The 69412-nt window shown below is 46.7% G+C and overlaps 5 protein-coding genes and 1 non-coding gene across 8 annotated transcripts in view; 3 read left to right on the top strand and 3 right to left on the bottom strand.

Moving 5' to 3' along the window:
• Positions 1-681: 681 nt before the first annotated feature.
• Positions 682-815, bottom strand: LOC128115115 (small nucleolar RNA SNORA51). The gene has a single exon (XR_008220008.1). It is a non-coding gene; the product is annotated as a small nucleolar RNA SNORA51 (small nucleolar RNA).
• Positions 816-9337: 8522 nt separating this feature from the next.
• Positions 9338-18192, top strand: LOC128114238 (tripartite motif-containing protein 26). Of its 2 annotated transcripts, XM_052744074.1 has the most exons (8): positions 9338-9857; positions 9957-10052; positions 11136-11366; positions 13042-13059; positions 14709-14731; positions 15151-15266; positions 15686-15718; positions 16044-18192. In XM_052744074.1, the coding sequence occupies exons 1-8, from the start codon at positions 9420-9422 to the stop codon at positions 16724-16726; spliced, it is 1638 nt and encodes a 545-aa protein (XP_052600034.1). In that variant the 5' UTR covers positions 9338-9419; the 3' UTR covers positions 16727-18192. The 2 variants fall into 2 exon arrangements, with proteins under 2 accessions (XP_052600034.1, XP_052600035.1); XM_052744075.1 differs by lacking the exon at positions 13042-13059.
• A 114-nt stretch (positions 18193-18306) lies between these two features.
• Trim15 (tripartite motif containing 15) lies at positions 18307-26969 on the bottom strand. Its single transcript, XM_052744085.1, has 5 exons — positions 25958-26969; positions 25545-25640; positions 23581-23811; positions 22831-22853; positions 18307-22015 (listed from the first exon to the last, which is right to left on the bottom strand). The coding sequence occupies exons 1-5, from the start codon at positions 26321-26323 to the stop codon at positions 21823-21825; spliced, it is 909 nt and encodes a 302-aa protein (XP_052600045.1). The 5' UTR covers positions 26324-26969; the 3' UTR covers positions 18307-21822.
• A 1040-nt stretch (positions 26970-28009) lies between these two features.
• On the top strand, positions 28010-40707 carry Trim10 (tripartite motif containing 10). Its single transcript, XM_052744076.1, is given in 9 exon segments — positions 28010-29670; positions 31455-31550; positions 32156-32170; positions 32172-32264; positions 32266-32388; positions 33079-33101; positions 33614-33729; positions 35130-35162; positions 38075-40707. Coding segments are annotated over 9 exon segments (1470 nt in total). The 5' UTR covers positions 28010-29241; the 3' UTR covers positions 38617-40707.
• A 5162-nt stretch (positions 40708-45869) lies between these two features.
• Trim40 (tripartite motif containing 40) lies at positions 45870-52934 on the bottom strand. Of its 2 annotated transcripts, none has more exons than XM_052743823.1 (5): positions 52593-52934; positions 47333-47428; positions 46492-46680; positions 46114-46136; positions 45870-45936 (listed from the first exon to the last, which is right to left on the bottom strand). In XM_052743823.1, exons 1-5 carry the CDS (start codon positions 52932-52934, stop codon positions 45870-45872), a joined length of 717 nt encoding a protein of 238 aa, XP_052599783.1. The 2 variants fall into 2 exon arrangements, with proteins under 2 accessions (XP_052599783.1, XP_052599784.1); XM_052743824.1 differs by having other exon boundaries at positions 46594-46680.
• Positions 52935-61907: 8973 nt separating this feature from the next.
• Positions 61908-69412, top strand: part of LOC128113983 (E3 ubiquitin-protein ligase TRIM31-like) — a 14050-nt gene continuing 6545 nt past the window's right edge. Inside the window, exons 1-5 of the mRNA XM_052743822.1 lie at positions 61908-62367; positions 62749-62844; positions 65014-65244; positions 67885-67907; positions 68379-68494. Coding sequence (XP_052599782.1) covers positions 61954-62367; positions 62749-62844; positions 65014-65244; positions 67885-67907; positions 68379-68494 — 880 coding nt within the window. The 5' untranslated portion in view covers positions 61908-61953. The remainder of the gene's footprint in view (positions 62368-62748; positions 62845-65013; positions 65245-67884; positions 67908-68378; positions 68495-69412) is intronic.

Below are 69412 nucleotides of genomic sequence, written 5' to 3'. Positions count from 1 at the left end.
CTTGTCCTGCTAGCACATCCATTCCTTCACTGTCATTGGAGCCTTCTTCAGGATTCCAGCATATACAGAAGACCAGCTCAAACATCCAGCCTTGTGGGATTTAGCAACTACTAGATTCTTGGACTTTCAATTCACAGCTAGCCATTGTTGGATTAGCTGGACTGAACCTGGATTCCAATAAATCCCTTTTTAGATATAGTTCTGTGACTCTAGAGAACCCTAATACATCACCCCTCATAAAATATGTTGCTTCAGTTACTTTACATATCCTTAGTTTATGTTCCACATGGAAGAATATTTTGCCAGTTAATTGATATGTGACATTGATCATATATCAGTGATGCCAAGATATAATATTATAGGTCTCTCAACTTTGAAAAATAGTAACTCCCTATTAGCTTGCTTAGATGCTCTCCCCCCTACCCACCCATACACTATATAAATAGTCAGAACTTCCTCATCATACTTACCTATGGGTGGACTCTGAGTTCACTGGCTCCATTTGTGTTTATTTATTTTTGAGACAGGGTCTCACTAGATCCCTGGCTAGCCTAGAACACTTACATAGACCAAGCTGGCTTGGAACTCAGAGCTGCACCTGCCTTTACCCCCTAACACCACCTCGCTGGGATTAAAGTTGTGTGCCACTGTGCCATACCTTCTGTTGTGATCCCTACACTCCAAGGTCTCCCCATTCACAATACAGACTAGGCACAGTAGCCTGGACTGAGGTGTACATGGGATAGATTTACTCTGCCTTCTCTTTCTATACAGACAGAATAGGAAAGCAACCTGTCGTTAACTATGAGGAAGCCATCATGTGTAATTTCAGAAACACTGGTTTAGCTGGGTATGGTGGCACCCATTTGGAATCCCCTCACTTGAGAGTTAGAGAAAGAAGAATCAGGAGTGTAATATTAGCCTTGACTACATAGCAAGTTTGAGGCTACAATGGAACAGACAAAACCTTGTTCTACAACAACAAACTCCCACTACAAAGCTGGCTCTTTCCTGCCTGATAACCAATTTGTGAAAAGTAAACACACCTCTCCTCCCCAAATTTCTGCTCCAATGATTTCAGCCATCTTTATTCTGCTTTGGTTGCTGCTAATAATAACAATGACTTTATACATTAAATATGCTGGTATACCTGCTGAACCTTACTTTCAGTTTGTTTTGTGAATGGCTCCATAATCCACACCTTGTTTCTTCATGACAGTATGGAAGTCCAGGAAAGTCAAAACTCTAGCTTTGTACTTCACAACAGTGTAGCTGAGGCTGGGTGAAAATCCAAGTGGCTAACTAGGACTCTTTGGTACAGGCTTTGATTGAAAACTGCAGAGGATGATAGAAGATGAAGCTTGGGTTCCCTACTCAGAATTCTAGGAGCCACAGGAAGAGCTGTGATGTCCCAGAGCAGGCTGGAGGCCTGCTGTGTTCTAGAGGTTGTGCTCACCTGTCTCAGTCAATTGACTGGTGCTTTTTTTAATAAATTGTTTGTGTATTTCAGCCCAGCAACTTCCTCTTGGTATCAGTTAGGTCCTCCACCCCTTAAAAACAAAACAAAGCAGATGACGGACAAGTCCAAGCTGGTAGAGCAGAAATAGGATATATTGGCTCATGGGACTAACAGGTTTAAGGGTAGGGCTAGCTTTGGGCACAGGATTTACATAGTGCTGTCAAGATAATGCTTTTTCCCCTTCATTTCCCTGGATTGACTTACTTATCGAGAGATTAGTGGTCTGCACAGCAGGATGATTGCTGTAGGAGCTGAAAGCCAAATGACTTTACGTCTTGCAAGTTCCTGAGAAACAAGAATTTTTCCCCTCTCCCAGCTAGGTCTCCTTGTGACTTGCAATGGACTTGTGTTTTTCCCCTGAACCAAAGGGTGTGGGCTATTAATATACCTAAGACTGATATTTTTGCTTCACCCTGGAACTGAGGGAGAGCTCCACCCTAAGCACGGACTCCCCAGAAATGAACTGGGGAGAAAGTTACTACAGGAAAAAAAGAATGGAAGGTCGTAGGCCCCTCCGATCACCAGAGGGTAAACTTTAAACCACGTTTGCTAGTAGATCAAAGGGCACAATATCTTTCCCCGCTTTCAATTCCTTGCTCTGTAACTATTTCTCTCTTGCTGTTTGTTTTCATGTTGTGTCTCTTTTCATGTATGCACACACGATGAGATTCTGTTTCCTATCCACCAACTCAGCTAAATCTGTAAAGGTATCGGTACCAGGTGTTGGTGTGTCTTGGACCTTTCTAGTAAAATCGAGAGTATGGCCATGTGCCTGTGTGTACATGTAGGGTTATAGGGGTGGTGTTCGTAATGGTCCAAACTGTAAATAACCCAGATGGCCATCAGAAGTAGAAACAGTAAAAAATTATAGTCACAGAACAGCAGTGAAAATGAGCAAAATCAGCACAGTCCCAAGAGTGAACCTCACTGCCATGTTAGTGTAAACAGAATGGACTGTCTCCAATTGTGATTCCATTCTTTGAAATGGAAAACCAGGGCGTATGTGGGAGGGGGACACACATTGCTTATGGATGCGTAGTCCAAAGTGAAAGAAAAGGAGAGAGCAGTTATCACCATTATTTTCTCACCTAGTTCCTGAACCCTCCTAGAATGAACCTCGTATACCTGAACTGATGATAGAGACCTAGAGCTGTTCTGGTGTGGTCAGGAGTTGCCAGAGGGGATGGTGTTCGCTGAGAACTCCAGCAGGGAAAGGAGTCAAAGTGGAAAGGAAAGTGGTGAGACAGGGAAGAGGTCAGGACCCCAGGGCCTGAGGGGCTCAGTTTCACTTCCGATTGAGATGGCGTTGAAGGCGGGAGTAGCAGGAAGTGAGCTGGAGACACTAGGCCTGGGTTAACTGCAGGCTCTCAGAGAAAAGGAGGGGAAAGAGCTTGACTTTATCTCTGGGGTGCCAGAAAGCCATTTTGGGGGCTTTAACCATGAGCACACTGGCACTTATACTAAGCTGGGTATGTTTGAGGGGCAAAAAGGAAGACGGCCATCGTAACTAGAGCAGTGCCAGCAGAGGAGAGAGGTTTAAGAGAAGCCCTTCTAGGTTTAGAGTCCCTGATGTTGAGTCTTACTGCTGCAGTCACTGGAGAGATGGCAGTTCTAGATGGCAGTTCAGAACAAGATGCCTCTTGTTCCCCAGGTTACCTCAGTTCCTGAAACAGTGAGCACTCGATAAATCATGCTTAAACCCTCCGTGGTTTCCCACGAGTGCTCGGATGAAATTCAGAATTCTTTATGTGGCTGAGCTGGGCCTGAGGGAACAGTGAGTACAAGGCCAGGGGAGGAGAGTGGGAGTGCAGGGAGTCGTTTTTGTTACTGTTTGGAGATAGGGTCCTGCTGTGTAACCCAGGGTAACCTTGAATATGTGCCAGTCCTCCCGCTTAAGCCTCCCGAGTGCTGGGGTGACAGGTGTATGCTACCACACTCCGGTAGATTCCAGAATTCTTAGTGTGGCCAGCTCTTTTAATCTGTTTCTACTTCTCTGTCCTCTGATCAGCCCCTGTGTCCCATCCTATCCACACTTGTGTTTATAATGCCCAGCTCACCACCCCCACCACCCTTTCCCTCTGGGCTGTCTGATTCTTCAGTCTTCCAGCCTCTTCCTCCACATGACTCCCTGGGATGTCCACTTTCCAGGCCATAAAGAGCAGCAGTGGAAGGTGGAAGGACCTCCAGACTGAGAAGTGTCTCTCATCATCTCTGCCATCTGGTAGACCAAGCCAAGGCTCTAACTTCACTTTTCCACTTGTAATTAATGATTAGGCAAGAGTTCCCATCACTGACACACATTCGAATCACCTTGGGAGTTTTTTGGGGTTTTTTGTTTTTTTGTCAGTTTTTTGTTTTTTTAACCAAAACCTGGCTGATCTCCAGAGATCCAGTTGATGGGGTATGTATTGACACTCCTCGATGATAAAGGGTTCCTTTTATAAGTATTGGTACAGAGCACAGACGGCTTTGGGGAATGTCATAGGCAAGAGATGGGAGACAAATTTCCAATCACAAACACAAAATACTTGCAGCTTTCTCCTAAGTCAGGGCACACAAGAGGTCAGTTGTAGAACTGGGTATTTTAAAGCTTGTCTCGTTGACCTCTCAGCTGGCAGCTGCGTCTGAGCCCTGTGGGAGTTTCCACTGTAGTGAACCTGGTCAAAGCCTTGCCCTGGTGTTATGAGTGCCTTACACTGTTCTCAAAACACCATTGTTTGGGCTGTGGGACCATGGTCACCAGGATTCCCAGTTCAGCCTGGCACCCAGCCCATAGCCATAAGTAGGGCTGTAATATTGGAGTACATCACATTCGGTAGCCAGCAGGGGTGTGGCCATTGCTCAAGTTCACATAGCCAGATCACTTGCTTTTTGCCCTGAAGTCTAGCCTCTCCAGGTTTGTTAGAGATAGCTAGCTGAAGTTTACTTCTGGAAGAATTTACTTAATTTAGATTGAGAAATGGGTCTTAACCTGCACCCTGTTAAGTGGGGAGTCTCACAGGACATGGAGCCTTAGGCTAAGTGTTCTGGGATGACAGGAAGAAGGGGCTCCTGCTGGGAGGCCCAGGAACCTGTTTGAGGAGATGCAAGGGCAACTGAAAGAACCCTCAGGGTCAGACTGCAAACTAGGCCCCTCTACTTGCCTCGCTGGGCACTAGAGTCCACACCCTGGGGATTCATTGTCTTCTAGGATCTCTCTCTGGCTTGTAAGAGTTTGAGGAGGCAGGAAGTAAGGTGGTAGATGTGGGGCAGAAGAAATCACAGGTGTAGGAGGAGGATTTAACACCTAGAGCAGAGTGGCTGTGAAAAAGTATGGGGCCAGAGCTTGGATGCATCCCTCTTGACCTGGGCTGGTGGTAGCACAAGTGTCTGCCTCAGAGGTGCGAACCTTCACAGTGACACTTCTTCAGAGTGTTTGCAGCTCACAGTGATTCTCACAGCCAAGAATCATGCCCAGGATCCACTGTGTTTCCAGAAGTCACAGTGTCACCCTCCCCACCCGCCAGTGTGTTGCAGCTTAGGTATTTATGAGAGCCTCAACTTCGTAAGGGACAGAGCGGGACTCAGCAATGCATAGAGAGCATCCCCAGCTCTCTCTCAGTGTCAGGATACTGCAGGCCTTGTTCATAGCATCTCCCTGCTTCTGTGGAATTGTAGCTGGTTTCTGGCTTACTGGAGGGGCTAGAGATCTGCTGCTCCAGGAGCAGGGGTGTATGACCAGGTACAAGGTAATATGCAATAGCCCTCCGTGGGTTCAGAACACTCATTTCAGTAAAGGGAGTGGTGGTGAACTATTCTAATTTGCTTTTCTGCTGCTATGATAAAACATTCTGACCACATCAACTTGAGGAAAGAATCTATTTCAGCTTACATTTCCAGGTCACAGTCCATCACAGAAGGAAGTCAGTACATCCGTACAAGAAAGTAAGAATTTAAAGGAACACTACTTACTAGCTCACTTAATTATGCTCAGCTGTACAGCCCAAGACTCCCTGCCTAGGGATAGGATTGCCCACAGTGGCAGTAAACAGTAAGATAGTTCCTCACAGACATGCCCACATGTCTTATTTAGGCGATTCTCCAATTGAGGTTCCATCTTCCAGGTGACTATAGGTTGTGTCAGATTGCCAATAAAAAACAAGACGTGGACTGCTCACTTAGGATTTTTGTGGCTCTGTCTTTCTATGGTTTCTGTCTACCTGCAGCCAGGAATGGAGGGGAGCATAATGTTTGTATCTTATTGTAGAAACCTGTGGAGATGATCAGAGAGAACAAGGTCAAGTATATATGATAAAATGGGGGATTGTGGTACCTGGGAAAGTTTTTTTAGAATCCCAGCAGAGGCACACACCTGTAGTCCCAATACTCAGGAGGCGAAAGCAGGAGGATAGAGCATTCAAGGCCAGCCTGAGCTACTTACTACCGAGAGTCCGCCTCATCAAACAAAACACGAGATTTTGTGGAGGGCAGTTTGCGTTTGGCCTGACAGAATAGGTATGGGAACGGGTGTTGTCTGCTTTCCGCCCCCACCCCAGCATTTTTCTCTTAATTCTGCAAGCTTGAGCTCCTTCTACCACCGAAAAGCAAGAAGTGCTGTCTAACAGGAATGCTGGAGCCAGCTTGTAGTGAAGGCTAGGGTGCTTTCAGCCACATCCGAAGAACACACGCCCCTTTCCTGAGCTGCTCTCGGGCCCTTTCCACAGTGTGCTGGGGTCAGGAAGTGGAGTGGATCAGACCAAAGTTTTGGCACTGGGGCTGCTTCCCAGCCCTATGCCCTTTGGCATTGTGGTTAACAGGGCCAAGCCTCAGTTTCCTCAGAAGAGTATCCTGAGTGTGAAATAGCACATATAAATGGCAGATTCCATTGCCCTGAAATTATCGGTCACCTGGTTATTGGATTCTAGAACCTGAACTTTGAGCCTGGATTATTCAAGGTTTGAGTTTGTACCTCTGGTCTTACATATAGCATGAAGAGGAGTCTTTGTAGCCAGTCAGTGGGTTGGACTGTCAGGTTATGGTGACCTAGAAACAAAAGACCCTGAACAGTCAGCATGGGCTTTGGTTGTTCTGACCCCACATTAGTTCAGCAGAGCATTAGGTTTTCGGTAATCTGGTTTCAACAATTCTAATGGTTACAGAGCTTTTTAATGCAACAGAAAACCATAACCTTTGTTTCCTCCAATTTTTTTTTGTATAGTTTTGTGAAACCATTTTGATGTAAATTGTAGTTATGAAGCTCTAAATATTGTAACATCCATTGCTAAAAAGCAGAGGTTTTCATATAGTTTCAGTAAATGCCACTAAGATTATTTCCATTTATTTTTCTTGATAGTCCCTGAAGGATTGTTATAACTACCTTTTGAAGCCATAATCCAAGCTGGATTTATCTTTTGTGCTTGCTTGTTATTATTGTGATCTTTTTTAGTTTTATTGCTCTGTGTGTGCGTGTGTGTGTGTGTGTGTGTGTGTGTCGTGTGTGTGTGTGTGTGTACGTACAACTTGCAGGAATTGGTTCTTTCCTTCTACCATGTAGATCCTAGGGATCAAACTCAAGTTAACTTTTCAGTCTTGGCCGCGGTTGCCTTTACCTCCAAGCCGTCTCAATGTTAAAAAGACGGGCTGTTCTGCAGGGGCCCCAGTTCTGGGTTGTCTCTCTGTTCCCCACGGTGTGGTTTAACTTGGTGCCATTGGCACCTTCTCTGGGATAACTTAGCACAGTGTTTTTAAAAATTGCATATGTTTTCCATAAACTGGAAGTTAAATCTAAAGGCTTGATTAAGGTCAGTCAAGTCAAATATTTTTGGCAAGAAAACATCATAGATGATAGTGTTTGTTTTTGTTTAACTTTATTTCTTTTTATGTGTGTGGTATTTTGCCTGCATTTTGTTGGTGTACCATATGTCTGGAGAGGCAAGTTGTCACATTCCCTGGAGCTGGAGCTATAGACAGCTGTGAGCTGCCATATGGGTGCTAGGAATATCGAACCTGGGACCTCTGGAAGAGCAGTAAGTGCTCTTAACTGCTGAGGCATCTCTCCAGCCCCAGGTGATGCTGCTTAACTTATCAGGAAACCAGTGCCGGATTGTTTCTGTTTAGTGATGGCTCGTTTTGGTTGCTTGGTTAAGGTGACCGCTGGATCGCTCCCAGATCGAGGCATCAGGAAATAATTCACTGTGGCATTGTGGGGACTGCCCCAAACCTTTCACCTAATGGCCTTGACATTTGTTGGTGACATTTGTGTTGTTACAGTGGCAGTTGCAGAATGCTTATATTTTCTCCCCCTTCCTTGAGCCCCAAGGGGGGCCTTACTAATTCTAAACAGAATACTAATCAGGTGCTGTCTTGCTATGCCTCAGTATCTAGTTCTGTTAACCCTTCTCCAGCGATTACCCAGTAATCTTCTGTAAGCCCTGCAGTGTTAACTCTAATGTACATAGTAGTTTTTATTCAGCTTGAAGAGATCTAAAGACCCATTGGACCCAGCATGATCTGGTTTAATGTGCGTTTCTAGTGGTGAAGGCGTCATAGTTTATGTGAAAAAGGACTTGTAGCTGAGCTCTTCATAAGAAATTGTAAATTCTGTCCTTAGAGCTACCCTCTTCTCTCTAGCAAACGAACGAAAACAACGCAGAACTGGCCTGGCCTTTAAACTTCCAGGGCATCCCACAGGTGGCCAGAAAGGGCTTCTGTCCACAGGAGCCCCACAGCTCCACCTCCTCCCCATTGTCAGGCCTCTGCAGTGTGTTAAACTGAGAACACTGCATCAACCCTTTTCCTCAGGAGCAAACCAAGGGATTAGATCAGACACCCTGAACATTTCTGCTAACATTCTGGGGACTTGATACATCTTCATTTGCCATTTGCCAGTTGAATTTCATTTCAAGTTGGCATATACACATTTTTTATTCATTACATTTTTTTCAAAGTCACACAGGTCTAAACCCAAGGGTGTTTTGGTTCATATGCTCAGCAGTATAATTCCTCATGTTTGTATAGTGCTGTCCCCTGCAGAGCACTTCTATAGATGTCACCACACCAGATCCTTAGGGAATCAATATTGTATTCTCCTTGGGCCATATGGGCTGCATTTTATGTCTGTGTATTTACCCTCTCTGTTAGCAGAGTCTACCGAGCTCTCCCATTGTACCTGTCAGTGATAGTGCTGCTGTCCTGGCATTGCAAAACCTGCATGGTCACCTCCGTGCATCCATAGCAGAGCCACCTTCCCTGCCCAGCAGGGTGGCCAGGACCCTGCACTCTCGGTGCCACTTTTAGTTTCAGTTCTTAGATCCAGGGGACTGAGGAGCCAGGAGTCTGGGTTCTCTCCCCAACTTCCTCCTATGAACCAGGCCTATGCTCAGTGTTTCCAACAGAATTCTTTTTTTTTTTTTTAAGATTTATTTATTTATTATGTACACAGAAGAGGGTGCCATTACAGATGGTTGTGAGCCACCATGTGGGTGCTGGGAATTGAACTCAGGACCTCTGGAAGAGCAGTCGGTGCTCTTAACCTCTAGCCATCTCTCCAGCCCCAACAGAATTCTTTTAAATCACTTGATTTGAATCCCCTGTAGGCCTCTCTCTCTCTCTTTCCATTTTATGGATGGATAAATTGAGGCTGAAAATACTCCAATGACTTTTCTGTTGTCACGGACAGAGGCAGGAAGAGGGTCAAAGCTGTGAAGGGTGAGTTTCTGTGTCCCCAGAAGGACCATGCCTGCACAGCCCAGAACAGCCACAGAAGATTCCTCCCTTCCTGGCTCCTCTGTGATCTCAGCTTGAACAGTCTTGGGCAGGGTGCCGCTCTTCTCCTTTTACTGAGCCTGCTCTTGATTCCAGGTCTGATCTCTGAGGAAGAAAAACCCTGCCAGGGAACAGAGACCCCCAAGCTAAGGGTGCAATGGCAGCATCAGCCCCCTTGAGGAGCCTGGAGGAGGAGGTGACCTGCTCCATCTGCCTGGATTATCTGCGGGACCCAGTGACCATCGACTGTGGCCACGTCTTCTGCCGCAGCTGCACAGGTGATATCCGCCCCATATCTGGGAACCGACCAGTCTGTCCGCTCTGCAAGAAGCCCTTTAAGAAGGAGAACATCCGGCCCGTGTGGCAGCTAGCCAGTCTGGTAGAGAACATCGAGCGGATGAAGGTGGACAGTGGCAGGCAGCCGGGAGAGCTGGCCCGAGAGCCCCAGGACGTGAAGTTGTGTGAGCGGCACCAGGAGAAGCTGCACTACTACTGCGAGGATGACGGCAAGCTTCTGTGTGTGATGTGCCGGGAGTCCCGGGAGCACAGGCCCCACACTGCGGTCCTGGTGGAGAAGGCCGCCCTGCCTCACAGGGTGAGTCCCCCCTCAGGCCTGAGAGGGAAGGTTCTGTCTCGTGTTCCTCCTGCCACAGCTCAGGACACTCATGTCTCTCCACTGCTTGTCTTTCCCCAGGAAAAAATCCTGAACCACCTGAACACCCTAAGGAGGGACAAAGAAAAAATTCAGGGCTTTCAGGCCAAGGGAGAGGCTGATATTCTGGCTGCGCTGGTACGTGGAAGTCGTGGTTGAGAGGTGATGTGTGCTCCAGGGGGGGACCAGGCAGGTGGAAGTGTTTCTTGGAGGTATGAAGTGCCAGCCTGGCTTCAGGCCACCTGGGGCTTACCCAAAGATAGGGCAGTTTGGCCTGCCCTGTCCCTACAGGAATTGAGGAACCTGGCTTTGTCTTCTCTTTCTAAGAGTGAGAGAATATGTGATTTCCTGAGGAGAGGGCAGATGGGGGTGCTTGGGAGGGTGTCGCTAACTTCAGGGTAGAGACCAAGAGGAAGGGGATAAGGAAGGCCCGAGCAGCTCTGATTGAGGCTGTCTAGTGAGACTCAGGCCTACTATGGGCAGTACAGAAGACTGGTAGCACGTTGTGTGCTCTTGATTAGACAGGGACAGCTGATAGGTGGGTACAGTTCTTGGGGAGTATGTGTGTTGGGAAAATGGGCAGAGGAGGGATTCTGGGGTCAGGCCTAGCAGTGTGTAGTCAGGCTTTGAAAGAGACAGAGTAAAGCTAGAGAGAGCTCAAGATCCCAAAGTACCTCTAGGTCCTGGTGTGCTTGAATGCCCTCACTTCCAGGAGGGACTGAGGACTCAGGCAGACTCCAGCCTACAAGAGAGGACTTGGTCCCTGAGTACTCACATTCCAGCCTTACCGTGGAGAGAGGGCACAGGCCCACATGGAAGGGATAGGGTGCACTTACTGTGTACAGAGTAGTCGGGGTGCTGGAACGGGGAGTGGTCAAGCTTGGACTTTATCCCTCGAGCAGAGCTTCCTGAAAGAGGCAATACATGGATAATATCTAGAAGGGTGAAGCGCCCTTAATGGGACACATCGGGTACCTTTTGCTCCAAGACATACTGGTCACCTAGAACAGATGGTGACAGAGCAGCCCAGCAGGGTGGCTTTGAGAGCAGTGAAGGGAATAGACTGATTGACAGGTCTCAAGGAGAAGAGGGTGGAGCAGGAGCACCCCAGTGACTTCCTACCTCAAGGACTAGGATTCACAAGCAAGAGTCACCAGAGTATTGAGTGGGCCCCAGATCCTAGAGGTGTCTCTCTCACACGCACACCCTCTGCCCTTACAGACGAAGCTGCAGGAGCAGAGACAGTACATTGTGGCGGAATTTAAGCAGGGACACCAGTTTCTGAAGAAGCGGGAACAGCACCTGCTAGACCAGCTGTCCACCCTGGAGCAGCTCCTCACTGAGGGCAGGGAGAAGTTCAAGACCCGGGGCGTCAGTGAGCTTGGCCGGTTGACTCTGGTCATCTCCGAGCTGGAAGGCAAGGCACGGCAGCCCGCCGCAGAGCTGATGCAGGTGAGAGGCCGGGCCAGTGAGGGACAGTGTAGTGCCCACTCTGCCACTCAGGCTTTTGAAGAAATTCCTCCTCCTGGGTCCTCGGTTTTACTGTCTAAAATAAATAAATGGGCATGGCAGTTTTATCTCCCTTGTCTGTTCCACATAAGCTTAAACACTGACATGAAATCACTTTAGAAAAATAATCATCATCTACAAAAGTGTCTGAAAATGTTTAAAGTGCCATAGAGCTGAAGGTGTTTGTTACCATCCTCCTTCCACACCACGAGACCTCCATCAAGCCCTCCCTGTTACAAAGCAGGTGTTTGTTGTTTTTGAGAGAGCCTGACTGTGCCATACTACCTGTCCTCAAATTAAAGGCAGTCCTCCTGTCTCTGCCTTCCGAGTGCTGGGATTACAGATGTGGCTAAGGCAGGTACTGACTTGGCAGGTGCCTTACATGGTTCTGGAGGTGAAGAAGGTGACTGAGGAAAGGCTGCACTGTGGCTGTCAGGATCCCAAGTGTGTGGAAGGGGAGGGCAGGAGGAGAAGGAAGGTAGCTGGGAGGTTCCTTCTGGACATCGGAGCATCATCCTAGAAAACAGATTGACAGGTATGAGCGGTGCCTCCGGACACGAAGGGAGGGCAGACTGTCAGGTTCCACTGATACACCTCTTCCTCTTAGGACTTTCCAGGGGAATCACCACCCTGAAAGGGCTTAAGGGTGAGGGCTGGACTTCTTTCCATCCTTCCCTGATAAGCTGGGAAGAGGGCTGTACTAATTTCCTCTGACTCTGCGGTTTGAGGTAATGCATGTTTCTGCCAGCAGAGGACACACAAAGGTCTCTAGGAAATGGGGTTCCAGGCCAGTGGCAGGGCACATGAGTAGCCGTGGGGGGCGGGGATGGTGATGCCAGTCCCTAGCACAGCCTGCATAAACAGGAGGCCTCTCTTTGTAGCAGGCTGGTCCACATGTAAGAGGACTGGCTGGTCCAGGCCATGGGGCAGGTGAGGAATGAGGTCCAGCTCAAGCCTGGTATCCTGCTCCCAGGCTTTGTACTCTTCTCTTTTGTCCCCTGCCCTCCTGTCTCCTTGCGCTGCTCTGGGCATCGCCTCTTCTCTAGATTTCTTTATCAGACTCTAGGTCACTTGTCTCCTTTCCCTTTCCCACTCTTTCTTAGCCTTCAAGGAGCACATCAGACTCCCAGCAGCCCTTCCGTGTGTAGATGTGTAGATAGGAGTTGGGAGTGGTGTAGCTGAGAGTACTGGGGTTTGTCATTAATGTGTCTGTCTAGAGAGCATTTTCCCCTGATCCACCCTGGGAGGAGCTACAATGCAGAAGCCCCAGTCTGAACATCAGGACTCTGCCCCTGAAGCTCCCATGGTGGGGTGTGCTGATGAGAGAAAATAGGGGTATCTGTTTAAAGCCACGGCACAAAATGCTGGTGTTAGCAGACTTTGTCTGTATTTGGGTTTCCTGGAGCAAAGCTCCTGAACCTTCTGGAACAGTCCTTAACAGCCACTATTTGAGGATTGCCTTTGTTTTCCATATTGTACCTCTCTCAGAAGCCAGCCTGCCCCTCTGCCCATCCCCCTTCACCCTCTGACTCCCGTAGCACCTGTCACTAACAGGGTATGATGTTATATATTTTTATGTTGATTTTTTCCCCCTCTCTTGTCTGCTTCCCTCTGCTAGGATGCCTGCTCTACACAGGTAGGGATTTGTCTTCTTTATTGCTACTTCAAACCTCTAGATCAGTGCTTGCCTGGCACAAGGAATCACTTAGCAAAGGTTTGTGGAATAAGTGAAAGGAAGATGAAAATCAGTCAACACGAGAACTCTCGGGGGCTCTCAGACTCACCAGAGCATCATCTCACAAGATGTTCCAAGCCTCTCTGTCCTTCCGCTGCCTTCCTCCTGCACAAGGTGCCAATCTGTAGTGACCCTTGGCCAGCACATCCACTTGAGTCGCTCTAAAACAGTCATGGGATGCTCAGCTTCTCTCTTGTGCCCCTGCTGCCATCTCCAGCTCCCTGTTCCACAGCAGCCACCAGGGTGACCTCCCCTGTTCCCATTGCCTCCTACAACCGTTTGCCAGGGAGCAGCCAAGTGACTAGTCACCTAGGGTTTCTGCTAGTTTCTGCTCAATACTCATTTAGAGAAGAAATTCCTTTTCTGTCTTTGCAGCAGTTCAAAGGTGTGGGTCTAGAGATATCCATAAAGTCATCCAAGAGCTGGTTTATTTCTAGCTGACCATCTAGTCTTGGGGATATTGTTCTCAGCCCTGCAATTTGAGCTGGATTCATCACTGTGTTCAGAATTCAGCCAACGAAAAGAAAGGAACTAGAAAGCAATTTTATTTTTTAAAGGACAAAGAGTGAGAAGTCTTGGTCTTTTCACCCCTGCATCCCATTGGAACTCAGTCACATGACCAGACTTGATTGTAGGGAATATGGGAAATGTAGTTTCTTGACTGGACACTTATCAGGCCAGAACTTAAGGAGTTTAGCATTATAAAGAAGGGGAAGGCAGGTAACATGACTTAGCAGGGAAAGACACCTGCTACCAAGCCTGGTCACCTGAGTTTAATCCACAGAACCCACATGGTGGAAGGAGAGAACCAACTCCCACAGTTGTCCTTTGACCTCCACATACATTGTGATATAGTGCGCGCGCACACACACACACACACACACACACACACACACACACACACATTTAAAAGTGGAGAGGAGGGAAAATGGGTGCTGAGAGATAGTTGCCTTTTATCCCACTGTGCATAGAATAAAATTCACCACCATCACCCCATCCTGCCTGGTGTGCTCTGGCCCTGCCTCCTCTCTAAGGCCTTTCCCATTTCTTACCAGTCTGCACTCAGCTAGAACTTTATCGTTCTTCAAACCTTAGCTAAGTGTCTCCTTGGAGAGGCCAGGTCACTTGCCACTGCTGCTTACTTCTGCCCTTACATTACGTTGTTTGTCCATTTTATCTTATTTATTTTATATTATGTTGTTTGTACATGGATGTGTGTTTGTTCACCACTTGTATGCTTGGTGCCTATGGAAGCCAAAAGAAGGCATGAGGTTCTCTGGAATTGGAGTTACTGCTGGTAGTGACCTGCCATGTGAGTGCTGGGACTTGAACCTGGGTCCTCTGGAAGAGCATCCAGTGAGATGGCTTAGCCACTGAGCCGTCGCTCCAGCCCATTGCTTGTTTTCGAGCCCCACCAGACTGTCAGTTCCCTGGGGAGGAAGCCATGTGTGTTGTGTTTGCTGTTGTGTGCCTGTCTGTTCTGTGGTACTGACTTACGGATGCAGTTTTACTTAATTCACTTTGGTGCCTGTGTTTTCTTCCTTTGCCAGGATACCAAGGACTTTGCCAACAGGTAAGAGTTTCATTTGCTTGTTGTTCCTCTCCCCACTTATGTGGCCATGGTCTGTGTAAATGATGGGGAGTGATAGGAAGCCAAAGGCAAGGTGGCCCGTGTCTCATCCCATGGCTTTTAAGAAAGAGCAATCTTTGGGGATTAGAGGCTGTTCTCTCCCAGCATGATCTCTGAAGTCCAACTGGCCTCACTGTCTTCACCTGAAGCACAGTGGGGGAGTCAGAGCCTGGCTTGGTAGACAGAATGCTCACTTGTGGGATCTGCTGGTGGTCTTATGTCCTCATTTTGTCTTTGGCCAGTTTTTCTGTCTCTTGATTAAGGATAATCAAACCTTTCCTGCTCACTTTATAGTTGTCATGAACACTGGCAGAAAAGCACAAGAGCCAAATGACAGGCTGTTGTGTCCATCATGTTTTCAGGTACCCACGGAAGAAGTTCTGGATTGGGAAAGCCATCCCTCACATGGTTAAAAGAAAGGCAGGAGAATTCTCAGATAAACTTCTCTCTCTGCAGCGAGGCCTGAGGCAGTTCCAGGGTAAGCACTGGGGACAGCACCAGGCTGGAGGTCAGGCTGGACCACATGTGAAGGTTTCCTGGCTTCTCATCTTCTCCCATCTCATCCTTCCAAGGAGCTGTAGCTTCTGTATCTTTTCTCCTTGGGATCTCCAGTAGAGCCTTGTCTCATAATTAATGCCAAGTAAGAAATGGGTTCATGCCGGGCGGTGGTGGCGCACGCCTTTAATCCCAGCACTCGGGAGGCAGAGCCAGGCGGATCTCTGTGAGTTCGAGGCCAGCCTGGGCTACCAAATGAGTTCCAGGAAAAAGGCGCAAAGCTACACAGAGAAACCCTGTCTCGAAAAACAAAACAAAACAAAAAAAAAAAAAAAAAAAAAAGAAATGGGTTCATGAGTTTGCTGGTCTGAAGCTCAGTTCTGTCTTCTTTTTCATCCTTAGGCAAGCTGCTTAGAGACTTGGAGTATAAGACAGGTGAGTAAACAAAACAACCCCCGTGGAATCCTCACTGGTATTGCCCAAAGGTGGCCCCACCCCTTACATTTCTGACTACACTTCTAGTCCTCATCTACCTGACCACATGGTCCTTTCAAGCAAACAGCAGTGGTAGCCCAAGGCCAGAGATCATCTTGCCCAGACCTGTGCTGTGTGTGCTGAGTACCCCCAGAGGACACAGTTCACAGAGACTGTGATGTAGATAGCACTCTGGACTGTGCAGTGAGACAGCCCTGCACAGTAGAGACTGGCTGCCTCTTCCCAGCCTGCCATTGACACTGTTACTTCCTCCCTTGTCCCACAGTCAGTGTCACCCTGGACCCACAGTCGGCCAGCGGGTACCTGCAGCTTTCAGAGGACTGGAAGTGTGTGACCTATACCAGCCAGTACCAGAGTGACTGCCTGCACCCCCAGCAGTTTGACTGTGAGCCGGGGGTGTTGGGCAGCAAGGGCTTCACCTGGGGCAAGGTATACTGGGAAGTGGAGTTGGAACGAGAAGGCTGGTCAGAGGATGAGGAAGAGGGGGAGGAGGAAGAAGAAGGGGAAGAGGAGGAAGAAGATGAGGAGGCTGGCTATGGGGATGGATATGAAGACTGGGAAACGGATGAGGATGAGGAATCACTAGGGGAGGAAGAGGAGGAAGAAGAGGAAGAGGAGGAGGAAGTTCTGGAAAGCTGCATGGTGGGAGTGGCCAAAGACTCTGTGAAGAGGAAAGGGGACCTCTCCCTGCGACCAGAGGATGGTGTGTGGGCCCTTCGGCTCTCCTCCTCAGGCATCTGGGCCAACACGAGCCCCGAGGCCCAGCTCTTCCCAGTGCTGCGGCCCCGGAGAGTGGGCATTGCCCTGGATTATGAAGGGGGCACTGTGACATTCACCAATGCAGAGTCACAGGAACTCATCTATACCTTCACGACCACCTTCAGCCGGCGCCTGGTTCCCTTCCTGTGGCTCAAGTGGCCAGGAACACGCCTCCTGTTGAGACCCTGAATTCCAGAAACTGCCTGGGCCACACTACAGAATCTTCAGTTCTCTGAGATTCGAGGACTCTGAGATGAAGAAGGGTTGCCTGGACCGTACCCATGGAAACTTCCTTTCTCTGGGATCCCAAGACTGTGTGATGGATGAACATTCTTGGTCAGAGCACCAGGAGGAGGAGAGAGGAGGGACATTCACATCCATATGGCACCCATCTCCTCACAGTCATGGCCAGGATCTCTCTCAGTGTGTCACTTCATCTGTTTTTCTTGTTTGAACTTCTCACTCTCCTGCCCATTTCCTCTGGGATGACTCCCTCCTTCCTGAGAACCCGTTTGTCTTGGCTCTGTGTTCTCTGTTGAGTAGGGGCAGCAGCAGCAGCAGCAGCAGCAGCAGCAGCAGCAGCAGCAGCAGCATCATTTTCTCGTTCAGTTGTTGTTCAGTGCTCACAGGTATTGAAAGAGACCATCAGTGATATTTGAAGCCATTTGGCTGTCCTCAAATTTGAGGTTCCTCTTGCCCAAAAACCACTCTGTTGCCTACCTTCCCTGGCTTCTTAAACTCACTTTTCCTACCCCACCAGAGTTAAATATCTGAAGAAGCAGGATTGAACATAGTCAACATCCAAGGCTGTGTAAGTTTGTGTCCTGAAGTGTTGGTGAAATCATCTCCTGGTGCCATTAGCAAAGCTCATGGCCTCCAAACCCAGAGCTGAAGAAGGGGTGGGACTCCCCAGGGCCATCTGTATCTCCAAAAGCATCCAGGTACTGTGACTCAGGCAGGAGCTGTGGTCAATAGATTACCTCTGCAGAGTAGACCTTGTGAAGGGAGATTTTAAAACAATTCCAACATCTTGCTCTTGATTAGTGGGTCTGAAAACACTGAGGCCCAGGAGATCAGAACTACCCCTGCTTCAGAGTCTCCAGCAAGTGTCTCCAGGACAGCTTTAGGCCTCTGCTCTTGGCATCATGGAATGTCCAGAATCACTTTCTTAGGATATGGATTGGAGAAGGGAAGACAGTCCTGAGGAATCTGGAAAACTCCCACCCCAGGTCTTACTGTGAGGAGAGGCCCTGCAGTGTCTCTCTGTTGACCCAGCACCAGCCCCTCTGTCCAGTCACCCAGTGCCCACAGTTGAACACCAGCTCCTGCTTAGCCAAAATGATGCCCCTCTTCTTATCCTTAAACATTCCACATTTCTTCTGCCTGTCCAGGTGTTAAGCTCTTCTTTGCTCTTGAGAGGCTGCTCCCAGACTCTGGATTTTGGTGGCCTTAGAGTCACCACACTGTCTCAAGACTGAACACTTTGTATATATCACACGATGCCTGAGTCACTAGTACATACACAGTGGCTCCCTCACCACCTTTTGTTTTTCCTGGAATTAATCATCATTTTTCTCTTCCTTCTCCTTTAATTCATTTCCTGTGTCTTTATTACTAATAAACTACAAGTTCTTTTTAGTGATCAGCAATCTCAAGACAGTCATCGGTGCTGTCTCCTTTTATCTTGATGCCTCTGAAGTGACCTTGAACCCGAGTCATCGATTGATCCCTTGTGATCCTTGTTAGACCCCCTTTTGTCATCAGACTGGGGGTTCTGGATTTGCCCCCTGAGGCCTGTAGCCGGGGCTAGCCTCAGTCTCATTATGTGGCTGGCCTTAAACTTCCGGCCTCTACCTTCCAAATTCTGAGATTTCAGGTCGGTGCCACTATGCCTAGTTTATGCTGGTGACTGCACCCAGGTCTCATGCATCCTAGGCAAACATGCCCCTCAGCTACATCCCCAACCCATGACCCTGTTTCTGGACCCTGTGTTTCCTCTCCCAATTGGTCACACATTATCTGATAACTTCCTGAGCTGAGTGTGGAAGTCAATTTTTTTTTAAATCTTCAGTATCTAGAAGTGTTTATCTCACTTGTACACTTAAGGGGTTGGCTATAAGAGTCTTCAAAATAGTTTTCCTTCAAAATGTCAGAAGATTGCTTTACTGCCTTTAACTCCGGTTCAAAATTCCCATGGGGCACTCTGCTTCATGATCTTTCCCAGTGGCCTGTTTCTGTTTTACAGGGGGTTGGGAGAGTTGGAAATCTTATCTATATCCTTACTCCATGTACTAGCACATTCCACGATGAGTGGCATGTTTGAACGCCCACCCACCCACCCACCCACACACACACACACAACATACATTCGTACATAAAATTAAGGGACTGGACAGGATCTCAACATGTAGCCCTCGATAGCCTGGAACTCACTGTATAGACAGGGCTGGCCTCAGACTCACAGATTTAAAGGCTTATGCTGCCACACCTAGGGGAAGGAAAAATTATAAAAAACAAAACAAAACAAAAACAAAAACAAAAAACACCTTAGGCAACCTAGAAAAAGGTTTATTTTGGCTCCCACAGTTCTGAAGGTGCAGTCCATGATCAGTGAGTAGTCTCAGTGCTTTTGGCTTCTGTCATGGCAACATATCCTGGTAGGTGTGCTTGACAGAGCAAGTCACACATCTCATCAGTTGGGAAACAATGAACCAGGGTCCCATAGTCCTCTTCCAGAGCACACCCCAGTGACCTCAAGACATCCCACTGCTGACCAGTCATTTAACACGGATTTTTCAGAGGCCTTTCAACATCAGAACTGTCACAATAGACACAAAACACAAAGGCCCGTGGGTCACCTACTTTATTAGGACATTGAAAACCTAGATAAATGACCTGAGGGGGCTTTGGGGCCCACCCACAGTTGATGAGCTCCCAAAGCATATCCAGCTTTGTGTCCAAAAGTCCCTATAAATTAATGCAAACTGAACAGTCCTGGTTTCCCTATAGTGATCATTTTGAAGCTTTTATGGGGTTTTGTTTTTTGTTTATTTTTCCCTTCTAAACCCCATTGGCTCGTAGCTTACTGATGTCTAGGGTGTAGCCTACCTTGCTGCCACTCAGAGGGAACACCATGTCCATGAACAGGACTACAAGGAGCTTACTTTACTCAACACATCGTTTAAGAAACACTTTACAAGATCCCAAGACACTAAACTCCAGTCTCACTTTTGTATGCTAGGGACAGGGCTGGGTTCCAGGGTGCTGGTGTCTGCCACACTTCCTGGTTCCACCTCAGTCATTCAAAGTCAGGCAGGAACTTGCTTTCCAGGTGAGGTAGAGTGGAGAGAGAGTTGGCAATTGGTGCCCTGATATGGAATGTTTGCAGGGTCTCTCACCCAGCCAGGTAGTCCAGGCCACGTCTACACTGTGAAGGACAGCTGTGTCCCCTGGTTCAGTACAAGTAGGTGCTAGCCAGCTGGAGCAAGAGTGTCATGGCCCAGTCGCTGTCCTTGGTGCACAGGGCCTGCTCTCCCCTTAGCCTGGCCACCTCAGGGGCCACTCCCACGGTGCAGCTGACACTCCGGTGGACATTACGTCTTCATAATCTGAGGGTCCAGAGTGACCTCACACACACACTTCCAGGATGGAGCATTGTCCATGCTGCCTGCTTCTTAGGCCTCTATTTCTGGAGGACAGATGTGACAACTCAGCCTGAGAATTTGCTTCTTAAAGTGTGGTGGCCAGACCACAGCACAGTGCCTAGAAGCCTGTTAGAAGACAGAATCTTGGGCCCCACCCTAGACCAACCAAACAAAAGCCTGCATTTTAACCAGGTGTCTGGATGATGTTTCTACAGCAAGTTGAAGTAGGGATCAATAAAAGAACAGGCAAGTGCTTGTGGGAGCAGTTAGGCTCCAATTTGAAATCAAATGTTATTTTTGCTCTTCCCTTTCCTCTCCCAGTCCCTTTTTTGTGGTACTGGGGCTTTATGCATTCTAGGCAAGCAAACTCTAGCAGAAAGCTATTAATACAGCCCTAGAACCCAGCCCCTCCCATCCCCCCTCCAGAAAAGGTCTCAGTAGCTGAGGCTGGCCTGGCACTCACTCCAAAGCTCAGACTGACCTCGAACTTGTGGCAGTCAATCTGACTGCCTCTAGTTCTGGGATTGTAACTGTGCCACCACACACAGCAAAATGCTAGTTGTTTTTTGTTTTTTTGTTTTTGTTTTTTTGTCGAGACAGGGTTTCTCTGTGTAGCTTTGCGCCTTTCCTGGAACTCGCTTTGGAGACAAGGCTGGCCTCGAACTCACAGAGATCCGCCTGCCTCTGCCTTCCAAGTGCTGGGATTAAAGGCGTGCGCCACCACCGCCCGGCAAAAAATGCTAGTTTTTAATAATATACAATATTTGTTCAAATCTACAGATATTCTAGCATAATTCTAGGCAAAGCTCAGGGGCTTAATATTTTGAATGAATATCTATACAGGTAGCTGACAGCATGCATCAATCACTGTGTTCAGTACTTTGCTGAGCTCTGTGTAAATTTATTTAATCCTCACATGGATTTATAGTCTAGGTTCTGTTATTGTTTACATCTATGGTGGGGAGAAAAGGCTTAATAGACCCAAGATCCCAAGCAATCAGGGTCCAGGTGAATACATTTCATTGCTGTTTATGGCTATGGGTGGAATGGATAAATGAAACCCCCCACCCCCAAGAGCCCTTGCTGATTACCTGAATCTGTTTCCAGATGATGCATCAAGTTTTCTGAGGAAAGCAGAAAGAGAGATCTGTGAGGCTTAGTATCTCCTACAGATACTCCCAAGAAGGGGCTATCCTGGCTACAGTGTGAGGGCAGGGACAGAAGAGAAATTGCCTCACTTTCCTGGACTCTCAGCCCAGTGCCTTGGACAGAGGAGGCCAAAATCTGGGGGATTGCTCTCTCAGTAGAATGAGATCTTTTTTTTGTTTGTTTGTTTTGTTTTTTGAGGCAGAGTTTCTCTGTGAAACAGTCCTGGCTGTCCTGGAACTCATTCTGTAGACCAGGCTGCTGGCCGAAATCACAGAGTGCCTGCTTCTGCCTCTTGAGTGCTGGGGTTAAAGGCATGCACCACCATCACCCAGCTGTATAGAGTGAGGTCTTGTGGGAAATTCCAGAGAGGGGAGATGCTTAACCCAAGGTGTTTGCTTATTTTTGTTTGAATTTCACTACATAGTCCAGGCTGGCCTGAAACTTGGGATCCTCCTGCCTCAATCTCCCTGGTGCTAACATTACAGGCATGTGCTACCATGCTTGGTTTGAACCAGGTTTTGAAGTTGGGGAAATATAGAGACAGATGGAAGATAGAGGAGTCCCTTTACCTGAGAATGTCCTCATCATCTTTGGGAGGCCGAGTATTTTCCTGTGGAGGTTTCGAATCTTCTTTACAAGGTCAGAGGAAATGGCCTCTGGACTCACAAAAGTCTTCGGCTCATACCTGCAGACAAGTTGGAAATCAAACTTAAATTCCAAAAATAAAATCCTTCATTTTATTTGTGTGTGGGTGAAAAAGCCCTGGTTCTGTTCCTTTGCAGTCCTCATTACTCATTGGCTATTGGCCATTCTCCTCTCAGCTTCCCATCACATTGTAAGACCCACCACATCCTTGACCTTGGTTCTAACACTTTAAGAAGCATGTTTGGAGACACTTTCCAATGACTTTAGGTACTGAATAAAATACCACTAATTTCATGGGTTAAAGATAACTTCTGGGAGCTGGACATGCCAAACACCAGAGTTCAGTACCCAGCATCTACATGGTGTTCTCACAACTGTAATTCCATTTCCAGGGGATCTGCCAGCCTCTTCTGGTTTCCTCTGGTACCAGGCATGCACATGGTGCACAGATATGTTTGCAGGCAAAATGCCCATACACATAAAATGCAAATACTTGTTTTTTAAAAACTTGGATCATTCTAAAGCCATGCTTATTATATATAACTTTGCTTTGAGGTGGAGAAGTATGTCTCAAAAACCAACATACCAACTTATTTATTTATTTGGGGATAGGGTCTCACTCTGTAGTCCAGGCTTTCCTCAAACTCATGGTGATACCTCTGCCTCAGCTTCCCAAGCCCTAGGATTAAAGGCATGAGCCACCATGCCCAGTTTCAACCCATCTGTTTACTGAGTTTTAGCTGTTAGAGAACAAGTGGCCTCAGTGTTTTTCTGAGTGGCCATCCACAAGGGGACAGATGAATTGCAGTGTCTTCAAGATGCACATAAAGGAGGCAAGACTGGAGAGGGCCTTACCTGCTCTGGTTGAGTCTGACATCCTACAGAAGAAACACAAAAACATGCACTTAGTTTCCACATGGCCTTTCCCATCAGGGACAATAGATCTTTCTGTCTTGACATTAGCTAAAAGGTCCTACCCAGAGTGCTGGAGCCCCTTAATTACCTTACTATGCATTTCACTGCTCTCCTTGTGTTCTTGACTAGTATAGGACTCTGCAGCCAATTTCTTTGCTCTGATTGCTCTGTTCCAGCTGTATCCTTAAATGGGTTCTGCCTCCAGTGATTAAGAGATAGTGGAGAGCAGAGACCAGCCTGAGTTCCAAGTTGGAACTGATGTAGGACAGGATTGTGGTTAAGTACCACAAGGCCATTGATGGAGCTCTTCCTGTGCACTGGAGGCCATGCTGAACACCACAAATGGGTTATTTCTTACATGGTTTACAACTCCAAAAAAAACTATTATCATCCTATGCTTAGAGAAGCTAAGAAACTCACCCAAGTGACATAGTTAGTGTAACTGACACTAAACTCTAGATTGTCTGATTCTGGTCATCTTTACATTATCCTCATGCATGCCTTAGCAGATTCTGTAGTCTTTTGGGCCATAGAAAGCACACCCTCCCTCAGGCCTTATCAATGGAGATAATTCCCCATTTCCCTTTCCTCTGCCTCTCTCCATCACCTCCCAGCTGCAACACAGTACCACCCTTCCTGTGAAACCTCCTGCTGTCCCACAGGGTGGTAGGATTGTGGAGTGTCTCTCACTTGCAGTAGCTCACTTGCTGGTCGATGACACTTCTCCTCCAGCTCCTCAACCTGGGTGCCCAGCCAATGGACCTCCTGAGAGACGTTTGTGATGTACTCTTCCCTCTCCTTCCAGATCTGCTGTTCTAGCCCCTCCAGCCTGGTCATCAGGAGGCACCTCTGGTCTCCAAGCTCCTGCATCAGCCTTTCAAAGGCAGCTTCTACCTGTTGCTTCTTGCTTTCAACCTGCATCTGTGAGGATATGAGGAGGGACTCAGAACTGGCTCCCAGAAGGATCATCTGTGCACTTAATTGATTAAGAGAAACAAGGAATAAGCAATTTCAAGACTCATTTCTACAAATACAATGGTAGAAAGAGGTCTCAAGATAGACTTGCTGATGATAAGAGCTTTGCTGTTGTCTTAGCCAGGGATTGTAATGATATATTGAACTCTTAGAGACATAGCTATGATACCCTACTTTTTTTTTTTTCAGTTTTCTTCTCTGCTGCTATGATAAAACATGACAAAAACTAGGTTGAGAAAGAAAGAGTTTATTTCATCTTATACTTCTATATCCCATCCCATCACTGAGGGAACTCAGGACAGGAACTCAAACAGGAACCTAGAAACAGAGGCTGTGAAGAAATGCTGCTTACTGGCTTGTTCTCCATGGTATGCTTAACCTTCTTATATAACCAGGACCACCTGTCCTGTGTAGGCTGGACCCTCCCACATCAATAATTCATTAAGAAAATGTCCCATAGTCTTGCTACATACAGTCAATCTGATGGAAGCAATCTGATGGAAGCATTTTTTCAACTGCTTTCTTTTTTTTTTTTTCTCAGTTCCTCATTTAGGAAGGGTCCCCTCTTCCTAGATGACCCTAGCTTGTATCAAGTTAACAAAAAACTAACCAGCACACCTACCATATCTTCTTTAGACTCATATGGAGTAACTGTAGTAACATCTTTCTTTTCTTGAGATATGTTTCCATGTCTCATGTATAACAGGCTGGCCTCAAACTCAATTCACGATGTAGTCAAAGATGACTTTGAGCTTCTGACCCTCCTACCTCTACCATCCAAGTGCTAGAATCACAGGTGTGTATCACAACTTCCATTTTATTCAATGCTAGGGGATTGAACCTGGGGCTCCATGTATTTATTCTAGGCAATCACTCTTCATACTGAACTATATACCCAGCCCAATTACAGTAATCTCTTAGATAAAAATTAAGGCAAAAGGGAATCATGATCAGAAATATGAAGCATGTTTTGATGGAATTTGAGAGATGCTGGAGAGAGCTTTCTATCTCAATACTCTCTTTGGTCAGAGTACCAGAAATACATAGTGTGAATTTTCCTCTTGATTACTGCATCATGAAGGAAGCGGTGGGAAGCAGCCAAATCTAGCTGCTTCATTCATCTGCTGTCCTCAGAGCCTGAACCAAGACACTAATGGACACCTATCGTAGGCTTCCCAGCTGAAGGTGGTGTTTCTAGTAGATATATTGGGCCAGGAGAGCCATGGACACAGGTCAAGGGACCTAAGTTCTAGTCATTTCCTCACATGGCGTTAGGAGCACTGCTTTTATAGACCTCAGTTCTCCCCTGTGTATGAGAAGAATAAAGTATGTCTTGGATTCAAAGACATCAGGAACACCTCCAGCCTCCATGTCCCGAGACACCAGAAGCCTTTGTGAGGTTGCAGGAAGATGAGTTAGAAAATCCTGAAGTTCTTTTCGGTCCAGTAACAGACTAGGAGTCTTTGAAGGAAACCCCCAAGGGAGCAGCATGGGGAAACAATTTAGTTGGTGCCTAGCATGCACAAGCCCCTGGACTGGATATCCCGTTAGGCATAAACAGGGTATGGTGGCACATGCCTGTAATCCCAGCCCCTGGGAGGTAGAGACAATAGGATCAGCTAAGTAGTAAATTTGAGGCCAGTTTAAACAAAACAAAGGAACAGGAATGTGGCCTTTACCAGGAGCTCTTGGAGCTTCTGATCTTCTTGATATTTCCTATCTTCCATTTTGTCCCGCTCCTTTCTCAGAGCTTCTAACCGACTCCTGAGACGATCCTGTCGGAGAGAGGAAAGCAGAGGGAGTGAGAGTCCGTGAAAAATCCACCTGGCACATACCGTGTGCTGTGTTGTGGATGAACCACCAGAGCTGAGGGACTCAAAGCTGACAGAGGCCTAATCCTTGACCTTCACCATGTCACCATCTTGGACAGAAAGTGGACCAGGTGGCACTATGAAGATGGAAAAGTGTGTAGTGTGTGTGCCACAGGGAGACAGGACCAAAGAGGAGACCGCAAATCTCCACCCCCTTTCTTTCACCCACCCACGGCAGGTCACTGTCCTGCCTGCCTGGAAGCAGCACCTGAGCTCCTTACCCTGTAGGGTTGGATGGCTTCATCGAGGAACCGCACGATGTGCGCCTGGTGGGCGGGGCCCTCTCTGCAGAACACACACAGCAGCTCTGCGTCTGTCTCGCAGAAGTAATAGATCTTCTCTCCGTGCTCCTCGCAGCAGGTCTCGCCCAGGGGACCCAGGGGTACCGGGGCCACTGCGGCCTGGGTTTGCTCCTCTTCTTCCTCCTGACAGAGCGGGCATAGCAGCTTGGCTCCCATCGGGGTGCGCGGGACGCAGAGTAGACAGACTTTGTGTCCGCAGGCTATGGTCACCGCATCCCGCAGGGGCCGGGTGCAGGCAGGACAGGCTACGTGGTGGAGTCCCCGTAGGGACCCGGTTGAGGGCATCACCGTGCCTTTCCCTGCCGGTCCACACAGTCTTCAGCCTCTGTCCACTCCAATTTCCTTTCCCTGAAACTGAGTCACTTTTGAGTGCGTCACTGTCACAGAGGCAAAGGAATCCGGGGCTGAAAGAAAAGCAGGAATGTCAGCTCAGCGAAGTCACCTGGCTCGGCCCCAGGCACGCCCAGAACCCTGGGCCACCACCCAGCGCTAAGCAGGTCCAAACTCCAGGGCGCCTTGACTACCCAGCGTTTCCCAGTGGCAGGCAGGTGACCTAGCTCTCCACTTCTGTGTCTTCTGTCCCTGGGGTGGGGAGCAGCGTATTGCACCATGAGGTCACTTGGAAATGGGGTTTCCAGGAATGCTTGGCCACAGAGGGGTGGGACCGTTGGGGAGGAGCCGCTTCCTGTCACGCTGAGCAGGTGAAAGCCATAAATTTCAGGCTAGGAGGTCTGTGGTAGCATCAAAGTCCAGCCTGTGGTGTTGAGACTAACAAAACTGCAGGCCCACATGCACGTTCCTCTCCTTGGCCCTTCCTTTCCTCGACTGCTTCTCCTGCTGGAGCGATCTTTCCTAACACCCATGCTAACTGAGCACCACCTAGAACCTGGGTGATACTGGATTTCAATTTTAGGTTTTTTTTTTTCTTTTAAGAAAAAAGTGTAGTGTAGTGGTGTGTGTGTGTGTGTGTGTGTGTGTGTGTGTGTGTGTGTGTGTGTGTGTGTGTTGGGGTGTATGTGTGCCACATGTGCAGTTTCTCTCAGATGGATCCCCTGAAGTTCAAGTTGATGATAGTTGTGAGTTATTCACATCCTGCTACTTGAAAGTGCAACTGCTACTCTTAATGGCTAAGCCATCTTTCCAGCCCTTCAATTTTAATTTTTTTAAATTTTCATTAATTTTTTATTTTTAATTCTTATGTGTATGATTGTTTTGTCTGCCCTTATGTCAGTTGCACCACTGTGTGCAGTGCCTAAAGGGCCAGAAGAGGGCATTGGATCCCCTGGAGTTACACACGGTTGTGAGCCTCCGTGTGGATGCTGAGAACCCAGCCCGTGTCCTCTGCAAGAGCAGCAAATTCTTAACCCCTGAGCCATCTTCCCAGCTCCAGCAATATGCATTCAGCCCCTGAGCAATTACTCCAGAGCTACATCCAATTTAATAGCAATGCACTGGGACAAGTGTGGAGAGGGAGATACAAACTGAAAGGTAAAAAGGATTTCTAGAGGCCCGGGTCTGACAGCCACAAGGCTGGGACAGTTGGAGTGTTTGGGTTCCAGCCCTATGCTCTTCCCATCGCCGAAACTAGTGCCCTACTCACTAGCCCTTGGCATTTACCTACTTCACATGTTCCACAGCCTCCTTCCTGCCCTGCCTACTCCCTCAGCAATACACCCCAGAACAGCTGTCTAATTCTGGTTGAGCAGCGGTGTGTGGTCAGCTCTGGCTGAAGTGTGCTGTATATATAAAAGACTTCACATAAATACGGGGAAATGTGAAATATTGCTAGTGTTTTATGTTGACTATGTGTTCGGATAATATTTTGGAAACATTGAAATAACTTAAATATACTGTTAATATTTATTTTATCTTTCTTTTCATTTTTTTACATTTTCTCAACTTTTATTATGAGAAACATTCAAACTTATTGATACTGTGAAGGAATATTAGCACGGATATGTTTATGCTGGGATATCAGCACCCCCACATACACATCCCACTACACACACACATTAATAATAACTAGATAATTTAAAAAAAAATTAGCAATCTATTAGTGAGTAATGTCAATATTCAAAATATCCAGTTGTCCCAATAACATCCCTTTATAATTCTGTTCCTTTGTGGCTCAGCTCATATTGACAACTAGACAATTTTATATTGCATATGTGGCTTTCACTGAATTCTTTTTCTTTTTCTCAAGGCACATTTCATGTAGCTCAGGCTAGCCCCTAAGGTACTATGCAAGTGGAGGTGAGTCTTGAACTCCTGATTTTACTCTCTCTCTCTACCAAGTGCTGCGATCAAAGTACTACCATGCCTGGTTGTACTTTGTGTTTCTGGTAGACTGCATTACTTGGAAGACTCATAGCTTTGGCTTGCAGGTGGATCACAGTCACTTGTGCTCTATTTGTTTACCGTGGATGGGGTGAGGTGACCTGGTGGAACTTGCAAAATGGAGGTACAAGCAGCAAGATGTGACAGAGCAGAGGTGAAATAAATAAATCATTTAAAGCGCTTCAATCACTAGACGTGTAGTCATGGTAAAAGGTGCTGGCTGTGACTCTATGTTTCCTCCCCCATGCATTTTTTTTCCAGCCCTCTTTAAAGGCCTGTCAAAGGCCCATGGAGGCATCACCACGGTTGCTTGTGTGTGCATATCCCAGCTCAAGAGTCTTATCTGAGTCCCCACACACCCCTGTTCCCTGACTATTAGGCCTTGTGCTGGCTGATACCTCCAATCTCCCTGGAGGCAGGTGGCTGTGTTGCAGAGCTGGGGTGGCAACAGCCCTCTGTGAGTCAGGCTCCTCCCTGCCCCCAAAGAAAGGTCTCTTTTAACAGTGGACTGCTGAGAGATTAAACGTTCTCATCTTTCTGTGAGCAGCTTCGGGCGGGCAGAAAGGGACGGTGAGCCCCAGGCCATGGGAACTGGTCCAGAGAGTAACTTCGGCATCTCTGGATGATGCTGTGAACTCCTGGGCCTTCCTCTTCTGCTATTTCTTCATCTCTGCTGTTGGCGGGAGTGTGTCTGCTCCTGGGAGAGCAAGACAAGGGGCCGCTGGTGCCAGAGATGCAACTGGGCCCCTTGTCCAAGTGTGTGTGAGACTATGTCTGTGCCTGGGCACGGTTTGCGTGTGGAGTGTATTCTTCCCACCACACAGAGATGGTGACTTCCCGGAAGCAGAAGGACCGGTAGGATTGACATGGCCTCAGCTCCTTCTGTGACCAGCCTCGCAGATGAGGTCAACTGCCCCATCTGCCAGGGCACCCTAAGGGAGCCAGTCACCATTGACTGTGGCCACAACTTCTGTCGAGGCTGCCTCACTCGTTACTGTGAGATCCCGGGCCCAGAATCGGAGGAGTCCCTCAGCTGCCCACTCTGCAAAGAGCCTTTCCGCCCAGGGAGCTTTCGGCCCAACTGGCAGCTAGCCAGTGTGGTAGAGAACATCGAACGCCTTCAGCTGGCATCCACGCGAGGCCCAGAGGTGGAGGATGCCTGTCCCGAACACGGGGAGAAAGTCTACTTCTTCTGCGAGGAGGATGAGGCACAGCTGTGTGTGGTGTGCCGTGAGGCTGGACAGCACAGGACTCACACTGTGCGCTTCCTGGAGGATGCAGCAGGTCCCTACAGGGTAGGACCCTGCAGGGTAGGGAAGGGCTCTGGGAGACCCTTGTGGGAGCCGGATTGGACCAAGGGAAGTAGAAAGGCGTTGTGGATTCTGGGGTGGAAGGGGTTATCCTGACTTCAAGTTCTTTTTCCTACTGATTTGATCACCCAGGCGGTAGACTTAAGCACAGGTTTATGATTGAGTTCTGTGTCGTTTCCTTGTGGACCATAGATGGTAGGAGCTCAGTAAATCCTCTCTGAACAAATGAACCATCAAACACGTGTGTGTGTGTGTGTGTGTGTGTGTGTGTGTGTGTGTGTGTGTGTCCTGTATCAGCTAAGTGTGTTTGAGGTTTGTATTTTAAGGAATGATCATGCTTGTTTGTATATTTACAAGAGTGAATGACCTGTGTATGGAGGAGTGGTCAGAGTGTGGTGTATTTGAAGCATGTAACTGAATGTTCCTGTTGTGAATAAGCTAGTTGGGTGAATATATGTGGCATGTATTTTTATTTTTCATTAAATGAGTATTGCTGGTTTTAGTTGCCTTTGTATTTTTGTGGGAGACCAGCTCCCACTTTTTCCCCCAAGGTACTCTTGAGGGAGAAGTGAGAAATATTTAGATAAGAATATAGAAGAGAGAGACATAGGATAGCCTCAGGAGGACCTGGGTCAAAAACCACCATCCCCTTCTGTCTCTGCTAAAGGGCATTTAAAGGAATGCCAAGGGGTGGAGCAAAAGACCTCCCCCCAGCACAGCCAAGTACAGACCATTCCAGACACCTGGTAACCATGCACGTGATCAAGCCATCCCTTAATGCAGCCCTGCGGTGTAAAGCAAGCTCAGCTCTCACCAGGAAACTTTTGTGGGCTCCCACATATTTTGTTACAAGCAAGTGTTTAGATGTATGATGTAGCAATTTGTTAATGATCTTTTGATAGTGGGATTTCTCTGTTCTCTCTCTCTCTCTCTCTCTCTCTCTCTCTCTCTCTCTCTCTCTCTCTCTCTCTCTCTCTCTCTGCCAGGTCTTAATGTAGGCTTGCCTCAGACTAACTATATAGCCTAGGATGACCTTGAATTTCTCCTGCCTTTATGCCCTGAACACTGGGATTATAGGCATGTGCCACCACACATGTTTTATGCAGTGTTGGGAATTGAACCCAGGTTTTGCATGCTAAGCAAGCACTCTAATGACTGAGCTACATCCCCAGCTTTTCTGTAGGTATTTTTAAACACACACATGGATATTTATGTGTTTACTTGTTCCTAATTCTGTTCTAGAACAATTTATAAAAGTAGTGCTTCAATTATTTTTGTATCCAAATTTCTTCTCACATCGTATCATTTCTAGATTACTGGTTCTAGTAAATAAGGAAGATGTTATTTGCGTGTATTTCCTTTGGGTGACATAATTTCAGTTTCAGCAAAGACCACACAGAGCTCAGATCGTAGGTAATACTTGCCACATGCAAAACAAGGTAGTTGTTTAACCTGAAGAAGGGCTCATGAGAAGGGGGTAAACCCTGGTCAAAATCTCTGGAGCACAAAGCAAGAGGACCAAGACTCAAGGCCAGGCCTGGTGGTGCTGACCTATGATCCTAATGTTTGGAAACCTGAGGCAGGAGGATTCTGAGTTTGAGGTAAGTCTGGGCTACATGAAATCCAGTCTCAAAATCAGAATAGGAAGGAGACCCCTGAGTCTCTCAAGGTGCTGAGGTTCATGCTCATCTCCAGGGCATTTCACTTCTACAGATTGAAGGTCCCTTTGTAGTTACTTTGTCTTAGTATTTTATACTCCTTCTCCCCAGGAACAAATACAGAAGTGTCTTATGTGTCTAAGGAAAGAGAGAGAGGAGATTCAAGAAATCCAATCAAGAGAAAACAAAAGAATACAGGTGCTCCTGGTAGGTCTCCGCCTCCCCAGGCCCAGCCCTTTTCTCCAGTCTGAGGCCACAGGGCAGACAGACACTTGAAGGTGTGTTTTGAGTCTTGAATCCTGACTCTGATGTTAACTCTTCCATCTTGAGTGACTGTCTAACTTTAGCTTACTCACCTGTGAAATGGAGATTAAGATCCATTTCCTTACTGAACTTCGCTGCAGGAATTAGTGTAATCCTGCCTCTAACACAGCTTAGTGGTGTGTGCACAATGTGTGCTTCCTGTGGGGCAAGAGGCCAGGCATCTCCGGTGTCTCTCTGAGCCCCTTTTAGAAGCCACAGTAATGACAATGAGAGAATGCTGGGCCTCATGAGAAATGGGGTGACAGGCAGGAAGAACTCCAGCTGCAGTCTCCGCATCCATATGGGGGTCGAGGAACAGGTGGGGAGTGGGGGGGCTCTGACTTTGCCACCAAACCTTGGGAGGTGTGGGTATGGGTCAAGAGGGAAGTGGGAATGTGCAAGGAAAGGAAGGGAGGAGGAGATGAGATGCTGCTGTGGGGAGAGGAGGGCTGGGGGTCAGGTGGGGAGGAGGAGAAGATTCCAATGTGGCTCTCATCTTTCCTTCTCAGACTCAGGTGGCCACCCAAGAGACAACAGGTGATTTCCCAGTTTGCACATCTGAGCCAGTTCCTAGAGGAACAACAGAATGTCCTTTTAGCACAGCTGGAGAGGTTAGATGGGGGACATCCTGAAGCAACAGGAAGAGTTTGATTCCCTGGCCACAGGGGAGATCTGCCGGTTCAGCGCCCTGATCGAGGAGCTGGAGGAGAAGAACACTCGGCCAGCAAGGGGGCTCCTGATGGTGAGACCTAGCCTGCCCTCACCCCCGAGGTCTCTGGGATCATTGCCTGATTTGGTACCCTCCTACATACATGTCTCTGCATCCCAGATGGGATGTGGAACCCAGGGCCCATGGGGGCTGATTCTAGTCTGTGCTTCCTCAAGAATTCTCTGGTCATGGTACTCTCTGGCCTCAGTCTTCTTTCCTGCCATCTATAAGATGGGAAGAGATGAGGCTCCAAAAGTAAAATGAGGTAGATAGTTGCTCCGAGTACTGTGCGAACAACTGCCAGGTGCTGTTTCCAAAGCACATTTTTTTCAGAACTTGAATGTCCTCTCCACTGGCCAGGAAGTTCTTCTTAAGCTGTATTACGTCCTTGAACTGGAGGAGAGTTATTGGGGTTCCAGCAACATGATTTAGGGGGATGCTTTGGATACTGCGAAAAGGAGACCTTGGTGCAGAATTGTGCTTACTTTTTGCCTATAGCTAGAAGTTGGTCATACCACCAACTCTGTCTATGAAGCAAAGGAGTCGGGTGCTGGTTTCTGGTCCCCATTTGTCCAAGGCTAGGATTGTGGCATTTGGGGTGTTTTGTGGATATGACAAAAGTAGAAGAGAAAAATCCAGAAACTGAATCTCTCTCTCTCTCTCTCCCTCCCCCCCCCCCCCGTATCCCCTCTCTCCTTCTCTTTCTCCGTCCCTCTCTCTCAGGATATCAGAAGCACTCTTATAAGGTTAGTGATACAACGCCTATTTCTCTTTTTTCACATAGATAGCCACCCCTGCTCCACCCACCTGGTGATTGCCATGCAAATAAACCACACTCTCACATGAAGGGCACACAGCCATGGGTAAATCTACACACGCCCTAATGTGTTCTCATGGGCTGCTGTAGATCTACTCACTGTGTAGCCGTGGGTCCATCTGAGAGGATGGGAGGTTGCTGATCCAGGCCTTGTTAGAAGAAGATGGCAGCCTGGAGACATCATTAGAAAAGAATAATTCTAGGGTCTAGAGAGATGGCTCAGTGGTGAAGAGCACATGTTGCTCTTGCAAAGACCCTGGACCCAGTTCCCAGAACCCACACCCATCTCTAGGTCCAGTGGATCCTATGCCCTCTGGTCTCCACAGACACTGAATGCATGTGATGCACATACATGCATGCAGATAAAATACCCAGACACATACAATTAAGTAATTTTTAAAAAAGAATAATTCCCAGACTCTGTCATTTCTGTGGCCCTAGATGTGAAACTAGAAAGTGCCGGAAACCCGAGGCTATATCTCCAGAGCTGGGCCAGAGGATCCGGGACTTCCCCCAACAGGCCATCCCTCTGCAGCAGGAGATGAAGACATTTCTGGGTAAGGAGACCCCAGGCCTCCACAGCATGCTGCTGTGCACACAGCCTGGGCTTGGGAATGGCCTCCTGACTCCACTGCCAGTGACTATGTGTTTTAGCATGGCTTATCTCCTTCAGTACCTTACCTTTCTTATTTGCCAAGTCCGGTAAAATCTGACTCTCAGGATGATGTCACAGTGAGGAGAAACAATAAAAGTGAAGATTTGGGGGCTGGGGGATCAACCTGTTAAACAAATGTGACCAACTGACGTGAAGTAGTAGAAAGGATAATGATTAGCAACATCCATCACTCTCCATCATCGAACGTTCTCAGCAGCGTGTGCACTGCCTTGTGTTTTGATGTTTAGTTAGTTAGTGACAGTGTTTGCCTAACTGCAGAAGCTGGCTCTCCCTCCTCTTTTGCTTTCCTTCTGCTGTTTTCTTTCTTTCTTTTTCTTTTTTAAGATTTATTTATTTATTTATTTATTTATTTATTTATTATACAATGTTCTGTCTGTGTGCATCCCTGCAGGCCAGAAGAGGGCACCAGATCTCATTACAGATGGTTGTGAGCCACCATGTGGATGCTGGGATTTGAACTCAGGACCTCTGGAAGAGCAGCCAGTGCTCTTAACCTCTGAGCCATCTCTCCAGCCCCTCCTTTTTTCACTACTGAAAGTTGAACCCAGGGCCTATGTATGGTAGGCAAGTGCTCTACCACTGACCCACATCCCCAGCATTTTTCCCCACTTCTTTTTATTGGTCTAGCTGACTAACTGAGCCACCCTTATAGGAACTGAGCCCCACTCCTTTCCCAGAAGGAGTCATAATGGGAGCCAGCCAGGAAAGTTAGAAATGTAAGTTGTGGCTTTCTGCTCCCCATGAACTGTGACATCATGAACAATGCCACCTATTTCTAAGTGTCACACCCACAGAAACATGCCCCTGGGAGGACATTCCTGAATCCTGCTTCCTGCAAGCACTGTCATGGACTAGACAGTAGAGGGGATTTTACTCTAACCAAAGGCGGACTTTGGGCCAGCCCAAACATTATTTCCTAGTAAAGGAAACAAAGTGAACCCACTGATCTTTTCCTTGAGTAGATGTGTGTGTGAAGATAGAGAGGTAGCATGGCAGGCACAGTGCCTGTCTGCTCACGGGCAGAGTGGCAGGCTTCTCGGGGGGCTCCAGGCCAGGAGCATAGTAACCCCTAGGAGCTTGTGAGAATGTGCATCTGCAGCCCTGTCCCAGAGTGTCTGGATTTGAAATGAGGGGTTTGGGTGCGAGCACATGTTTAGAAGCACCGGTCGAGAGGACTCCTCTCTGTTCCTTCCCTCTTCTGAGCCTCCATTTCCTCATCACTGAGTGTTCTGCGGTTTTGAGATTAATGAAATATCATCTTGTCATTATTCTCTCTTACAGAAAAACTCTGCTTTGAGTTGGACTATGAGCCAGGTAAGCAGCCCACATTAGGATGGGGAGAATAGAGAAGCTTCTGGGTCCTGCACTGCGCGCTGAAATACTTATATAGACGTTCACACACATCATACACACACATATGACTTGTGTCTGTAAGCAACATACACACTCATATCTATAGGTTACACAGTCAACCCCAGACAGAAAAACACTGCTTTGTATTGAATATGGTGAGATTTCCCCCTTCTCATTGCTCCTTAAATAATGTAGTATAATAACTATTCCCATAGCATTTACATTGTATTATGTAACATAAGCAACCTAGAGATGATTTGAAGTATTTGGGAGGGTATGTGTAGCTTACACGTAAATAATACTCCTTTCAACATGATGTATATGAGCTTTTGTGAAGCTTAGTATGCAAGGGGGGGTCCTGGAAAAAATACCTCACAGATACTGGCGTATGACTGTATACGGCCCTTAGGAGAGCCATGAAGTGAGGACAGGCACATACATATCCCTGATAAATCTGGTCTCCAGATCTGCACATGTACAGTGGACAGAATGATTAGACCAAAAAAATGAATATGGTCTGTCAGGGATGCCCCTTCTGGGTAAGGGGAACTTTTGTCTGGATTGAGAGTCACTTTCTCAGAACCATCAGGAACCTCTACTCCCTCTCAGATGTTAGTTTTTAAATTATAGAAACAGATCAGCTTACAAGGGAGACAGGAATGAACAGAAAGAACCCCTTTAATACTATTAGTTCCCCATCAGCCAGCCAAAGACCCAGGAGAGCTGTGGAACTGTTGGGAGGGCTCCCTAACCCATGGGTAAGTCTGCATGTATAGTTTTCTCCATTTAGAAGTTTTTTTTTTTTGTTGTTGTTGTTGTTGTTTGTGTTTTCTGGATGGGGGTCTCACTATGTAGCTTTGGCTGTCCTGGAACTCACTATGTAGACCAGGTTGGCCTTGAACTCACAGAGATCCGTCTGTCTCTGTCTCCTGTGTGCTGGGATTAAAAATATGCACCACCATGCCCAACTTCCTTCACTTTAGAAATATTAAACATAATGTATAGGGAGAATTGGGGGGGTCTAAAAAGTGGCAGTCAGAGTCCAACAGTTTAAAATGACTGAAGGAGAGTGCATGACCCCAAGGTGAAGAGGAGGGAAGGCTGTACAAATGAGTCGTCATATCCTCAACCAAAGCAGGGAAGAAACTCTAGGTTGGAATCAAAAGGAGGAAAATGTCTACTTCAGAGAAAAAGGCTGAAGGAGAGGCTATGCATGGAGACTGTGTGAGGAAGGCTGTGTGAGAGAGGAGGCTGAGTATGAAGGTAGACGTGAGAGGCGGCTGTGTGGGGGACGTGCTGTGCTTGAGGAAAATGATGTGAGGACAGTATATATGAGAAGAGGCTGTATATAAAGGCAGGGTGTGCATAAAAATGATTGCGTGGGGGGGAGTACTTATGAATGAGGAGACTGTGCATGAGAGAGTCTGTGTATGGGGTGGTGGTGTGTGAAGGTAGCCATGTCTGAAGGGGGCTGTGTGTGGAAGGATGTGATGAAGAGGCTGTGTATGAGGAAGCTGTTTGGTAGTGAAGGCTATCTGAGGAGGCTATGCATGAGAGTTGCTGTGTATGATGGCGGACACGTGTGGAGGAGGCTGTGTAAGGGAGTTTGTATATGAGTGACTGTGCATGATGCCCATTGAATGTGAGGGGTGCTTATTTAAAGGGAAACTGTATGTGAGAGAGGCTTGTGTGAAGGAATGCTGTGTGTGAGGGAAACTGTATGTGAGAGAGGCTGTGTGTGAGGGGTGCTTGTATAAGGGAGTACTGTGTGTGTGTGTGTGTGTAAGAGAATTGTATGTGAGGGAGGTTGGTTGTAATGGCTGTGCATGAGTGTCAGTGTGTGAAGAAGTCATCAAATGGCTAGGTATAAGGTGCCCGTGTGTGAGAGTGCCTTGCGGGAAGAGGCTGTGTGGAGGAAACTGCGTGCAAAGGTATTGTATGAGGAAGGCGGTGTGTACACGAGAGGCTATGTAGGAGGGTGACTATATAGGAAGCTATCAGGAGGGCTGTTTGTGAGGGAGGCTGTGAGGGTATCCACGTATGAGGAAGGTGTAAAGGGAAGGTGTGTGTGAGGGAGGCACCTGTGAGGTATGTAAAGTGTGAAGGGACACTGTGTATAGAAGCTGCGTGAGGCCACCTGTGTGGGAGAAGGCCGTATGTGAGGCTGAATGTAGGGCCGTGAGAGCAGCTGTGTGTGAGGGTGGCTCTGTGAAGGGAGGATGTGCACGCAGATATATGATTGGCTGGGTGAGTAAGGTCAGTCAGTGTGAGGCGGGTTGTGTAAGGTCAGTGTGAGGCTGGTTGTGTAAGGTCAGTGTAAGGCTGGTTGTGTATGAAGGAGGTTGTGTGTGAGGGTGGCCGGGAGTTGAGAAAGTGTGAGAGAGTGCTTGTAAGGAGGATATGTGTGAAAGTGGCTGTGTCAGTACCAGTGTGCCCCTGTACAAAGAAGTTGTACCTGAGGGGACGCCGTGGAGATGGGAGGCCATGTGTAAGGGTATAGAGTGTGTGGGGGTGCTGTGTATGAGGAGGCAGTGTGTGAGGGTGCCCATGTGTGAGGCAGGTTGTGTGTTAGGGAGCCCCTTTTTTTTCACCAGCAGGAGGCTTGACTGCTCACCACGAGCTGTATAGCTTTCTAGAGGGCAGTGGACTCTCTGACGGACTTTTCTGGCTTTAACGTGACGTGCGTTCCCTTGGCATTCTTTTAGGACGCAGACTTTTAGACTGTAGGTCTGACCAGTTCCTTGATGATGCCCAGGCTCCGGTACACACAGATGGTTTAACGCGAGCAGGCAGGGATGGAAGTGAGCGTCTAGGCCATGCCAGCAAGACATAACACATCCGCTGACATACTCACTCCTCGTTTTACTCCACAGCCCATGTTGCTCTAGACCCCCAGACTTCCCACCCCAAGCTCCTCCTGTCCGAAGATCACCGGAGGGCTCGGTTCTCCTACAAATGGCAGAACTCACCGGACACTCCGCAGCGTTTCGATCGGGCCACCTGTGTCCTGGCCCAGCGTGGCTTTACAGGAGGGAGGCACACGTGGGTGGTGAGTGTAGACTTGGCCCACGGAGGCAGCTGCACTGTAGGGGTGGTGAGAGAGGACGTGCGGCGGAAAGGAGAGCTACGGCTGAGACCGGAGGAAGGAATCTGGGCCGTGAGACTGGCTTGGGGCTTTGTCTCCGCTCTGGGCTCCTTCCCCACAAGGCTGGCCCTAGAGGAGCAACCCCGGAAGGTGCAGGTATCGCTTGACTATGAGGTCGGCTGGGTGACCTTTGCCAATGCTGTCACCCAGGAACATATCTATACCTTCACCGCCTCCTTCACGCGGGAGATCTTTCCCTTGTTTGGACTCTGGGGCAGAGGGTCCAGTTTTTCCCTGAGCTGTCGAGAAGGTGCGGTTTCCCTCCTCTGAGTACAAAGCTGGAATCAAGCACCCTGGGGAGCTGACCCTTGGCTGGGTCACCAGGCACAAAAATGACTGTCTTAGACAATAGGGATGGCATGTGTCAGTAAGGGACAAGGTGCTAGGACCTTTAGTCTCTTCACTGCCCAGCTCTTTCCCCAGTGCCCATCAGATGGTCAGGGTGTCTAGGACGGGCTGCTGCTGTTTCCACCACTGTCATTAATGTCTATAGATGTACAAATAGTGCTGGATTGTATGCCTGAGGATCTGGATTCCAGAAGTCCTGTCATCAACCAGTTGCGTGATTTCAAGCAAAAGACTTCACCTCTCCATTTTGTTTTCTTCAAAAAATATTAATTTATTCATATCTTCAAGAAAAATTCTGGAGGAGTCGATATGACCAAAATACATGAATAAAATTCTGAAAGAATAAATGAGTATTATTTGAAAAGGAAGCATCTTCTTTTTTCTACCGTCATGTGGCATACACCTGACATGGCGTCTCACCACGGCTCCTCGCATGACTTTCAGGACCAGTGTGTGCCTTCGCTTCTGCCACCGTTGGGCTAACCAACATCAGCCAGTGGGCAGAGCTGCTGAAACCGGTAGTTGATTGGCCCCAGCACCAAGTGGAGGTGGATGAGCTGGGCAAAGTGCTGATGCCCACCCACCTAGGCCAAGCACATTTCGTGGGATGGCCTTGACCCAGGGAAACTCGACACCTTAGTCCTCACAGACTCAGAGGGTCCTAGGAGGAAGGACCCAAATATAGGGAGTTATCTGGTGGTCAATATGAACAGCAATGACATCAGCAGTGGCATGGTCCTTTCGGATTATGTGGGCTCTGGGACCGCCAGTGATGCTGGCCTCCGCTGCTACATCTGGTTGTTGTACAAAACAGAATAAGCCATGAGAGAGTGACAAACCTATCTTCAGCAACAGGTCTGAAGATCACAGTGGCAAGTTCAAGGTGGCAGTCTTCCACAGGAAGAACTCCCTGGAAACCCCTGTGGCTGGCACGTCTTACCAAACAGAATGGGATGACTAGGTGCACAAGCTGTACTAGCAGTTGTCTGGGAAGTAGGGGTGCTATGGAGGCCAGCGGTCCTGGAGACCCCTCACAACATTGTCAAGTGGTGCAAAGCACGCTATTTCTCTCCTTCTTTCCTGCCTCCTCATGGGGAGGGCAAAGGCCTAGTGCCATCTATACCTGGTTTAACAAGGAGAGGCTCTGAGTCCAGAACCAGGCACAGTGCATCTTTGGAGATGTGTTTTTAGGGTCTTGTCCCCAGTGAGACCAGTGTGAGCAAAACTAACTGGGCTATCTGGGTGTGTTAACCTTGTCTGTTCAATGTCAAATAAAAATAAAAAGCATTGAATTCAATTTTTAAAAAAAGGGACGTTCAGGATCAAGTAATTCTGGCAAGAAACAAAAGCCAAATTGTCTGTCTTCGTAGTTACTTTTCTACTGCAATGATAAGACAACGATGGTCAGGGCAGCTTATAGAGAAAGAGTCTGTCTGGGGCTTACAGTTTCAGAGACTATGACCATCATGGTAGAGAGCATGGAGCAGGCAGACAGGTATGGTGCTGGAGCAGGAGCTGAGAGGTTATATCTTGATCCACAAGCATGATATGGAGAGAGATAACTGGGAATGGTGTGGGCTTTTTAAAACCTCAAAACCTACCCTCAGTGACACACTGTAGCTGTAAGTTTTCTCAGGTCCTGTCTGGCCCTGCAGTCCCTCAGTCGCTTATAAAATAATCATTCAGAGGCTTAATATTAATTATCAGCTGTATGGCCTATGGCAGGCCTCTCGCTAGCTACGTCTTATAGTTTAACTCAACCCATAACTATTAATCTATGTACCACCACATGTTCTGTGTCTTTACCTGTGTCCCATTACATGTTATTCCTAAGATGGCAGTCTGGCATCTCTCCCACTCCGCCTTCCTCTTTCCTGTCTCTCTCCTTGGATTTCCTACCTGCATCTAAGCTGCTTTGCCATAGTCCAAAGCAGCTTATTTATTAACCAATAGGAACAACATATATTCACAGCGTACAGAAAGACATCTACCAGCAACACATCTCCTCCAACAAGGTCGCACCTTCTAATTCTTCCCAAACAGTTCCACCAGCTGGTGGAAAGTTTTTATTTTAACCTCTGGAGTTTGGTCATGTTTAAATTGAGGATCTTGTTTGCTTTTATCTGTTCCACAATGGCTAGCTAGTTGGTTCTGTAATAAAATATGTGGAACCTTTCAAAAAGAAACATTTTTGCTGTGGATAATTGATTGATAAAGTGCTGATTGGCCAGTAGCCAGGTAGGAAGTATAGGCAGGACAAGGAGAAAGGAGAATTCTGGGAAGTGGAAGGCTGAGTCAGGAGACGCTGCCAGCTGCTGCCATGACAAGCAATGTGTAAGATACCAGTAAGCCACGAGCCACGTGGCAAGGTATAGATTTATAGAAATGTGTTAATTTAAGATGTAGGATATATATATGCCAGGCCATGGTGGCACATGCCTTTAATCCCAGCACTTGGGAGACAGCCAGGAGGATCTCTGTGAGTTCAGGACCAACCTGGGCTACCAAGTGAGTACCAAGGGAAGGCGCAAAGCTACACAGAGAAACCTTGTCTCGAAAAAACAAAAACAAAAAAAAAAAAAAAAGATGTAGGATATAGCTAGCAAGAAGCCTGAGCCATTAGGCCAAACCGTTTTAAATAATATTAGCTTGTGTGTATTTATATGGGTCTGAGCGGCTGCAGGACCAGCGGGTGAGAGAGATTTGTTTTGACCACAGGCCAGGCAAGACTGGAGAAAACTCCAGCTATACATTTTTTTTTCTGTGCTAACTATGAATAAATCGTGGTAGCCATTAGTAATTTAAAAAGAAGATGATGGAGCACTTGGAAGGCAGTGGAGTAAAGGAAAAAAATCTCTACACCGTGTGGTGGCTCTTGTGATGTGATAGGAATCTGCCTAGCCATTATGGATGCTCAGAGGAAGGGATGCTGTCCTGTCTTCGGGGAGAATATAAGACCAGGATGTTTTTTTTTTGTTTTTTTTTGTTTGTTTGTTTTTTTTTTTTGTTTGTTTGTTTTTTTTTTTTTTTGGTTTTTCGAGACAGGGTTTCTCTGTGTAGCTTTGCGCCTTTCCTGGGACTCACTTGATAGCCCAGGCTGGCCTCGAACTCACAGAGATCCGCCTGTCTCTGCCTCCCGAGTGCTGGGATTAAAGGCGTGCGCCACCACCGCCCGGCCTGGGATGTTTTTTTTTTAAAGATGCATGTGGTGAGAGAGAAAAGGAGGGAGAAGAGGGAACAGAGAAAGCTGATTCACCTGGTCTTTGACTCTCTCAGGCACTGGGTCATCATCTCCATGTCCTTGTGGACAGACATGTACCATCCCCCATCCAATTCCACCCACAGCCTTCACCTGGTGGTGGTAGTTTTAGGCGAGGTGAAGGCCAGGGGGATAGTGGTTTGTTGGAAAACATTGCTGGCTGGTCAGAGGTCGCAATCTCCCCATGGCCTAGCAGCTTATCTCAATAAGCTCGGCAACATGGAGCTACCCCCAACCCAGCAGAACTTCCTGCCTCTGCCTGCCCTTATCTGGAGAGTGTTCCTGGGCCTGGAGGACTGACCTTTTCTAAAAGCTGTCTCTAAAACCAGATACTCAGTTCGTCTTTGCTTGACCCTTGGCACAGATCCCTGCTGAGAAGACTTGCTGTAGGAGCCCTGCTATAGGACCCTACTGCCATAGCCTGTGATAAGAGTGTGCCACTTAATGTAAATTAGGGTTTGTCTCCAGGGTCCCAAATCCTATATATTCCTTATACTCTGGAATAAAATTGAGCTGATTCATCTAAATCTGTCTCCTGGAGGGTTGTCTCCATTCGTGCTCATGGGCCATGTACAAAGCTTTCTGTTGCCCCTTCTGCCTCATTCCCCTCTTGACCCGGTGGCCAACAGGCCGAGAGGGGAGAGAGGACCCCGATAGTGGTGATGGTCATAAACCATAATCCAAAGACTACGTTCACCCCCTGGGGAAACTGTCTTCCTGATCAGTTGACTACCAGCTGAAATTGAAGAGGAGATGATGGAGGAGATTACTCACAAATAGCTCAGTTGGTGGAACAGAAACAGCATCATCTGCTCTCTTGTGCTGGAGTAAGAGGCTCTCAGGAGGATGCTGGGGGATAATTTAGATGACCTGTCACCTTAGGACTAACAAGTTGAATACACTAAGACTAGACAAAATGTGAGCTCTGTGGGATGAGGTAGGACAGGGGAATATTGGGGATTAAAGATAAACTTGTCTGAAGAATTGTGGAGAATTCTGTGGGATACAGGAAGTTGGGTGGAGGTGGGGTACTGTGGTCTTGTAGGGTCTATATAATTCCAGAAATGTCCCTGCTTGGAAATTATTTGGGGGCTAGGGTGGCAACCAATAATGGGTGCCTACAACTTAGAAAATTATATCCATCATCTCAAAGTGGTATATAATTTTATGTATTATAAAAACATTTTTTCCTTAACTTTACAGAGTGGCTATGATGAATTTTCTAGTTCTTATTGGGTCTACACTCCATTCTACCTAAACCTGCTCTGTGCTGACAGTCTATTTAACATTCTTACTCTACTCAGACATAAACTACATCTGTGAGGAGACAAATCAGTCATGGTGCAATTCTAAAGGAAAGGCCACCAGGCTCCTTGGGCCCAGGCTTGGAATCACCTTCAAAGGCCGGTGTCTATCCTCCACTCAGCAGATAGAAAGGGCCTTGCAGTTAGGGGCAGAGATCAGAGAGTATTCGGTGGCTTTCTCCAGGGTGTTCAATATTCCCAGTAAAATATATGTTTGAAAAATAATGGCATGTACAAGTATCTATATAATGCTAAAACACACCAACAGGCCCTAAGCCTTGTGTTCCACTAGAAAGTGGACTGTGTTTTTCTGTTTCTTTGTACTGGTTTTACTTGAGTATTTAAAATGACCGTGAACCTCTAAGGTATGTGTATATGAAGTTCCCTTCCTGCTATAAGGCATCATGTCTCTTATGGTACTTATTTTGGTAACTCTATGAGATACATTCTATTATCATCTCCCTATTTTCTTTTTTTATATATGTGCTTTGTATATATGTATGCATGGCTATATGTGTGGGTACATGTGTGTGTGGTTTCATGTACACATATGTGTGGATGTGTGTGGGGCCTGAGGTCGACATCAGATTTTTTTCTCAATCACTCTCCACTTTACTTGTTTGGTAGGGTCTCTTGCTAAACTCGGAGTTGTTCACCAGTTCTAGTTAGTCTATAGTTGGTTTGGGGGTTCTGACTTTTCCCTGCAAGGGCTGAGATTATAGGCAGCTACTCAGCTTTTGCCCATGTTCTGGGGACCCAAACCCCAGTTTTCATGTTTACACAGCAGACATTTTATTTACTGAACCATCTCCCTGGTCTTTATTATGCCCTGTTCAGCATGAAAGAGACAGCTATGTGTGGTAGTGTATGCATATCTCCGTAGGTAGAAGCAGAAAGATCAGGAATTCAAGGTCAGCCTCTGTCTCACAGTGAGACAGCAAATTTGATGCTAGCCTGAGCTGCATTAATCCCTGTCGAAAGGGAGAAGAGAGAAAAAGTGTGTGTGTGTGTGTGTGTGTGTGTGTGTGTGTGTGTGTGTGTGTGTGTCGGGGGAGGTGAATAAGAAAGAGGAAGAGGGGAGAGCTGAGGCCTGGTGAAATCTGGTTATTTGCTCATCCATGATTGTACAGTCAGGACTTTACAATCCATATCTGACTTCTGAGCTCTTAAACAGTATTCCAAACTGTTTTATTTGGAAACTGGTGGTCGTGTGGCCCTGGTGAGTTTTTTGAGGCTGACTATGCTCACTACAAGTGACTGCCATTCTGAAAGATAACTTGTATTTCTTTTTCTTTTTTTTTTTTTTTTGGTTTTTCAAGACAGGGTTTCTCTGTGTAGCTTTACGCCTTTCCTGGAACTCACAGAGATCCACCTGCCTCTGCCTCCCGAGTGCTGGGATTAAAGGCGTGTGCCACCATTGCCTGGCTTTAATTTGTATTTCTTAAGCTAAGAAGTTACACTATTAGTGAGTGAAGATACTCCTTTTGACCCATCAGCATATGCTCCTCCCTACGGCACTTGAAGCTTACTTCCTTTTAAATGGGGTGGATTTGATGACCTCCCATGAGGTGACCATTGAACCACCTCCAGGTTGTTCTTGCAGGAGTTGGACTCCATTTGCTTCCCCTTGAAGAGCTACAATCTTCAGCCTCCCAATTCCTCTTTCCCAGACCCCAGAGAAGTGCCACATGCTTTACCAGACACCCACAGGTTTAACTCCCGAACTTTCCCCACTTATGACATAAAAGCTTTCCATTGCAAAGAAGAGAGACCCATCCCAGTTAGTTTAAATAGGAAAATTTATTATAAAAACAAATGCAGAAATAAGAAAAAAGAAATTTTCTACCATTTCTTAGGCCTTATGGAAACTATGGCAGAGGCAGGTAAGAAGCTGGGGCACTACCAGTTCCCAGAGGAAGGATCTACTTCCAGCTTTACTCACAGTGTTGGCAGAATTCATTCTCTTGCTACTGTAAAACCAGGCCCCCTGATTCATGTCAGCGGGAGGATGTAGGCTGCTCTAGGAAACCAGGAGCTGCCCACGTATCTCTCCCTCTCAGCGCCACTAACTTTGGCAAGAAGAGTCTCTAGAAATGCATCTATTAGCAAGAGTCCAATGGAAGGAGATATGGTCACTTCAGTGACCTTCGTTGCCTCTGCTACATTCCTCTGATGAGAAGCATGTCACAGATACCAGGTTACACGGGTACATGAACATGAGGGTGAGGACTGTGGAAATCACCCTTGGATCCGTCTGCAACAGTCATAATGAATGAACAACGTGGGCAGTACAGTCAGGAGGCTCCATCAGAATCAGAAGAACTATTACCCCAATAAACCTGCCAAGCTCCATATGCTGAGATGGCCTCACTCTGATGACCTGTGCCATCCAGATGCTTTGATGCTCACATAAGACCGTGGACAGTAGGTGCCACCCCTAGATCACAGGTAATATGGAGACTGTACAAATGGCCCTGGACATAATAGAGATCTGAAATGCCCGGCCACAAGGAGCCACGAGCTCAAGTCTGGCTTAGGAAGGAGACTGTGTCCGAGTGTCAGAGGTTAAGGCTCCCGGTGAGAGTTGTGGGGATGAGGACACGCCAGGAGAACTAATTGAGGTTTGGGCTGGCTGGAGGAAGATGAGAGAGGAGTCCTTCTAATTTCTGTGGCGCACTCCTAAAAACAAAGAAATCATTCATAAATTAACATACATTCTACTGAATCTTCCACTGCCCATGTAGTGTGAAAGTACCAAGTATGTCTCCTTGACTTTAATTTTGCCCATATACACGTCTGTGTCATGTGGGTCCGCATGTGTCTTCAAGTGTGGGACAGAGGGAGAGGGGATCATACCTGTCCAGTAAGTCACTGGCATCCTGGGAGAGAAAGGGTGACAATCTCAGTCAGTTACTGTGTTCTTGCCACTGAATGCCCTTCCTAGCTCATGCTTGAAGGCCACTCTGCATGCCACCATGAGAGCTGGAGGGCACAGCACCTTTCTTCTGTTCTTCACTCTGTTGTATCATGGTGTAGCCCTGTACAAGCCACCCTCACCACACACATACACACACACACACACACACACACACACACACACACACACACACACACACGTACGCACCCAAAATCATCACATATCCCAGGAGTACCTCCCCTTACACCTCCTGCAGGTAGATTGTTTACTATTCAAAGAATCCCTCCCTGAATTTTGGGGTGCCTTAGGAAGTATACCTTCAGAGTGCTGGCATCCAGTTCCCTGGCTGTCCTTTCCAGGCCAGAAGCCAGGATGTTGAGCTGTGTTACTGCCTCAGAGAAGTTAAACATCTTTGCCACCTCCGCTGGTAGGTCCTCTTGTTGGTGTTCCTTGGTTTGATCTTGGTTCTGCAGCTCAGCTCTTAGCCTGTGGCTCTCCCAATCCACCTGAGACCACAAAAGAGGAGCTACCCTGAGATTTGATGATAGAGCCCCTGGCTCTCGATGCACTGAACATCTAGGTGGGAATACTGACTTCCACTTCTCTTCCTTCACGGTCTTACCTCATCAGCCATTGTACTGTGGAAGCAACTGAATTCTTCACATAGTACCTCCCTTCCCACCTCATAGTTCCAAGCACATCTACAGATACTGGGTCCTGCCATAGTAGAACACACACACACACACACACACACACACACACACACACACACACACACACACACACACACACACACCATGTTCTTTTAATGTCTGCTTCTAACCCTATAAGTGAGGAGAGAGCTCACCCAAGTGAGCGAGAGGGATAGAAAAGTGATCGTCAAGGACAAGATGTGTAGTAATTTCCAACTATCTATTTTAATTCTCACCATGTACCCGGGAGAATAGATGTTTTTCCTTGAGAAAAAGGATGTATGGAGGTCAGAAGGTTCACATGCCCCAAGTCATTCTGTTCACCAATCTCAGAGCCAAGCCCCAAACCCAGGTTTTCAGCCTATATGATCGTAATTCCATAACAGATTGCTCCAGGGACAGTTTTCCACAACAAAAGGAGAGGTTTTTCAGGACTCTAGACCGTCCCTGGAACTCAGACACCCACCTGCAGAGCATGTGGCATCTCCTCTTCCTGAGCCTTAAGTCGCTGAAGATCCCCCAGGTCCTTTCTGAGCTTCCTGCTTCTGCGGATGAGTCTTTCCTAGAGACAGACACAGCTATCATCAAACTGGATTGTGAGGCAGTACCCCAGGGAATCCATAGCAGGCCCTTGGGTGAGACTAAGAATAAACACCAAGACCAGGTGTGGTGCTGTTCACTTTTAACCCCAGCACTGGGGAGGCAGAAGCAGCTGGATCTCTGAGTTTGAGGCCAGCCTGGTTTACACAGTGAGTTCCAGGTCACCCTGGACTATGTATTGAAATCCTGTTTCAAAAAACAAAACAAAGCAATTTCTGGGGGAGGACTCAGCAGTTAAGGGCGGTTCCTGGCCTTCAGGAGCCCTGAGCTCAGTTCCCAATGCCCACATTGAGCAGCTCACAACTGCTGTAGCTCCAGTTTAGGGAATCTGGCACCCTCCTCTTTTTTGGTTTCCAAAGATTCTCTCTCTCTCTCTCTCTCTCTCTCTCTCTCTCTCTCTCTCTCTCTCTCTCTCTCTCACACACACACACACACACAATTTTAAAGAAAGTAAATATAAATAATGCCAATAACTCTAGATGCATGAAACAAGACCAGGCCAGTGCAAGTGTATCATTTACCATGTTTAAAATTTAAGATAGAACCCTGTTTTTATAAACATATTTAAAGATTTAACTTTGTGTGTGTGTGTGTGTGTGTGTGTGTGTGTGTAAATATGTACACACGTGTGGGTACCCAAGGGGCCCAGAAAAGGTACCAGATCCCATGCAGATAGAGTTACAGGTGGTTGTAAGCCACCTGGTGTGGATGCTAAGAACCAAACTTAGGTTTTCTGAAAGAGCAATATTCCTCTTAACCACTAAGTCTCCAAGCCCTGCATGCTTTTGTGTGTGTGTGTGTGTGTGTGTGTGTGTGTGTGTGTGTGTGTGTGTGTGTGTGTGTCTATGTTGTTGTTGTTGTTTTCTTTTGTTTGGGAGTTTCACTATGTAGCCCAAACTAGTCTGGGATTCAGAGATCAGACTGCTTCTGCCTCCAACCTCCAAGTGCTGGGGCTAAAGATGAACAGCACCATACCTGGCCCTGAACCATGGCTTTGTATGCTAACATGAAAAAGTAATTAAAGCAATTTTAAACAAGCCCTGATTATAAATTCTCCAAAAGTAACGGGACTTCTCTGGACTTGGTTTCTCCATCTGCTCCCTGTGCCCAGTCTTTGTTCTGGTACAGCTTCGATGCCACTTCCCATTAGGCCTTGGTTGATCACATAAAGAAGAGTCACCCCTGCCGGGCGGTGGTGGCGCACGCCTTTAATCCCAGCACTCGGGAGGCAGAGCCAGGCGGATCTCTGTGAGTTCGAGGCCAGCCTGGGCTACCAAGTGAGTTCCAGGAGAGGCGCAAAGCTACACAGAGAAACCCTGTCTTGAAAAACCAAAAAAAAAAAAAAAAAGAAGAGTCACCCATTATTCTCCTTCTGAGATCACAAACACTAGTTCTTTCAATTGCTTGTCAGCCTTTCTAATAAGTGTAGTTGGTTTTGTTTGTCATCAATTCTTTTACGTATGTGCAGGAGACAATGAACAAATATTCTTATTTATTTTTCTACACTTCCTGTTATTACTTAAATATGGACTTGAAGTCAGTAGTCATGAATCACCTTTGTACTTCCTCCCAATGCCGTGCGTGACACCTTTCATGATCTGAGAGTACAGACCTGAGTCAGTCACTCAAAGGATGGAGAAGACCTGTCCTCTCACACCTGACTCATGGCAGCGGGAAACTCCGCCCCCTCTGCTGTACATTCTGCCCTTAGTAGGTACAGAACTCAGTAGAACATTGCCCTTTCAGCTTTCTGAATCATTCTCCACATTCAGTTCCGATTTAGACTTCCTCGTTTGTTGTTCCAGACCGTGACAATGTTCTTTAAAGGCCAACTGTCTGGAGGACTTTGGAAACTTACCCTTCAGGGCTGAGGAAGCAGTTCAGTGATAGAACATTTGCTGGGCTTGTGTGAGGTCCTGGGTTCAAACCCCAACACCACAAAGAAAAAAAGAGAAAGAAAATCCACCTTTCATAATTGATAAGAGGACCTGACAGGGAAGCACGTACAGGGCAGTTGGGAGTGTTGGGGAGGGGTCCACTTTGGCTTCCACCAGGGCATCCCTGAAGCTTCAGATGCTTAGACTTTATATCTGCCTGGCAACAGTAATTCTCAGTCACAGACATTAATATGCAGATCTGGTTGAGAACAGAGATAGATGGAAGCCAAGTGACTGCCGACTTGCTCATTACTTCCGAAGCAGAGGGGCATGGGGTGTTAAGAGTGGGTTCCTAGGGATGAGGATGCAACCACAGTGTGAAGGCACCAGGATAGGATGCGGTGAGGCCACTGCGCAGGAGACTTTGAAATGACTAGAACTCGTTTTAAGGGCATGACATCATTAAGAAGTCTCAGAACTGTTCAATTTTAACATCCCCAGATGACACAGGTTTCTCTAGCAGATTAGTCGGTGTCCAAGGTATGCCTTTGGCTCATTAATCCTTGGAACAACTGTCAAGAAGATGCCAGTGATGGGGTGGAGGCATAGCTGAGGTAAAGGACACATCCTAGTGTATGTGAGGCCTTGAGTTCAAACCCTAGAACTAGTTTTAAAAGATAGTTTTAAAAGAAAGGAAGAAAGCCGGGCGGTGGTGGCGCACGCCTTTAATCCCAGCACTCGGGAGGCAGAGTCAGGCGGATCTCTGTGAGTTCAATGCCAGCCTGGGCTACCAAGTGAGTTCCAGGAAAAGGCGCAAAGCTACACAGAGAAACCCTGTCTCGAAAAACCAAAAAAAAAAAAAAGAAAAAGAAAAAGAAAGGAAGAAAAAAAGAAAGAACTAAGGTTTGGAAAGAAGAAGATGTAGCCTAGAAAGAAAGATGTAGCCTAGAAGAAGTTTTGGGCAGGGGGAAACAGTGGAAAAAGAAAAGCTAAGTGTGGTGCTATGTATCTGTAATTCCAGCACTCAGCAGGCTAAGGCAGGGTGATTGCCATCAATTACAGACTAACTGGGACTACAGAGTATGATCCCGTCTCAAGAAACACAAACAGTGGGGCTGGAGAGATGGCTTCGTGGTTAGGAGCACTGGCTGCTCCTGCAGAGGACCTGGAACCCACATGGCAGCTCACAGCTGCCTGTAGCTCTAGTACCAGGGAATCTGATGACCTCTTCAGGCCTCCTTGGGTACCACGCATGTGGTGCACATATATACATGCATACAATATAAAAATAAAAATAAATTTAAAAAAAGAAAAAACAACAAAGCCTGTCCATATTACAAATGTACAATTCTTAAAACGATTTAACATGGTGAGTCTGGTGGCATATGCTTGCAGTCTTAGCTACTCTGGAGGCTGCAGCATGGAAATCAACAGTAAGATTCCATCTCAAAATAAAAAGTATGAAAGAAGACTGCATATTAGCATAGCACGCTTGCCTTGCATGTGTAAGACCCTAGATTCAATTTTTATCCTTAGTACTATGGGAGGAGGAATAGGGAGGAGGAGGAGGAAGGGGAGGAGGAAGATGAGAAGGAAGAGGAGGAGGTTTGCACACAGGCAGGAACATACAGACTAGTAGAACAGGACAGGATCTATATGAAACATTTAATAAATGGTAGTGGGACAAATTACTACAATTTGGAAAAGGTAAAGTTAGTTTTCTATCTTTTATTTTCACCAAAGTATCTTGGGTATTTTAACTTCTCCAAAATACATACTAAAAGATATTCATCATAACATCCTGTATAACCTAAAAACAATAACCTGTGAGTAACCCAGTTTCCTAACTTGTGATTTATCCATAGAATTGGATAGAATGCAGTTGTTGAAAGATGTTCAAGAGATCTGGATGCACTGATGGGAAAAATGGGAAAATGTCCAAAACATATTTTTAGATGATAAAAACAAGATATAGTAAAAAAAATCGAGGGATCCAGACAGATGGCTCCGTGGGTAAAGGCACTTGCCACCAAGTCTGACAAGCCACATGGTAAAGGAGAACTGACTTCACAAAGTTGTCTTCTGACCTCCACATGCATGCTGTGGCACACCCCACCGCCACATCATATGTGCATACGGTAATAGGTAAATCAATAGAGTCCTTTATGCATTCATTGTTGTTTTAGTTTTTTGAAGTACTGGGCATTGAATCCATGGCTTCATTTATGCCAGGCAGGCACTCTACCACTGAGCTACATCTCTAGTTTCTGTCTCTCTGTCTCTCTGTCTCTCTGTCTCTCTGTCTCTGTCTCTCTCTCTGTCTCTCTGTCTCTCTGTCTCTCTGTCTCTCTGTCTCTCTCTCTCTCTCTCTCTCTCTCTCTCTCTCTCTCTCTCTCTCTGTGTATGTGTGCTTATGCTGGTTACCCCTGAAGACTAAGAATGAGGGAAGACAGGAAAAGATTCATTATTATTTTTATTATATTTATTTATTTGGAAGGGAGCACACACCGTGGAGCTTGTGTGGAGGTTAGTGGACAGTCAGTGGGAGTCATTTCCATCCTTCCCTCATGTGGGTTCCAGAGACTGAACTTGGAACGAAGCTTGGTGGCAAGCTCCTCTACCCTCAAGTATCTCCTATCCCAGAGGCAAGACTTTTAGTTTTGCTATTTAATATTAATATTTAGTTTTGCTATTTAATATTTAGGTGTTGCCTGAATTTACTACCAAAAGTGTGAGTCATTTTTAGAAAAAAATTTAAATAAAACAAGAAACAACAATCATAATCAACAAAGGAAGGGAAGGGAGAAACAGGACATCATGTACAACTTTTCAGATTTCAAATATTTTAAAGGTAACTGTTAGTACAGATAAATCTTGATTGCATGTCTAGATGAGGTTCTAGAACCACCCACCAGGGAACCGTATAATCTTAGTCCAGAAGTGGTTCTTATTATCTAGTACAGAATCCCATCATCTAGTAGATTATCTATACAGCTGAGCAAACCCAGGGGCCCAAGCTTCCTGGGACTCTGCCATCACAGTGGCAGGATCACCTAGATAGACACACAGAGGCCTGGAAACCCTGAGATTAGCAGCGAGGCACACAGAAAGCAAAGACCGGGACTCCAAGTTGATGGCAAAGAAGACTCAAAGGAGGTGTCAGTCACTGAGCCCCTGTGAGGAGCCAAGCTCAGAAGCAGTAACTCATGGAGCCAGTGGCAGGGGCTGTTGGGGGTGACACAGCCTTACCTTATAGTGGCTGATGGCATTTTCAATAGAGAGCTCAGTATGAGACTGGTGTTCAGGGGACCTGAGGCATTCCACACACAGGAGATGTCTGCTTGTCTCACAGAAACTGCACACCCTCTTCTGGTGGCTGTAGCAGATGTAACCATCTCCAAGGACCCCCTCAGAGTAGGGCTTCCTGCAGACTGGGCAGCTGAGGACCCCAGAGACTGAGGCCTTATCCATGTGCTGGGTCAGGCACATTCGGCAGAAGAGATGCCTGCAGTCGGTGCTCACAGCTTCCTTCAGGGGATCCAGGCAGATGGGACAGATGTCCTCCTGGCTGTCCTTGTGCAGAGGGACCATAGCCCCCACCTCACCGGCCTCCCCACTGGGTCGTTTGAAGGCCAGACAGTCTCAGGTGATAGGGCTCAGTGGAAGTTGATCTGAAGTAGGATAGAGTGGACTCAGACCTGGACTTCAGGTCACTGTCTACCCTGGATCAGAGATGCCAGAGCCTGGGCTGTAAGAAACACAACCAGGCAGGAATTTCAGAAACAGTGTTTTATAAACTTAAAATTATTCTTCATTTTTCATAGACCTGGAGGAAGCAAGTAATCCAAACCCCAATTCTGTTTTTGCAAGTTTTCTATGGAATCTTTTTACAGTTCAAATTTAAAGTTCAAAAAAATTTTAGGCCATGGTGTCATGGCCAGAAGTAAACTATCAAGGACAAGCTGACAGTCTTCTCTGCTGTGTGGCTGATGGGAAGAACTCAGCCAGAGTTTTATGTGTCCCTCCTGTGCTGCTACCCCACAGGGCTCACTGTTATTGTTTGATACCCCTAACCACTTAAGGTGGAACCTTGTAAGCGAGTCTGTATCAACCACCAAGTTTTCCAAAACTGCAGTGATGTTATGCTAAAAGAGAACAGGAGAGAGAGATAGAGACAGAGACAGATAGATAGATAGATAGACAGACAGATAGACAGACAGAGACAGAGAGAAATACAGAGAGAAACATAGAGTGAGAATGAGAGACAGAGAAACAGAGAGAAAGAGAGACAGACAGACAGACAGACAGAGCATATAATAATATTTGAGGCTACATTATCCCTTTCTTTCAAACAACTTCCAAGGATGACCCAAAGAAGGAAGTGCCTCCAGATCCTTCTCCCACTTCTTGTCTGAGCATCCTCCCCAGAATAACTCTCTTACTATCCTACCTCAAATTTCTCCTTTTCAACTCCAGGTAATTTTCTTGGTCTCTAGACCTAGGGAGAAGGCCAGCAGATGAGCAGTTCTTCTTGAATTGTGCCAGTTATATATACTCGCATGTCAGTAAAAATAGGGAGAAGGGGAAGAGACTCACCCAGCACTGAATTATCGGGAAAATACAGCCATGAGCTGGGCTCACTGAGCAGTGAGATGGACTTTGCTGCAGGGTGTGGCATATTTGCTGACGGGAAGAGGAAAGTCTTGGTTGTTTCAGTAGATCTCACAGGACTTGAGAAATGTCGTATAGAATGAGCCCCCAGAACCCCACATATGTGGAACCAGAAGTTCTGGTTGTGTCACAGGACCATGGCACCCGGGGGATGCTGGGGACATTCCTCACCACTGTCCTTAATGGTCTCAGCTTCAACAGTGGCGGTGCCCGGGGGATGCCATTAGGCATTTGTTACTCTTCTCATTGTTCTGACCTAATACCTGACAAGAAGTGACCGAGGGAGAGGGGTTTATTCGGGCTTACAGTTTGAGGTTACTGTCCATGGTGGAGAAGGCAAGGAGGCAGGAGTGGCTGGAAGGTGTGGCAGCCGGACCACGAGGCTGCTTGCTCACACCCAGGTGGATCATGAAACTGAAAGAGATACTTGGTGGTGCTCAGCTGACTTTCTCCACTTGTCCCTTTTAGTCTGGGATCCCAGCTCACGGAACAATACCACCCACTTGAGGGTAGGTCTTCTCTCTGGAAACATCTTTATTGACACACCCAAAGGTGTTCTTCACTGATGCCCTAGGGAGTTCTACTCACTCCTCCTTCTGAAGGCTGCTGCCCACTCTGCATTCAGGAGGCAGGGCTGTATCTTTGCATCATTTCATACCCTTTAAACCTATCCTCGTGTTGAGCACCGTAAGCCTTCCTTCCCTAGTCTGCAGTCCTGTGAGAAATGTGGAAGTCGTCAGAATACAAATGAAATGGATTTGCCACCCTAACAACAACCACAGCAAGCAGCATTTCTCTGTCTTTGTGGGGGGTGGGGGGGGTGGGAGGGTCACAGCTGAGACAGGGTCTCATGTAGTCCAGGCTAGCCTTGAATTCTCTGTGAAGCCAAGGATGACTTTTGACCTCTGATCCTCCTGCCTCCACCTCCCAAGTTTTGAGATTACAGGCATGAGCCGCCCGTGCTGGGGGTGGGACCCAGGGCTTCATGTGTGCCAGGCAAGTACTCCACAGCTGACTACATCCCCAGCACCATCACTCAGATTTTTTCTAATTTGTCTGGACAATTATAAACAAATTCCTGTGATATTTTATCAGTTTACATGTACATTGATGACTGACACTTTGGATCATTAGTGGTCCCCCTTGGATTCTCTGTGTTAGCTGTTGGCTTTCTCACCTCCAACCAGCGTGGGACTTTGACCCTGGTGGGAGACCAGATGCTCTGAGGAGAGTCAGGGTATCCCACCCACCAGCTACCAGACTAATAGACCCCAAAGAATTAACATTTTCCCAGGAGCCTCTCACCGGGGGAGAGAAAGGATGAAGCTTTGTGCCAGTCAGAAGAAGAGATTCGCACAGCTCTGCCAGCCTCATTTCCTACTACACAGACATATGCATATTCCCTGGCTGTTTGTCTTGGCTATAGAATTATAGGAATGCCTCTGAAAAGGTAGGAACTAAGAGTATTTCTTTCTCTGGTTTGGCCAAACTAAACGAAGCAACTATCCTTTAAGACTTTCTGTTTCCTAATCCTTTTCTGATACAGGAAAACTAGGGGGCTAGAGGATTTAATTCACCTGAGGGCCACATCACACTCCCTCCTGCTGCAGTGAAGGGAACTGCCAAGGCATTCAGAATTCACTCTTCTTGTAGTTAACCCCACACAGGGCCTGGAAGCCCCCTACGCTCTAACCCATTGATTCCTGTTTTGATCTCCTTACCAACTTCATATATGTGCATTCTTAGATGTCATCGTATCAACTCAAGTTCCGTGTACCTTCTAAATTATTCTAGCCTGAAGTGCCTGAAACTGCCTAAAATGAAGCAATGGAGAGGCTCCTTCAGCTAAACATTTCAGTAGATGTTTCTATTCGGACAGTAGGTGGTGCTGCCTCCCAGGATAGGACATGACTTCACACTCTCACTTAAGGTTTGGAAGCTGCTGCCATCGTCCTGTCCTCATTCATATCCCCCCATCTCTCTGTCTCTCTGTCTCTATCTCTGTCTCTGTATCTCTGTCTTTGTCTCCCCCCCCTCTCACACACACACACACACATTTTATTTATTTTCTTCTATATGAATGTATGTATGTGCACTTTGTACTTAATGTCCACAGAGGTTAAAAGAGGGTATCAGATTCTCTGTAACTGGGGTTACAGGCAATTGTGAGTCATGTGGGTGTTAGGAACCAAACCTGGGCCCTCTGCAAGAGCAACAAGTGCTCTTACGCTGAGCCATCTCTCCAGGCTCGATATTATGGCTGAGACTGGAGAGATGGCTCAGTGAATAAAAATGCTTGTCACACAAGTTTGATGACCTCAGTTCCATCCACAGAACACATTTAAAAAGCTGGATGTGGTGGTGCATGTGTGCATTTCCAGCACTCCCACGGCAGGACAGGAGGCAGACAGGAGAATGGGTCAGAAACTTTCAGGCTAGCTAGCCTGGAGTACTCTGCAAAGCAGAAACAAGACAGGCCCTGCCTCAGCAAGGTGGAAAGTGGAAACAGACTCCTGAAGTTTGTCCTCAGATCTCTACATGTCCCTATGCTATATATGCTATGGCATGGTCAGTACACACACACATACACACACACACACACACACACACACACACACACACACACACACACACACACAGATGAAGAAAGGTAACTCTGAAATATACAGATGGAGAGAGACAGAACTGTGACAGTTTTTGTTTAAGTGCCCAGGAGAAGTTCAAAAGGGGCAGAGGCAGGGGGACCGAGGAGGAAAGTGGGCCTGTGTAAAGTCCTCTCTGCTCTGGAATTGTGTCCTTTGATGAACCCCATCCTCTGCCCAGGAGGCAATACCAGCTCCAGGGAACTACCAGCCAACATGTTGAATACCTGACACGATCCAGAGGGCACATAAGGAAACCACAGAAAATGTTTGAGGCTCTAAGTCTGAGCATAAGGATCCCAGAAAACGAGACAGCTCGTGAGACTCAGGAGACAAGGAGAGCTCTTGGCGAGAGCCCCTGAATTCTACCCAAAGGCCTGGAGGAAGCAGCCTCAAACACTCAGTAGTGATCTCAAGTAGAGTGAAGTAAGCTGGGTGGCTCATGCCTGTGATCCCAGCACCAAAACGGAGGTAAAGTGAGGAAGAGCAGAAGGTCAAGGCCGTTCTAGGTTATATAGTGAGTTGGAGGCCAGCCTGGGCTACACAGGACAATCTCCAAAAACAACAATAGCAATAATAATAAACCAAAATGAATCAGGGCCTGGTAGCTCATGCCTGTGATCCCATCATTTGGGAGACAATCAGGAATCTGCGGTGCATCACTGTGGTGACCACAGTCTCTTCAAATTGGCTGAGAATAGATTTTTAAGTGTTATCACGTAACAAAAACAAACAAAAGCCCAATCAACCCAAAACGTATTAAGGCAGTTAGTCATTCATCAGGTAAACAATTCTTATTTAAGTCTTAGGGGACTTCCGGGAAGCACACCAGGAGTGTGGACATCTGGGCTGTAGTTACTGGAGTGTGGGATGGGTGTGACAGTCTCATTTGTTGGACACACCTATGTCAACAAAAGCATGAGACTGTGCTGTTACACACTTCCTTGAAATAGAGCAATGCATGAGCTAGAAGGGTTGAAAGGAGCTGGCAAGTGCGGAGAAGGAGGTAGGTAAGGTTGAGAGTGGAGTCAGCCTGAAGTGGGAGCCCGGCAAGGGCTGATGCAAACCACAGCCACCTCTTCACGTTTGCACTGGTGTTTCCCAAGGCCCCGGATGGTGTTCACATGGTCATCTGATTTTTGTAAAATTTGCAAAATATATTCTAACCTTGCTGATTCACTCCAACCCTCCTTTGCCAAGCTTTCCCTTGTAAGGATTGACATTTGGGGTTCAGGTCAAGGGCAGTTGAGGAGGGCTTTGTACGGCAGCTTGCATTTACTAAAGTCTCTGGTGCATGTATGCTCAGTTATCGCCAACTGACTCCATGGAGAAGTGGCTTTCCCGGAATACCTCTGCCTGCTGATAACTCACCTGACACCAGAGGCTAAAGTGCAAAGTCAGAGGGCCTGTAGGGCTATCGGACAACATAAATTTGTGGATAAATAAATCCTTCCGGTCTCATCAGTGTCTAGTCAAAAAGGCTCTTCTTCGGGAGTGTACAGGGCAATGTGTAAGACTGTGTATATCATGGGCCACAATTACTTCTTACATAAATTCAGTGGAGGTTATTCTGACACCAAAAATTATAAGAAAAGTTTATAGAAAATTATAAAGTATAAGAAAATATTTTGAACTGGGGAGATGGCACCAAGACAGACATGCCCGTAATCCCAGCCCTTGAGAAGTAGAGGCAGGAGGATGAGGAGGTCGTCCTAAACTACACCTGATGCTGTCTCATAACATAAAATGGGCTGGGAAATGGTTCAGTGCTTAAGAGTGCATACTGCCCTTGCAGAGGATGGTTTCTCTACAGACCTGTTCAGAGTTTTTTTTACATGAAATTTCAGGGCATTTTAACTTTTCTTGGGCAGTGACTCACCTTAAATTCTTTATCAAGTACTGAAGGCCACTGACCTGTGTATAGCTAAAGTCCCTCTTACAAAGGTGTATTGTGAGATTTTCTTTGGCAGTGCCAATATTTTATCATAAGTCGACAAGAAGAATTCAAAGATTCCCATGTGCTTAAGAAGCTCATCTTTCAATCAGTCCTTTAAAAATCTAGGTATGTGTTCTTTATTTAAAATTAAAACTCTTTAATTCAGCTGTTCTCAACCTGTGGGTCACAACCATTGGAAAACACATATTTATGGCAATCTTAGGAACTGAGACAATGCTCCTCCACAAAATTACACTTCTAAAGTGGCAACAGAAATAATGTTATGGCTGGGGGTCACCACAGCATGAGGAACTGTGTTAAAGGGGCATAGCATTGGGAAGGTTGAGAACCGCTGCTTTAATTCAATAGGTTACTATTTTGTTTGGAACTGAAAAAAAAGTCTATTTTAAAAAATCTCTCTCTTTGTCTCTGTCTCTGTCTCTCTGTCTCTGTCTCTGTCACTCTTGCTCTTGATCTCGCTCTCTTGCTCTCTCCACCACATATTTGCTCATCATAATCATGTTGGGCGGGCCCATGTTTTCTCCTTGGGCAGGCATGTGGGTCTCCTCCTGCAGCCACTGTTTCTTAAAGCACTATACAAACACTATAAAGCACTATACAAACAAAACAAAACTTGCCTAGAAATTAAGTTCTGGGAGCTAGAGAGATGGATTAGAGCATTTACTGCTCTTCTAGGGGCACCAGGTTAGATTCCCAGCACTCAAAGGGGCAGCTCACAACCATCTGTAACTCCAATTCCATATGCCCTCTTCTGGCTGTCAAGAGTATTGCATGTGGCTCACAGACACATAGGCAAGCAAAACACCTATACACTAAAAAAAAAAAAATTAATAGTAATACATTCTAAAGATAAAATTTTAAAATTAAAGAAATAATTTAATTTAAAAATAAAATTTACATCTAGATCTGACAGCTGAGTATGAATGAAATCTATAAAATCTTACACAGACATTTACTTTAATTCAACTTTAAATTGAAACAGACAGGCCTGAAAGGGGTGTTATTTCCGAAAGTGTATGGCTTTCAGCAGTTGCTACAATCAAGGTGGCCACTATCTTATGGGTGGATACTTTTGAGAATGAGAGGAAGTGCCATTGATATTTATAACAGGACAGAAGTAAAGCCAGGACTTTCCCTGGCAAATCAGAATGAATGACTGTTGGGGCTATAGCCACAAAAGCATCCACACCCTTGTGTGACCTGGTAATGGCCTTGCGCTCATGAACCCAGCAGCTGTGGTTGCCTGTACAAGATCAGGCCGGTCAACATTCCAGCCTGGAAGGGAAAGGGCTCACATGGCCCCACCTCACACTGAGGAGCTGTTGGCTCCGATTCCTGCTGGGAGAGGAGAATCGTTTCCTTTGGGGTTCTAGAACTGCAGCTGCCATGCTCCAGTGGGTCCCACACCATTTGCATACGGTTAGTACTAACTGGAGTCAGGGTGTTTTTTTCCCCACCACCTGGACTGTATGCTATAAAACACAAATAGGGGGCTGGAGAGATGGCTCAAGGGTTAAGAACACCTGTTTCAGGTGACCCAGGCTTGGCTCCCAGTACCTACATGGTGACTCACAACCATTTGTAATTCTAGTTCCAGGATATCCTACCCCCTCTTCTGACCTCCACGGGAACCAGGAATGCACATGGTGCACATACATGCATGCAGGCAAAAACTCCTATACATAAAAATAAACAACTATTAAACATATAAATAGCTGGGTGGTAGTGGCTCATGCCTTTAATCCTAGCACTCAGTAGGCAGAGGCAGGTGGATTTGAGTTCAAGGCCAACCTGGTTTAGAGAGCAAGCTCCAGGACAGCTAGAGCTATACAGAGAAACACTGTCTCAAAAAAACCAATGTATATGCGAAGAAGAGGATATAATTGGGAGGGGGACATATTGGAGGGATCTGTGGCAAGTAAAATGAGTGCTTGGGGTGTGGATCAAGATAAAATTACACATGGATGAAATTATCAATGAATACATGAAAGTATTTCTTAAAATTTTAAATATCAAATAGCAATCAGTGGTCTGGGAGACCATGAGCAGTAGGGAAGGAGTGGGTGGTGGAAATGAGAGGGAGTAATGAAATACAAGTGGCGTTGATGTAAAGGAAGGACTAGTGTGGGGGGGAGTGAGTGGGTGTGAGGTGGTGGAGGGGTGCATAAGAACCAAGTACAAAGACAGACATTTTAAAATTGCCCTAACAGGAGCTGGAGAGGTTGCTCAGTGGAAGAAAGCTTGCCTAGCATGGGAAAGGTCCTGAGTTCAGGTCAGCACCAGAGGGGAAGAAAGTGAAGGAGAAAAGAAGAGAGGATTGGAGGGAGGGAGGGGGAGAGGGAGGGAGGCAGGAAAGGTGTATAATGAAACCCATTACTTTGTATGCTGACTTTAAAAATTAACTTAAAAATTGTGGTTGAAGATATGGCTTAGTGTTTAAGAGCACTTGCACAGGCTCTAGATTCAGTTCCCAGCACCCACATGTCTGCTCACAACGGGCTATAACTCCAGTTTCCACGGGGCAGCCAACACTCCCTTTTACCTCTAGCACTAGTCATACATGCAGGCAAAACACTCGTGCACATAACATTAAAATAAATAAACCTAAAGCTTTTTAATTAGTTTAAAAATTAACAGTTTGGATTTTTAGAGAGGTGGGGGTGGGGTGGACAGGAAGGAAGAAGCACTGTATTCCTGGGCACAGAGGAGCTAGAGGAAGGTTATGAAGCGAGGTGCTGAGCTACTGAAGGGACATGAATGACACTGGCTGATACTTTCCTAGTCAAGAGAAAGGAAACAGATCGGGTAAGCCGGGGTCTGAGAAGTACGGAGACAGAGGAAGAAACCAGAAGTCCAAACAGGAGAGAGGATGGCTCAGAGACAGGGAGGGAAACCCATCAGAAGACAGTGGGGGAGGTGAGAGATCTCCATGGTGTAGCACACCCTCCTGGAGCTGCCGGTTAACAGCTCCACTCCCTACCTGCAGTTGAGTGGACTCCGACACTTTGTACTTTTGTTCTCAGACAACTGCTTTGGAAAGATATGTTTAATTAGTTCAAGGTCCAGGAAGCCATACTCTACTTTATAGGAAGCATGAACTCACAGTATCTGTTTGTTCTCGGGAGACAGTGAGGTAGGACTGACCATCTGTTTTCTTCTCTGGACACTATTCCCCATTTAAGTTTTGCTCTTTTCAACCCCCTCTTCATTTGTCCTTCTCGAGTCTTCCAACTGAGAGACTCTTTAACCTCTGCTTCCTGTTTCATTTTCTCTTCCCAGCACCAGTGTCTGACTCAGACTTCTGGGCTTTCAGATACCAAATTAGCCCCTTTGCGCCATCATGGCAGGCCAAAGGCTGGCCAGCAAACTACAGGAGGATGTGACCTGCCCCATCTGCATGGAAATTCTACAGGATCCTGTCACCATTGACTGTGGGCACAACTTCTGCCTGCAATGCATCAATCAGGTTGCGAAAACTGCAGAAAAACTCCTTTGTCCCCTCTGCAAACTCTCCGTGAGTAAGGACACGTTCCGGCCCAATAAGCTGTTGGCTAGTCTTGCAGAGAAAATCCAGGCTATGGATCCTGCTGAGATCCAACCAGAAGGAGACGAGCCAAGATGTCGGATTCATAAGGAAAAGCTCCATTACTTCTGTGAGAAGGACATGGAGTTCCTCTGTGTGGTGTGTCGTGACACCAAGGACCACAAATCCCACGATATCACCTTGATAGATGAGGCTGCCCAGAACTACAAGGTAGGCACCTGGGGACGTGGAAGCTGCTGCCTGCTCCAGCTGGTTGGTACCCACTGCTGCATTCTTTGCTTGAACTGGCACTTTTTAGCCAGGCCCAGTGGGCTGAAAGAGCCACGTTCTATGAAATGCCGGTCTGTAACCAAGGCAAGAAGAAGAATCAGAATAGTACTTTGGGGGCATAGGAGATAACTCAGAGGGTAAAGGCACCTGCCACCAAGTCTAAGGACCTGATTTTGACCTTCAGGACCACATAGTACAAGGAGAAAATTGGTTTAATCGCTGGGTAAGAAAGGGGGGCTGCTAATAGTGATATCACTATCTGGGGACATCTTCTCTGCCTCCCTAGAGGCAGAGCCTAACTGAAGCATCCTCTTCCCACAGGCGCAGATTGAGTCACAGGTCCAGGATTTGGGGCAAAAGGACAAGGAAATAATTGAAGAGAAAAAGCGAGGTGAAGGGGCAATCCAGGTGTTCAGGGTAAGAAATATTCATTCGAAACACTTCTGAGGAAGTTGAGGCATCTCTGTTGAAACTCCTAGCATTCCTTATATCCCAAGCTGGAACAAAGTCCTGCTGGCATGGTGGCAAGGGGCAGAGCAGAGGGTGTGGTGCCTGAGCGGTGCTCCTGAACTGTACTACCTACCTGCCTGGGTGCTGCACCGGTGAACCAGGAAGTCTTCTGCTCCTCCACCCACACACTGCCTCACCCAAGCCCTTTTTCACTAGAGACTGATTACACAGTAAGAAAAGACAGAGACCATGACACCACCAAACGTCTCTACCTGATTTTGCTTGCTTTTTTCTTTTTTGGTTGTTTTTATTATTTTTATTTATGTGAATATGTGTGTGTCTGTGTGAGTGAAAGCCATGTGTGTGCAAATACTGGCGGAGATCAGAAAAACTGGAGTTACAGGCATTTATGAACTGCTCTTTGTAGGTGCTGGGAACTGAATTCAGGTCCCCTGGAAGAGCAGTAAGCATTCTTAAGCCCTGAGCCATCTCTCTAGGTCCTGTTGGTTTGATTGGTTTATTTTTGGTACATCCACGGAAAATTCAGTATGAAGGCAGTTAGGCTGAAAAGCCTTCTTCCTTCCTCCTTCCTCCCTCCTTCCCTCCCTCCCTCCCTCCCTCCCTCCGTCTCTCCCTCCCTCCCTCCCTCCCTCTCTTTATCTCTCTCTTTCTTTCTTCCTTTCTCTCATTCTCTCTTTCCTTCTCTCTATCTTTATTTTGTTTGTTTTCTTCCTCCATTGACATTTAAGAATCTTTTACTTATTTATTTTTTAGATTTAATTTTATGTGAATGAATGCTTTGCCTACATGTATGTGTGCATACCAGGTGCATGCCTGGTATCCATGGAGATCAGAAGAGGGCATTAGATCCCTGGAATTGGAGTTAGGATGGTTGTGAGCTACCCTGTGCCTTCTGGAAATTGAATCTAAGTCCTTTGCAAGAGCAGCAAAGTCCTTTACCGAGCCATATCTCCAGCTCCTAGACACAGTATCTTACGTAGCATAAGCTAGAAATTGTTATGTAGAAAAGAATAGTCTTGAGCTTCTGATCCTTTTGTCTTTCTCCCAGTACTGGAATTACAGGACTATAGCAGCATGCCCAGATTACGCTGAAGACGGGACCCAGGGCTGCATGCATGCTAAGCAAGCACTCTGTCATCTGAACTACAACCTCATCCTGGGTTTTTGATGGTGATTTTGTTTGTTGAGAGAGTGGTTCAGGTAGTCCAGGCTGGCCTTGGATGGAGGCTGGCCTTGGATGGAGGCTGGCCTTGGATGGAGGCTGGCCTTGCATGGAGGCTGGCCTTGGATGGAGGCTGGCCTTGCATGGAGGCTGGCCTTGGATGGAGACTGGCCTTGCATGGAGGCTGGCCTTGGATGGAGGCTGGCCTTGCATGGAGGTTGGCCTTGCATGGAGGCTGGCCTTGGATGGAGGCTGGCCTTGGATGGAGACTGGCCTTGGATGGAGGCTGGCCTTGGATGGAGACTGGCCTTGCATGGAGGCTGGCCTTGGATGGAGGCTGGCCTTGGATGGAGGCTGGCCTTGGATGGAGACTGGCCTTGGATGGAGACTGGCCTTGGATGGAGGTTGGCCTTGGATGGAGGCTGGCCTTGGATGGAGGCTGGCCTTGGATGGAGGCTGGCCTTGGCCTCCTGAATCTCCTGTCTGCACTTTCCAAGTGCTAAGATTGCATAGTTGTGCACCAACATATGTGGCTGATGTCGTTGAAGGTAAAATGAGGGGGGAAAAGTCATTGAGCCTAAATCTGTGAATGCAAGAAGTGCTTTCATCTCCTTGCCTGCCCTTTCCCAAAGGTATGCCCCAGGAAGCTGTTCTAAACTGGTCTCAGTGTTACCTTTAAATACTCTTAAAAGTGAATGGTGCCAGGTGGTACATGTCCTTAATCCCAGCATTTAGGAGGCAGAGGCAGGTGGATCTCATGAATTCAAGGCCAACCTGTTGTGCTTAGTGGGTTTGTGGCTAGCCAGGGCTATATAGGGAGACTTTGCCAATAAATAAACAAACAAACAAACAAACAAATAAATAAGTAAATAAAGTGAATTGTGGGCTTAAAGGAAGCTTGGAGGATCCCTCTCATGCCCACCTTGTCTCTGCATCCCTTCCCTTGTCCCCAGGCTCAGGTGCATCTCGAGAAACTAAAGATTCTTGAGGAATTCAAGCACCTGCGTCAGCGACTGGAAGAGGAAGAGAGTTTCCTCCTGTCCAGGCTGGGCTGGCTGGAGCAGGAGGGAGCCAAGCAGCTGGAACAGTATGTCGCTGTGACTAATGAGCAGCTTATCTCCCTCAGAAAACTCTCAAAGTCCCTGAAAAATAAGTTGCAAGTGCCATCCTTGGAGCTACTGGAGGTGAGTCCTCTGAGAACAGATTCTCCAGATTCTCTCTCTCTCTCTCTCTCTCTCTCTCTCTCTCTCTCTCTCTCTCTCTCTCTCTCTCTGAAAGAGACTTAAGAATCTGTATTATACTGTGGCCTAACAGCTCCTAATATCTGGCTCCTCCATGCCCTTTTCTCCTAAAACTAAATTGTGAGAATCCCTACTACTCCCTGAAAGGACATGAAAGTCAGATACTTTCCTTCCTTTGGGGATTTCTCTGAGACTCCCATCAATCCCATCATCAGATCCACGGCCCTGACCCTTACCTTTCTCACTTTAAGCCATCACTTTTGATAAAGCTCCTCTGCAGGTTTTAAAGGGAAACCTGTTGTCCCCCACAAGCTCTATTCATGTTGTCTCTGACATAAGGTACTGTTCCTCTCTAATGCCCTTCCACCCCAAGGCCAGTGCTCACCACACTCTTTCTCCTAATAAGCCTCATGTATGAGGTACGTTTTTTTCTTTTATTACTTTTTATTGCCTTCCTGAACTAATCCACCAACTGCTGCTGTTTTTCACCTAACCCAGCAGTTCTCAACCTGTGGGTTTTGATCCCTCTGGGGGTCCACAGACCCTTTCACAGGGGCCACCTAAGACCATCGAAAATATCAGACATTTACATTCCAATTCATAAGAGTAGCAAGCTTATAGTTATGATGTAGCAATGAAAATAATTTTATGGTTGGGAGTCACCACAACATAAGGAACTGTGTTAAAGGTCAGCAGCATTAGGAAGGTTGAGAACCACTGTCCTAACCAAAGCCCCTGTAATTCTAGTACTCCAGAGGTAGGAGGATTCCCTAGATTACACTAGAGTTCAAGGCCAGCCTGGACACACACACACACACACACACACACACACACACACATACACACGATTGTGCATGCGTGCATGCCAAGAAGAAAAGAAGGAAGGAAAAGAAAAAGAGAGCCACAGACAATTTAGAGCTTTTTGTTGTTGTTCTTTGAGACAGGATCTCATGCAGCCCAGGCAGCCTGGAGTGTGTTATGGAAACAAGGATTACATTGAATTTCTGGTTTTTCTACCTCATCCTTTGCAGTTTAGAACTGTAATATAGGACACATGTGTTACTTAGAAGTATATCTCAGATTCACTGTGGAAAGGCACTTGCTACTAATACCCAAGACCCACATGGTAGGAGAGCAGGGCCAGTTCCCACAAGTTTTCCTCTGGCCTCCTACCATAACTCCAGCTCTAGCAGATATGATAGATCTGGCCTTCTAGGATACCTGCATTCACATGTGCATACCCACACACAGACACACATATATACACAATTAAAAAATAATAAAATAGGGCTAGAGAGATGGCTCATCAGTTAAGAGCACTGTTTGCTCTTCCAGAATTCCTGAGTTCATTTCCCAGCAAGTGCATGGCAGCTCACAACCATCTGAAATGGGATCTGATGCCCTCCTCTGGCCTGCAGGCATACATGCAGACAGAGCACTCATACATAAAAAATATACATAAATAATAAAAATTAAAAATAATAAAAGATTTTTAAATATTATTCTTAAAAACTAATAAATCTTTAAAAATAAAACACAATAAAAAGAAATATATTTCAAGCTATATTTCTAGTAGGTACATTAAAAAGGGAAAAAAAGAATCAGATATAGTGGTACACCTTTAATCCCAGCACTTGGGTGGCAGAGATAGGCAGTTATCTGTGAGTTCAAGGTCAGCCTGGTCTGCATATGGAATTCCAGGCCAAGTAGGAAAAAAAATCAGATGAAAGTAATTTTAATAAAAATACTTTAAACATTTTATTTAATCCAGTATTCCAAATGTAGTCATTTCAGCCTCTTTAACATATTTATGAGCTATTACACATTCTTCAGTGTTTGTTTAGTTCTTACTCTTTGAACTCTATTTTTACACATTTCAATGTAGATGCTAAATCATCAGTTGTTGAGGTAAAATGTAGTTAGTCCTACTAGATCAATAAAGTTGTATTTAACTGAAAGAGTATTTACAATGCTTCAGTTTTTAAATTTAGATTTAAAATAGTAAAAATTAATGTTGGGGGGACCGATGTGATAGTGCTCTCCTGTCTGTCATCTTGGCATTCAGGAGTCAGATACAGAAGAAGCAGTAGATCGAGACTATTCTTGGCTACACAGCCAAGGTATACAAAACGGTTCCAGGGGAAAAAAAAACTGAGAGGGGGGAATAATAGCCCACCCAAGTGCTGGGACCAACACACCTGGCTTCTGGGGTTTATTTGTTTGTTTTGTTTGTCTTTAAAAAGTCACCACGGAGAGCCACTCCGCCTTTGTCCCGACACTGCCAAGCTGAGCTCCCTGGTTCCATATCAGAGGCAACATCCGTCTCCCAAATGTCACTCTTTCTTCTCTCCTCACCCTGTTCCTCCTGAGGTTTAAACACTGTCCCAACTCTATCAGGAGTTTTGGGGGTAGTAGTTCAGAATGGATGGAGACAGAGAGACAGAAATACACACACACACACACACACACACACACACACACACACACACACACACACACAGGGTGGAGTGGGGAGAGTCTGAACCCGTTCTTGACGCCTGTGACTCAGGCAAGCTCTGATGTTGTTCTCTCTTTCTCTTCCAGGACATCAACGACACCTTGAGCAGGTATGATGGGCATCCCGACTGCACTGTGCTTTCTGTTCACTCACACATACGACATTCAACATATATCCAAATATGTTTGCATCCCCCCATAGCTTGGCTATAAACTGTTTAGACTGCAGGTGGGGAAGACCAAACCTGTGTTTCCACCAGTACCCAGCTTTACAGCAGTCTTTTATTTCCCAGCTCCCCCTGCAATTCGTCTTGATCAAGTGGGTGAATCCTGGGTTTCCTACTCTACCTCCCTACCCCCTCTCTCTTCTCTCTTCTCTGCAGCCATCTCCCATCTTCATTTCCATGTTTCCTCGAGTCTGAGTGTCAGTCCCATATTCCCATCTTGGCCCCCGGACACTCAGCTCCCTGGCTCTAGACTGTATTTCTCACTCTGCCTCCACCCCAGGAACCATCTCACAGGCTCTTCCTGCCCACACTCTATCCCCTGAACTTACCACTCAGGCCAACATATCTTCACAGGAGTAAGGAATTTCAGTTTCTCAAACCAACCCCACTACCTGCGGACCTGGAGAAAAAAATCAGTGAAGCAAAAGCACGATATGTGTCCATCACAGAAAGCCTGAAGGAATTAAAAGGTGAGCTGTGGCTGTCACTTCCTGTGCTTACCTGCCTCAGGATGCTTTCCATCACCCCAGACATTGCCTGAACCGACTGGTGCCAGCCCCTGAGCCTGTCGGAAGCCGGGCTGAATGCTGAGTACTTTCAAAGCATCCTTATCCAGAAATTTCTCATGCTGTGTTGTAACAGGTTTCATGCTGAGGATGGAACTGGGGACTTGGTGTGTGCCTGACAAGCACTCTGCAATCTGAGCTACATCCCCAGAGCCAAAGCACTTCTTACCTCAGAATTTTTCCTTGTTCACTGGGTAGTGAACATGGGCTAGAAGTACGTTCCCAGTTTGGTTGCTGCTGGCCACATGTACCCCTGGGCACCAGAATACAACATTTACACATAGTGTAGGTAAAGAATACACATTGACTCTGAAAGACTTAATATTAAAATACTACGTAAAATACAGCAATGAAAACAAAGACAAACAGAAATATAGCAATAAAATTTTTGAGACAAAAATCTCACTGTATTGCCCAGGGTAGTCTCTTATAGAAGAGCTCAATGATCTTCCCACTTGGGCCTTCTGAGTAGCTGGAACTCCAGCATCCAGCATTATGCCCATGTAGCACTAAACCTTTTATTCTACATGCTGAAATGACAATACTTTTTAACATTCTGAGCTAAAGAAAATATATTATTTAAATTCATTTCTTTTTAAAAAGTTTTATTTATTTTATTTGTGTGGGTGTTTTATGTGCATGTATCATGTGTATGCCTGACCACGGAGGTCAGAAGAGGGCGTCAGATCCCCTGGGATTGGAGTTCCAGTGGATGCCGGGAACTGAACTGGGTCCACTGGTGCTTTTAACCACTGAGCCCTCCTCCAGCCCCCATTTTTCTTTTCTTTTTGAGACACTATGTAAATATCCCAGACTCTGGAA

The sequence above is a fragment of the Peromyscus californicus genome, unplaced genomic scaffold, assembly GCF_007827085.1.
Source record: "Peromyscus californicus insignis strain IS unplaced genomic scaffold, ASM782708v3 Scaffold_19__1_contigs__length_69161282, whole genome shotgun sequence".
Classification (NCBI taxonomy): domain Eukaryota; kingdom Metazoa; phylum Chordata; class Mammalia; order Rodentia; family Cricetidae; genus Peromyscus; species Peromyscus californicus.
This window is presented reverse-complemented; position numbering and strand designations above follow the sequence as displayed.

Bases quoted from the DNA above. Each gene is read 5' to 3' on its own strand.
- LOC128114238 (XM_052744074.1), top strand. From the start codon at position 9,420: ATGGCAGCATCAGCCCCCTTGAGGAGCCTGGAGGAGGAGGTGACCTGC. The intron at 10,053-11,135 runs GTACGTGGAAGT...CTGCCCTTACAG, and splicing joins CTGATATTCTGGCTGCGCTG to ACGAAGCTGCAGGAGCAGAG. The intron at 15,267-15,685 runs GTAAGCACTGGG...TTTCATCCTTAG, and splicing joins AGGCCTGAGGCAGTTCCAGG to GCAAGCTGCTTAGAGACTTG.
- Trim15 (XM_052744085.1), bottom strand. From the start codon at position 26,323: ATGCCCTCAACCGGGTCCCTACGGGGACTCCACCACGTAGCCTGTCCT. The intron at 25,641-25,957 runs GTAAGGAGCTCA...TCTCTCCGACAG, and splicing joins AAGCCATCCAACCCTACAGG to GATCGTCTCAGGAGTCGGTT. The intron at 22,854-23,580 runs GTGAGAGACACT...TTTCTTCTGTAG, and splicing joins CAGCAAGTGAGCTACTGCAA to GATGTCAGACTCAACCAGAG.
- Trim40 (XM_052743823.1), bottom strand. From the start codon at position 52,934: ATGGTCCCTCTGCACAAGGACAGCCAGGAGGACATCTGTCCCATCTGC. The intron at 47,429-52,592 runs GTAAGGCTGTGT...GTCTGTCTCTAG, and splicing joins ATGCCATCAGCCACTATAAG to GAAAGACTCATCCGCAGAAG. The intron at 45,937-46,113 runs GTATGATCCCCT...CTTTGTTTTTAG, and splicing joins GCCAGTGACTTACTGGACAG to GAGTGCGCCACAGAAATTAG.